Source organism: Python bivittatus, unplaced genomic scaffold (assembly GCF_059951505.1).
Source record: "Python bivittatus isolate LINGU-HERP-01145 unplaced genomic scaffold, Pbiv_v1 ctg000680_np1212, whole genome shotgun sequence".
NCBI classification, from domain to species: Eukaryota; Metazoa; Chordata; class Lepidosauria; order Squamata; family Pythonidae; genus Python; species Python bivittatus.
Genome location: NW_028277095.1, coordinates 8,537,863 through 8,592,785, shown reverse-complemented (window position 1 = coordinate 8,592,785; position 54,923 = coordinate 8,537,863). Strand labels below are relative to the sequence as shown.

Below are 54,923 nucleotides of genomic sequence, written 5' to 3'. Positions count from 1 at the left end.
GGGGGTCCTCGAGGAAAAGGGGCCGTCCAGCAAGTTTGCAGGCCTGCTCCAGTCTTTGGGGAGGCCAATAAAAGCCCCCAACGGCCTTGCGTTGAACAGGCCGTTTCGAGCCACACCTTGATAACATTCTAGTGCCAACCTGTCCCCCAAACCAAGGTTGAAATAACTAAAAAAAAAAAAAAAAAAACATTTAAAATATACAAAGGTAAATGCGAGCTCACATCTTTTATTAACATCTTAATGGCTTTCAAAAGTCACGGCTTCTGGAGTGAAGTTCTTCAACTTCTGTACACAAGTATCAAAACACATTCGTTTAAATGAAGCTTCCAAAGTTCATACAGAAACAAAAAAATGGGCTACTTAAAAAAAAAACCCACACCCAGGCAGCATTTTTCTCCTTTGTTGCCTGAACAGGCTGTTGATCGGTTTTCACATAAGAAAGCTGATGCTTAAATGAGAAGCTGGGGAAAGGGCAGCTGTGAGAAGAAATGGGACCCACCCTTCTTCTGTAGGGCCCACGGCCTGGTTACAGCAGGAAGGAGGCCTCCCCAACAGCGGTACTCGGGATGCTCCCACCGACGATATGCAGAGCCAGCTCTGGCTTACAGAGCAGAAGTCCGGAGGGGTCTCCTCCAAGGAAACCAGCAGGACAATCCATTGCTCTCACAACATTTTCAGACTGAAGCGGAAATAGAACTTTTAAAAAATACTGAAAATCTTTTATTTTCTCCTTTTCTCCTTACGCTTTCAAATATTTACATATTGTTGAAATGCATTAAAGCTTGAGTTACGGTCAACTCAAATTCATTGCTTTCCTGGCTTCCATATATATATATATATATATATATATATATATGGAAAACACTCCAGGGACAGCAACAAATACTGACGTCAAAAGCCTTCTCGGCTTGCTGGCTGTGGGATCTCCGCCGGCTTCCATGAAAGAAATCTGTACTTAAGCAACCTAATCCTGGCAATTCTATGACTGAAAATATATACAAAGAAAATTCCCCAATTGGCACCACGCTCACCTCAGGCCTATCCACATCCTCTTTTAAAGGAATCTTACAGGCTGAGATAGTAAGCTGAAAGAATGTTTATGCAAATTTCAAAGGTAGCACGGAGACATGAGTGAAATTAATCTATGGAGTTCAATGGCATCTTTTGGGGATGCTTTATTTTTAAAATATGTCGGGGCCAGGACCTGTCTCCAGGACAACAATTTGTTTTCCTAACAGCCAACCCTCTACTTTGGTTCTGGCTCCTTTTGTTCCACGAAATGAGGGTGACAGGCCACTGTATTGCGCATACCAGTAATATGTTGCTCCACGACAACCAATGAAGAACAAAAAGCAAATGCTTCCACGTGCCCAGACATTAGCTGGGATACACAAACACTACACCCGGGGAGTGTTCTCTCTGCATTTTCTGGAAGCTAGCCAAGGAGGTAGGATAACGCTATTATTATTATTATTTTTTGGCCTCTGAACAATTCAAAAACGCTTTATCCAGCTGGTCCTTCAGGCTTCAGTTGGAGCATTCCTTTTACTCCTGGCCTGATACACACAATGCTATACAGTTTAATAGCTCTATCTGTACATGCTAAATCAAGTCAGACTTACTCCACGTGAGTAAAAAGTTGCTAACAGTTAAGACCAATGTATTCTCTACATCTCTGAAAAATGAGAGCATGACTGTTTATTCAAAGTCTAACAGTGTATTAGATATTCACATGCAAAAGTCAAAGCTTAAATTGTAGTCATAAGTCATATAGGTCTTTCTGTCTCTTACTCTTTCAAAGGAGACATACAAAAGCTGAGCGACTTTTGTGAAAATATTAATTTGCTAAAATAGTTTACATGATAAAGGATACATGTAAATGTAAAAACGGACAGATTTAAAAAAGCTGGCTCCTAAGAACGTGTCACATTTTAGTAAGATCTGAACTGGGCTGAAGTTCATCAGTGAAGACAGAGGTCTCTGAGTCAATGAACAGGGACGTCCCCAGGCACATCCTTACCTCTAGCGACAGAGCTGGGTTCTCTGAGCACTAGGTGCCTGCACGCATTCTGGCTTCCCCACCGCCACTCCTGCTTAATAATTTAACAGTGACAGTAAGGCAAAAACCACTTTCCGAAAAATGTTTAGATACAAAATAATGTAAACGAATAAGTTATATTTGAAATCCCAGTATAACAAAAGCGAGGAGATGGACACTTTATACAACAGGCTCTCTTTAAAACAGAATTGTGCACAAGCGGAAGATTTCAATAAACTCCCAGAATTCACACAGTTTTGGCGTGTCTTTTTTCTCTTGTATCACTTCTTTCATGTACATTTAAGTCATACTAGGAATGCAAACTAGACTGCATACTACTTCAGTGGAAAAAAAAAAAGGTTTGATATTGTGCAATTTCCTGCCGCTATACTAAAAGTGGCAGAAATCCCTGCATTAGTTGTGTTTCAAACATGGATCTTAAGAAACACATCTCAAAAGAGGAAAAGAAGGCAAAAGTTGGCAGATATCCAGCATCTAGTATTTCCTGTGTGTCTTTTAAAAAAAAGTGTGGACAACAACAAAGTTTCATGATTAAAAATAAATACTGTTTGACTTTTGCACTGACTTGATTGGATAGATTTTTTTAAGTAAACAAAGGATTTTACAATGCTCCATACAGCCTCAAAGCCACAGTTGTTCTATTCCAGAGTCCTTCTCTGTCTCTCACTGTGTTTCAAAACCTGCCATCCGATATCCAGTTTGACTAGTTAGAACACTTCCATTTTGCCCCTGGGGTGGTGGTGGGGGGGGCGGTGGAGGGGGTGGTACACCATAATTTGCACCCATCCATGCTGATGACTGTGTCTGACTGAATGGAAGAGGAAATGAGGTTAGATAAAGCTTGCATTATATTAAGACGACAGTGAGCAATCATGTTGAGTATTTCTTGTACGTTTTCCCCAACTCCAGTACCCTGCACCACAATGTTCTAGCAACATGAATGCCTTAAGAAGTCCTTTCACACTTTCAGACTAAAGTAGTAATAACTATGCACTGTATGTGTGTTTGCTGGTTGACACGTCTTTGAATCTACAAGGTTCTACAGTTCATCAAAATGTTTCATCGCTGTTAGTTTCTAAGAGCTGTTTATTTAATCAAACTTTTTGGTGAATAAAACTTACTATCTGGATTCCAGGAAGAACTGAGATTCATTTTACTATTTTGGAAGGGCAGTCTAATTTTGTTGTATGCTTATTTTAATGTTGGTTTAATTAGTATTTTATCCCTTTTATGTATGCAACCTACCAATATTTAAAAATAATGTAACCAGTGAAGACACAAATGCTGTCTTTCAAACAAGCAAGCAACAATAATCTCTGAACATGTCAAAAATGAAACCTTAGTGCTGTAACTGTATGTATTTTCATTTTCATTACTGGCAGAGAGCCTGTATAAAACCAATACTTACTTAAATCCCTGGTTCCATGCCTGTCCATACATTCCATATGCAGGGACTTGCCAACCATTAGGCATGTACTGGCCAATCTGTTGGGCATTTCCATACCACTGGCCCCACTGCCCATAAGGTGGTGGATATCCCACTTGATTCTGCTGAAAAGGTTAATTATTATCCAAGGTTAGCATGTAACACAGGCAAAATAGCCTTGCAATTCATGCCTAACGAAGTACAGTGAAATTGTTTTAGTTCATATTAGAACCTGTACGGGTATTTCATTACAATAGATAATGACAGCCAATTTCTACCCACCTTCCTACTAACATCTTTTTTTAAAAAAATTGCTTTCAATCATGACCGATTCTACGGAGACTGCCTGGATGAGTCCCTGCAGTTTTCCTGACAAGGTTTTTTCTGGAAGTGGTTTGCCACTGCCTCCTTCCTAGGGCTGAGCCCAGCTGGCAGTCGCAGGAAACTGAACCTCTTCCGTTGTGTTGCATCCAGCAACCAGCAACCGATTCCTGTTTTCCCGTGCAAGGCGCCGCCAGCATTTTTCCTCCCACCGGGGTGAGAGTACCTATTTATCTACTCGCTTACGCTTTCGAGCTGCTAGGTGGGCAGGAGCTGAAGGCGCAAAACGGGAGCTCACCCCGCCACGCGGAGCTTGGGCTCAAACCGCTGAAGTGTCAACCATTTCTGGCTGGCAACTTCCAGCATCATTAAGCCGCTGCGCCACTGCGTCCCCTCCTACTACCATCACCAGATTATAAATGAGTAATAAAGAAAAGGGATTTGTGGCCCATCTTTCTGGAAGAAATATCTATGTAGTAGTTTTCAGATTGCTTTTTTGGGGAACAGGGAATAGCAAAAGACTCTTACCTGCTGAATTGGATTTATCATGTCTGGTGTTTCTTTGCCCCAATAGCATTTCACAACATGTCCTTCTATTGTTGTGCCATTGACTGAAACAATTGCATGTGCAGCACTTTCATGAGAATTGAACCTGTAAAGCATTCAAGGGAGTAAATCAACATAATGGGCTCTCATTAATAAGCCAGGAGATTTAAAGATCATGCAACAATTCTTCGTATTTATATAATATGAATATGCACAAGCTGTCCACAAGGAAGAGGACGCAGCTGGGAGAGTAATTTTTGAGGACAAGTTGAAAGACAGAATCTAAAGCCACAGTCTCTGCCCTGGGCTTGCACTAGAAATCAGGTGACCATCATAAATGACACATGCACAAAGTAAGCCTGAAGAACTGTCAACCACGTGCATCATGGGAATTGATTGTTCTACTCCACTGTACCCTTCCAAAGCTATGATTTTAATAGCTATAATGCCCAGATCAAATGCAAAATACTGAGTAGTTTAAGTGCAAAATATAAAAGCCTTATTTTAATGACTGCCAAGTTTATAACAGTATCTGGTCTCACTCAATGAGCTTTTAGATTACTATGAATATTTGGGAAACCTGTTTTATCTGAAAGGAAATGTCTGTGCTTCACTTTCCTTTCTACTGTCTCCAATTGTCCTCTTACTGTGCTATCCAGCTCTGTATCAATAAATCCCATTTTCTTCCCCAATCATTTTCTTCCCTCCCTCCCTTCCTGTCCGCTTCCTAGTTCTATAGATATATCTAGAACAGTGTTTCTCAACTCAGCAACTTTAAGATGTGTGGACTTCAACTCCCAGAATTCCCCAGCCATCCATCTAGAATCTGATCTAGAATAAGCAGATGCTAGATCAAGCTTAATTGGGTGACCTAAGGGACTTAATTCTGTATAATATAGTTAGTTGCTTCTAGGGCAGGGTGAAGAAAGAGATTTGCTTTTATAAAGTGATCTGGGTTCAGAGGCAACACCATTCCTTTTGCTGAAACAAGGCAGCCACATGATTTGCCCTGATGAAACCATCTGAGTGGCCTTGCTTCAGTCCAGGGCTCAGGGGAAGGCTCCTTTCAACCTACTTCCTCGTGCTGGCCAAAGTGCTTGTAGTGGTGTTTTTCAGTGGTGTTTTTCAAATTTGAAAGAGTCTGCATTAAAAACATTTTGCACGCTATACATCTGTGTCTCTGTGGGTCACTTATAAACATGAAGTCGCACGATAATATAATTGTGTGGAGAAGGACTTATGAAACTTTTAAAAACACAAATAGGTGTGTAAAGAGAAATATTTTCATACCGTACAAAGGAGTACCCTTTATCTGGGAAGACTCGAATTTCCATTATCTGCCCAAATGGAGAAAATGTCTGGCGCATTAGCTGTTCTGCAAACAAGAAGATTGAAATGACTTCAGACTGTGCACCTGAATTGTCCTTCACAAGGTCCTTCTAAATTGATGACATATCCTACCTGTCAGCCCTGAAGTTACACCGCCACAATACACAGTGCAGTTGCTTGGACTGGACTGATTTACAACATCATCATAGGAGAGCTGTTTGGCATTTGCTATATAAAAAACAAAGCTTTTACCAGTCTCTGATTTATTCACAATAAAGCAAAGATATGTAAAAATACTGGATAGTAATGAAATGCAAGAAATGACATTTGGAAGACTATTTCATAATCACGCTCCATCCTAAAGATTTACAATTATCTGTAAGTGGCATGAATTTCAGTTTCTGAAATATCTGGTTTACAATCCAAGCCAGGTAGTAATTCAAAGCCGATTCTGAAATTCTATTTAGAGAATCAAACCTACCGCCCCCTAGCCCATTAATTGGACATACTTGTCATTAGCTCAGGACAGCCCCTTTGAACTCAGAGAGGCTTGTTTCTTATAGCTGGAAATACCTAGTGTATTCTGAAAGCTAAAATACTCACATTCATATGTACTCTTTGGAGCTGGAGGTTTGCGTGTTGCCCAGTTAGTCCTGATTTGTCTTCCACCAAGCCACTGTCCCCCCATTTGCTGAATTGCATTTTCTGCATCCTATTCAGGTCCAGAAAAAAATATCTTTAAAAAACCCTTCGGATAATACTACATCACAGTACAATCCTTGTCTGTCATAAACATTTATTAAAGTATCACATCTAAAGAATTAAAACCTCTTCTTTAAATTTACAAAGTGGAATCAAATTATATCACTCTGATTTACAAAGGACTTATTTGTGACTAACCATTATCCACAACATTTCCCAGATACTTTAAGAACTTTATCGGAAAAATAATTTGTTAACAGATGAAGACTGACTTAAGATTATGCCTCTTTTCTGAAAAGAGCAGTATCTATTTAAAAAAACAATCTGAATGTATAGGCATTGTGAAGTGAAATTCTATGAAATGCAGGCAATTTGGTGTTAAATTGTAGAAGACAAAGATAAGATTGTTCATTACTTCCAAAACCAAACAAAGGTAAGTGTTGCAATTGCCCTATTGTTTTGTGCCTGGACTGACCGACTGACCGACCGACCGTCCGTCCGTCCATCCATCCATCCATCCTGTGCACACTACAGGCACAGACACATTTATCCACAACATTCATTTAAGTCTAAACAAATAATGTGGGGAAATGTATGTTAGGCCTACATGAGGTGACTCTGATTTGCTCCAGTGAAGTGGCTTCTCTTTACATTCTCCAGTAGCACTTGCCAAAGACAGAACTGGATTCTGGGCAACTGAGGAGATCCTGCGAAGTGAAGGGGCCAAGTTGCTTCACAAAGCAGCTTTGAGGGAGTGCTTTACTCAAGCCACACTGCTAACAATCCATCAATCAGAATGGTGGTAAACAGATGGGGGTGGATTATCTTTCATGTAAATAAATAAATAAAACCGGGTATGGGGCAAATGATATTCTGTCCCTCCCCGGCCTTATTTCACTGCACCCCATAGCTTTAATCCATTATTCTTCCTTGGACAACTCAGTTCAAGAACCGAAACTGCCTAAGAGGAGCCAAACACAACAATGTAAGCAAACACCCAATTTGCCTGAAGAGTGCCCTGCCCACATTTTTCTTTACAAATGGTGCAAAGTTTTACCTACACATGCCCTAAGTATCACCTGTCTGTTAAACGGATCACTCAACATGCAGAGTTCATTACAGTCTCTATCTCAACCTCACAGCTTCACTGAGAACACCATTCCCAAAATGGAGCTTAAACACTAAGTTGATGTCTTGTACTAAAGTGAGATCAGAAGAAAGCCTGCTTTTCATATACTTCAGGGGGTGAATGAATTAGGATGGTCACAATAAAATGTTATAGTCTTGTGAAATTAGAGCAACTGAAAAGGTACAATGCCATAACTGTACTGCTGAAAAATCACTTAGTACGTCTGTTAATCATCTTTTCAGGTTCTGGATTATTGGTAACACAGTGCAGTTTACTACCATAAACTCTCTGAAATAAACCACATCTAACTATTTTAGCATTTCATGTTATTGCACAATCAGATTCCCTGAAACGCCTTTGGTGGTGGTTGCTGGATAGATTTGACTAGCTGTGCGTTGGAGCAAAGACATCAAATAAAATGCAGTAACTCACCCATTTATTGAAGAAAGAGACAAAGCCATATCCTTTCGACTTTCCTGTTGCCATGTCCTTAACGACGCGGGCATCCCTAAAAAGGAAAGAGAAAGCCAGATAAGCATCAACCGAACAGAACGCAAGTCAAAACGTCTCACACGCAGCTCATTTCTCATGTTTCTCCTTTAATAAAACGAACTTCTTAAATGCACCAGCAATATACAGTCAAAGCAATTCTCCCTTTTACTAAAGTCTATTCACGATAGCAAAAATTAAACTTAATTCTGTAAACATGCAAAATCAATAGCTTTAAAAACAACTATTTTACAGTCGTTGGTTCACAGTTCAATGCTCTTATATACTGTTAAAAACACTACGCATGGTCAAAGCAGCTATTCAAAGGAATAACTGAGGGCATGTAGCTGACTAGCATATTAGCAACAGGCTCTCTTGAACCATGCAATTTATAAACTTACTATTGGCCAACACATTCTACCTACTTATTAGAAATAGAAAATAGAAAAAATGAAAAAATAGGAATTAAAAGGCATACGTCGCCTGTTAACTGAATTCTTTAATTTTCTCAGGTCAATTCGTTACCCCCTTTTTGGACTTGGGCAGCTGTAAATTTTGAGAAATTGACATTTTCAGAAATGGTTGCATTATGGAAGAAAATAAACACTAACATGTTTTTTTTAAACTATACACTATTAAATAATCTTTTAAAAACTGCATTCGTAATTAACAATCATACAGGACTGATTGAAAACTACAAAGTATATAAAGTAAAAATTTATAAAAGTAAATAGAAAAACTACAACGTTTGTCCACTGTGAACTGTAGCTTGCAGTTAGCCATGGCAATGCTGTCCATTCTTCAGAGACATTCTGCAAAATAACCAGAGCCCTATTATTTGAGATTGAGTTAAAAAAGACAAAGACCCAGCTACAATAGCTAAACCCCACTGGTGGAAATGCCATTTTTATTAATCAAAGGCATCTCAGATAATTTATGCATTAAGGGCGCACTATCGAGAATGCTTAGACACGCAGGCCAGCTTTCCCCTCCCCAACCCACATGATTTAGGCACTTGACACACACAGACACACAATCACAGAATAAAGCCAGGGAGAAGGCCATGCAGGGTCCCCGAAAGACACAGCCCCATACACTAACACTAGAAGAGGTTTCATGTGATGCCAAATCGTCCTCCAAAGAATTTCTAGAGACATTCAGTATCTACCTTAAGGTACTTAAGATACAGGGAAGGAGCTAAGGAATTGGAAAATCACTGAAACAGCCAACTAGATGTCAAGAACATTAAAGATATTACTCTATAAGAAAGAAAATAACCGAATAATGCCAAAGAAATGGATATTTGCCTCAGAACTTTTAGTCATCTAAATTAGAGTGGGGAACAATTAATTTCATAATGACATGAATGATTCTCTGTACTTAACTCTTAATTATTATTTTTAAAAATAAGAATCCAAACCACAAACACATGGACATGCCAATCAAACCCTCATGGGATAAATGCATTTACACAGAAGTATATATATCAATTTGTTCTAATTATACATTAATGTTCATACAAATACTGAATTATTCAAATCAATACCTCCTTCTGGAACAACCAGTAAACTATCAGAAATTATTTTCACCCAGAAATTAAAAGCCACCCCTCAAGAGAATAAAATACTGTTTCTAACATTTTTGATATACTAAATATGTAGCATTACAATTCAGCTATTAAAAGTAACAAGTGAAGTACATTTTCTTCTACTTTCTGAATTAGATAAAGGAAGTGTGAAAGGCTGGATGCTGGCTATGCTTGAAAGTTTTTATTCCTAAATATATTCTGATGTTCCTTCTTTCTCTTCACGTCTCCTTCAGTGGTTAAGGAAGGATCAAGAGTTTGGGCTGTTAATGCAATACAAGCACACCAATACACACTCTACTACCCCTGGTTAGGACTAGCACTGGCATGCTGCCAGGGTAGTTCTGGGCCACAAGCTAGTGGGGCAGGAGAGGTCTTGGATTTCGAGAAGGTATGTGTGGAGGCTCTTTAGCTCCCAATATGTATGCTGCCCTTCCTACCTCATGGCCGACACACTCATTTTAATGCATAAATCAGTCAACTCTCAACACAGCTATTCAGAATCACTTAGAATGAAGCCCACTGGGCTGCATAGCAGACAGGCCTTCACCTTCAAGCACTTGAATGCAGACTTACATCACTGGATTAGCAGAACTTTAAGTTAACTCTTGTCAGTAGATTACAATTTTATCAAATTAAAAAAGAGAGCTGCTATGATTGCGGAAATTTAAAGTTAAATGCTAACCTTGGGCAAATCTTAACTTGCTCTGGAATGTGTTCTAGGCCCTCAACTGGCAAGTCCACAAACTGAGCCATCATCAAGTTCTATATATCCTTGTATTCTTAGCCTGCTGTGTAAACCCAACCACTGTGGTTTGTGAACGCTGGTTTCTGGCTTAGCATGCTGTGTGAAGCAATCTCTAGAAACACTTTGCACCACTTACATCAAAAGCAATTGCCACCTTGAAAATCTCAGGTCTCAAAAGAATAAAATGCATGTCCAGCAGATGCTAGAACAGACACCTGAATGAGGAAGAACTTAAGGGCAGCAATTGTAGATTCACTTATTCATCTTCTTTCTGTCTTGTAGGCAGAATCAAAACAAAATATTACAACTATTTCCAAAACAAGGACAGACCATCTTTTTCAGTACTACGGGCTATAGGGACTTCCACAAAAGTACTTTTTAAAGGCCGACAAACATAACTGTGGGGGGATAGAGAGGGAATGCACTCCCCCTCCTCCATTCCATGGGCTCCCCATGTTGAAGAGGAACTATAACCACATGCAACTGAATGTGGTTAGTCTTCATGAGAGTGGCAATTCTGTACAGCTGTTATCTGGGGTTAGTTCTGTACCACGTTCAGGGAGGCAGAGGGGTGGGATTGGAGCACACATGCCCATCACTTCTCTTCATTTACATTAGCGGTAGATCACTGAAAGGGGTCATGAATCTGATACTTCAACTGCAGCTGATAAACAAATAACAAATTTTATACTGTGCATTCAATGCATTATAGAATAAATGTTAAAAGTTCTTACCCTTAAACAAAAACTGAAGCGACTTTTAGCTTATACATCTCAGAAGAATGTCTACACTTTCTCAAAACAAATCAGAGCCTACAATCAAGTTTTAAAATTTTTTAACATGGTACCCCTTGGCATGCACCAGGATTACTGCTACTTAATTGAAAAATAAAAATACTCTCATTTTTTTTCAGAATATGTAGTATATTATTGTATTGTATTGTAGTTATTCTTAATTGGATTCTGTACAGTTTTATATTTGTTTTTTCATTAACACGGCTTTTTATGTATTGTTTGTTAGTTGCCCAGAGTTATTTGTTTAAGATTGGCAGCCATATACAATGGAAGCTCTCATGATGTAAAGAAAAGGAGCACAAGCCTCAGCTTAGTGCCTTGTTTGGAACAATTCTTGTTCGGGGTAGGGGGTGGAGAGACAGAGAGGCAAAGACAGAAGGGGAACATCTTGCAAATTTAGAGGGGTGGAAGGAAGAACGTCACCAATCTGCTTTCTGGAAAAAGGGTGGCCACGTTCACCACAGCAGCTATTTTGAGAGAGCGCCCATAAGAAACTCCCAACATTCCCAAAGCCGCAGATGGTTGGGGATCTTTAATACTAAGCAGTCCTGCAGCCACAGCATCTCGCAGCTATCGATTCTGCTAGGCCCAAGACGAGAGAGGGCTGTCACAGAGTCTAACAATGGTACAGAAAGACATTTCTAGGGATGAGAAAAAACAGCCTCATTCTTTCTTTCACTGGCCTAGAAGAGGTCATAGATCCGACTTTTGTTTGATGGGACCTTCATGAACACATAATGCTGGAACACGTGCACTAGCAAGAGGCCCTGGGAAGGGAAGCATTTGCTGATCTTCCCCAATGCTTTGTGGGCAAGGATAGACAGCCTCTTTTCATCACCCATACAAAATGGATGGCTAAATCCTGTCTTAACTAGGCTGGGAGGATGTACATCATGTGAACAGCTGAACTCAACTCAGCAGGCTTAGAGAGTGTTCGTTTTTGCTCAAAACAGCCTCTAAGTTATCTGAGGCTGAAGTAGTCTCTTCAAGTGTGCTGCACCATGCAAATGGGGACAAGAGAGTAAACTCTCTCATCCTGCTCCCAGCAGAGACAAGCTGCTCTAGGAATTCCATCTCCCCATTTTCCACTTTACTCATTATTGCTCATGCCTCATATGATGAAACGGGCAAAAAGGGGGATGTGCCCCCCTAACTTTATCTGTACTAACGCTAATCCCAAGTGGGCCATCACTGATTTTTACATTTTTATTTTAAAAACTTTTTTTTAAGCTGCAAGAAATGAAAGATTCCCAGACAACTGTATAGCAGCTGAGAGGTGACTTCTCCCAAGCTGACTGGGACCTATGTGATTACGTGCTGCTAGTGCAGAGGGACTGAGCATTTCCCTGGCCAACTATGCTGTGCAGGCACAGGCAATGTGATTAGCATACCAGACAACTTGTCCTTGGCTTTATAAGTCCTGAAAATAGCTAATTTGAGTGTGGTTGATTCAAGGTTTGCAACAGTACGAAATAACTGGAAGAACACTCTTACACAGGAATAAGCAAGAGACACACTCGTCTTCCTCGTGTCTCAGCAGGTCTGCACAAGACATTCTACATTAACTTCTATGCAGGTTTTCAAGCTACTATTATTGTTATTCAACCATTGGTGAATACTCAAATCAGATTAACTAAACTACAAATACATCGTTATCATGTCACTCTACCTTAACTGGACATCCTTACGAACAGCAGCAGTAAAGTCTTAAATAAAATACATGTTTCTCTGTAGAAACAGCAAGTTGGTTCTCTGATCTGTTATGCACACTTTCCAAACTACAAGGGCAACTGATATGCACTACACTGAAGAACAATTTCTAGTTTATTTTATTTAATATAGCACCCATTTCACAAAAAGCCAAAATCTTGCAGGCCATATCTTCTATGAAACCTGATCAATTTTAAAGCTGCTTCAATGAGACTATACAATGCCTCAGAAGACACTCAGAGACCATACTTATCATGAGAATCCATTCTAGAAAGTGTACTAAATTATAAGTAATTGAACACAAATTTTAAAATATTATACATCTTGAAAAATGTACTTATCTTCTAAAATACTAGATATACACAATAAAACTAACTGGATTATTTGATAATTTGAATAAGTACAAAAAGATACTCTTTAGAGAATATAAATTAATATGTCAACACTCTATTCACTACATTCAACTGAACACTTGATTGCCCCCAGTATCTGACATGACATTACTTACGATATTCTTCCAAATGGTGCAAAAGCTGCTTTTATATCTTCAGTTGTAATTTCTGGGCTGAGGTCTCCAACAAAGACATGGAAGTGGTCTTATCAAGAAAAGAAAAAAATGTACAAGTTTGCAGAGTGTTCGTAGAAGTACAGGTGATGGTAATTTTAAAAATCTTGTACTGATTTCCAGACAAGTGGAAACTACATGAAAACTAGATTTTTTTTAACCTATCGGATAACAAAATACAACATTGTTTATTATATATCCATCAGCAGACATGGCAGTACACAAGTATAGAAAGTTACATAAAACTAACATTTATTGTTTTATATTATCTGTAATTATTCATATCAGAAAATGCATTACCATGAGAACTATGCTCATCTAGCTAGAAGCCAGAACAAAAATATATTGTAGCTTTATTTCGTAATTCTAGCATTATCTTATTTATTTTTATGATTTAAAAAAGCTACTGCATCTACTGGTTCTGTGAGCAAGAGAGTAAGATTTACACAAACCAGTTATGGAGAACCTAAGTAACATATAGCTCAATCTTAGTCATATTTTGTGAAGAACAGTCAAAAAGATACCTTGCATTGCAACAGTTTGATGTTAAAGTATTTGACAGTTTTCTGAAAAGCCAACAGTTTTGGTTGCCCAGCCTTTACACCATGTGAATCCATGTGAATTCAAAGTATGTGAAATCCATGAGCAAGTGAACTAAGACTGAAGGCAACAGAACGGAAAGAGTAATCCCTTCATAATTTAGGTTAGATCCATTTACATAAGAACTGGCGAAACACAGGTGTCATATCTAAGGAGGTTCTTCATAGTCACACAAAGCCCACTTCAATTATCCGCACCTCTAACAAGTTTCAAGGCACACCTGGCGCTGCAACAGCACCACCTTGGCAAGAATCCCTTTACATCCTCCCCAAAGTTCTCAGAGTGCTCAGGCCAGGTAAGTAGCGAGGCAGCCCCTGGGTTGCCGGGCAACAGGAGGGAAGAAGGATCCAATTGGAGGAGCAACTGGTACACCACAAGAAGTGTGGTGGTGCAGCGCGGGCGGCAGCCTTCCCCTCGCGGCGGGGACAACAAGAGCCTAATGGGGTCACAGGGCTTACAAGTCGGCAACAGTCCACATCCTGATCCATCTGAGAGAGGAAGAGGAGGCAGAAAGCTTGCGACAACATAATCACCCCCCCAATAGCTTCAGGCGGTTAGTGAATAGATACCCCTGAGAGATTTCATTTTATGTTTAAGAAGATACAATTACCTTGTGAACGCAGTGTGTTGACAACGGTACTACCTGATGACAAAGATTAGATTTGTTCTTAAGTTTATTAACACAAACACATTAAATAATATCTTAGGATAATGATCAAAATAATAGGGCAAATATTTGCATGATGCTTATTGCTTAACATTAAAAACACTTTTGTGCAAATAAAGAGTAATTACTCAGAATAGGAAGGGACTTACTGCTGGTATCTTTCTTCTGGCTGCTGGGGGTTGTTGCCCAGTTCACTTTGACCTCCTAGAAATAATATTTACTAGAATTATATCCAGGAAAGTTAGAACAAAGATTAATATAATCTGCAATATTTTCAGGGATTTAACAGATCAATGGGGTGGAGGGGGGAGGGAGGAACCATTGTTCCTGAATGTCAGGGGACTTGCAAATCACACCATTCATGGCAATTTATGTCATCCGCGTTACGCCATCATTATAAAAATGACATAAGACACTGCAAATATTATTAAATTAACATAAATTTAACTGACTCATCTGGACTACTTCAGAAGCAACTGACTTGTCCACTACTTCGGGGAAAAGCCCAGGCAAAAATTTCACCCACGGCATCCAAAGGCTGCTAAACAGGCATCCATTATATTGAGGTTTTGCAGTATTTAAAACATTATTCTGCCATATTTAGCAATTGCTTGGTTTATCAGAAACAACAAGACTTTCACACAAATGAAGCTGAATAGCAAGTAACTTTAAATAAACTAAGGTTTTCGAAGGGAATAACACCCATGGTAGTATACTATGAGATAAAAGAATCTTGCAACATCTCTAAGACTAGCACATTTATTATGGCACAGTCTTTTGCTAGTTTTTAATGTCATGTGTCTCTTTTAATCTTATGTTTCATTTTGCTAGCACAATTAAAGGGTTTTATAGCCTTTCCCCAAGTTTTCATTTGTGAAGTCATCATGCAGCTTTAGCTTAAAATGTTATTTAAGAACTCAGTTCAATTCTACAATGTACAAAGCTCAAACAGGATAAAACTTTACCTTTAGATTTTCTTCTTTTTTAAAAATATGTTTTCATCCATCTATTTAAAGCCACAGTTCTGCTCCATGTCCCCTTTAGACCTGAGAGCTTACCTTACCCATTATCTTCCGTCCATTCATTGCCGCTAAAGCTGCGGCTGCGTGACGATGTTCATAGAATTCCACAAAACAGTATGGATCATTTCCAGCCGTCTGCTTAAACAGAGGAGGAAAAACAGTCATGGCTGTCCCTCTTAACCTCTGTGATGGTTTTGGTCAAAGGATATTAAAGGTACAGTCTAACCATACTAAAACATCAACACAGAAGTGAATTTTTATACCAAAAGAAAGTATTCAAACATAACTGTTTTAGATCTCTTAAATTATAGATGTATTATTTTTTAAGGGCCAAGGTAAACTAAAAGTGCAATACTATACAGCCCTACTAAACTTGATTGATATTTTTGAACAGGCACATGTTCCTTTTATATTTTCTACTTAGTTCTTTGTTAATCTTATTTTATCTTTTCCTTCAACAGGACTACTTTATTTCCAAATGATTCCATGAGCCTTTGAAAATAATTTTTAGAGGAATAATCCTCACCACGATTAGCTAATGCTATAGGCGGCACAGTAACTAAAGCCATTTACCTAGTCTATTTCTTTTCTGTCTTACTATGTGAATTCTGGTGTTGACTATGGCAATGGAAGATTGCAGCCTGCAATTTAAGAGCATAAATTAACAAACAAAAGAAAGAAAAATAGGTAGGTTGTGTGTTTGTGAAACTGAGTGAAAGTGGAAGGACATAATGGGTCTAAATGAAAATGTTCTGATCTCATGGAGTTGGCAAATAGATGTAGGGTGAAGTAAAGGTCAAGATTTAATTATAAAGGAAAAGATTGCAACGTCAGAAACTATTCTTAGTGTCAACTAGATTGCTATTTGTGCATATGAAAATAGGAATTCACAGATTTGCCAGTATTGTGTGTTACACTCCAGTGAGTAGAGATAACAGACAAACCTGAGATGAATTTCGGGAAAAAATGTGCCACATCCTGAATGAATGTTATCCAAGTGGAAAAAAATATTCTGCTAGGTGACATGAATAGATGGTTGGGAAAAGAGGATAGAGCACAGAAAAAGCGATCAAGCTATTCAGAGATCCAAGAATCAATGAGAATGGTGAGTGTGCAGTCAGTACCTGCTTAGAAAAAGGCCTGTTTGTTTAATCATTCATTTATTCATTGGTACACACTGTAAAGGAATGAATATAAATCTAAGAATATGATTGATATGCTTATTTATGATGAAAGACTAATGAAAGACATGATGAGAGATTCTGAATATGACATAATTTTTTGCTAGTCTCAAAAGTCTACCTTGGGTGAAAAATGGAGTTGAAAGAAATAACAATGAAAGTAGAACAACTGCAGGAACAGAAAGTACAAATCCTCTATGAAAAAATATTAGAAGATAAATTAATATTCCGCAGAATTAACTGAAAGTAAAGGTAAGGAAAGAAGATCTGGAAGCTGCTTGGAACAGAGTGAAACTTATATTAAAAATTGCCACAGAAGTGTTTGGAGCTGTGCTGATGGGAAGTTTAAAAAAGGATGTTGAGTGGAATGAAGTAAAAGCAGCTGTGAATAACAAAAAATGCATGTAAGAGAATATTACTGCAAAAAAGGAGAGAAAAAAATAGTTGTAAAGAATGTAATTAAAGAAATACAGAACAGTTTCAAAAGAAATAAAATATTGTTTTGGAAATGGCACGATGGCTTTTTAATGCATATATGGACAAATGTATGAGGAATGTTTATGTGTCATTAGAAATACTTTGATTAGAGGTATAAATATGTGTTAACCTTTGTATGCAGATGATGCCATCTTACTGGCTTAGAACCTGAATGATTTGTAGCAAGTATTAGAATGTACAATCTAAGGAGCATGGATCTGAAAATTAATGTTCTGAGAACCAAGACAATTGCATTTGAAACAGAAAATGCAAAGAATAGCTACAAATTGTATAAAAACTACAACCAGCAGATAAGTCTATGTACATCGGTAGAATGTTTGCTAAAGATGGAGAAAGGTTAGGGGCTTGTGAGATGGGCGGTGACCAAATTTGTAAGTAAGTAAGTAAGTACGTACGTACGTAAATAAAAAAATAAAATAAAATAAATAAATAAAGGGCTGGAGTAGCATTTATATTATGCAAGTGTTGGTAGAAAGACAGTAGATGTGATCTGCCGTGAAAAGGTTTGTCCAAATACATGAAAATGGCTACGTACATTGTGTGTTTCTGCCAGCTCAGTATATGGTAGTGAGAGTTGGGTATGACAGAAGAAACATAATATTACATTGAATTTAGTAGGTATAAATTACTTAAGGAATGCGTGTGTAGCAAAACAAGAAGAGACAGAGTCAAGAATGGATGGATGCTGAATGAATATGGATTAAATACAAAACAGAAGGAGCCATATAAAAGTAGCGTGTTGAGGTGGTTTTGTCATATAGGAAAAATTAATGAGGATCAAGTGATTAAAAACAATACATGAAAAATGAATGGGCAGAGAGCAACCAAAAGTCCTAAACAGTTAATGAGATTCTGGGGAAAAAAAAAGATAAATTTAAAAAGCAAATAGCAATGTATGTGGTGGAATCGGGGAGGGGGGATTGAAAGAATAAAAAGGTACAAAGTACTATAATTAATGGTTTAATGTAAACTAGGCTTAGCTATATTTATTTTCTTATGTGTTAAATTTTTCTTACTATTTCTTAATTACATTCTGTATTTACAAACTGTTGCTCATCCCAAAGGGAATAGCTCCGTTGGTATATATGTATTTTTTCCTATACTTTTAGACTGAACAATAACCAAATTCTATGCATATGAAAAACTCACATCTATTATCAACTTACATCCATTATCATTTTGCAATTTTTGCATGGTCCAATCTGACTGAACAGCTGGAGAATTAGGGCTTCAGTAACATCTCTTGACAGATTCCCCACATACCTGTAAAACATACACATTAAAGCTTGTAAGTCTTCCATAACAAAAGGGAAGGAACAACTGCATTGTCCCACAGCTTACTAATAATTAAAACATCTATTCATAGGAATGGGATGTTTAGAAGTCAGTGAGAAGGAAACCAAAGAACTCTCTGGCTTCTGATTTGAAAATTCAGATTGAGCAAAGATAGCAAACTAAAAACTAACAGCAGTAATGAAGTCTGTGGAAATAAATCCTTATATTATATATAAATCAGTACTATTTTTCCACAAAGTATCCACATTATGAGCATTTATCTTTAAGATATTAGTTTCCCTTTTTCAATTTGAATTTCTTTTGCTCTGTATTTATGCAGTTGCCACTATTAACCATTAACTCCTTCCTTTATCAAAGCTGTCATTTCCCTGATTTGAACTCTTCAAATAAAGGACAATGGAAAAACTGTACTTGATGGCCTCTGTGAACTTAAATTTTGGTTGCACAATTACTTCTCACAAGTTTATTAATACGTTTGCCTTATTTTTAACACTCCCCAGAAACAATTCCACCTTAGTTACTACTTATGTATGAATGGAAAAATATGAAATTATCCCAAGTATGAAGGCTCATTTCTAGATCAACAATCCACTGGTACTGCTGGGCACAGCTTTGGTTCTAGAGGGCCAGGCTACAACTGAGCCTCAGAGTATATTTTCCAAGCTTTCCCTTACAAGCTTTCATTGCTACAATACTAGCATCTCCTGTTCAAAGACATGGAATTGGTTATTGTTTTTCATGCTTTGTGGCCTGTAGATGACTCCGTTGAAATATATTCAACATGAGGTATGAAAAGCTACTCAGTGCAAAATGTACCAGCTGTTTTAAAAGCTGCTCCACAGGCTACAGATGATTCCATACCCAGTTAATACTGGTTTAATAATGCCTTGTGGCTGGATTCTAATACCTCCTTCTCAAATGAGCCTTTGCCTGGTAACAAGGAAATACTGAGGCTATGCCAAAAGAAGAAGAAGGGATAATAATCATATGTAAAAGTTAAGCTCATAGGTCTGAAGCTTTATGAAGAAGCTAGAAAGGCCTTTCACAGACAGGTCAATTTTTTTAGTTGTTATTCTAAGCTCTATGCCCAGTAATTGATTAAACAGCAAAGTTTATATTTGGTAGTTTGTTTTAAACTAATGTACATTATAACTTTAATTTGTAAATTATCCTTGAAGTGAAAAATATGTTAAAAGTATTAATAAGTTTGACTAGTAGTGTGTGTGTGTATCGCCTCATCTAGCTACAGCAATCCACATGATCCCAGAGTTATTCCAGATGTCCTCAGTTTCAGTTCACATAACACCCCAGCTAACATAGTTATTGGCCATCCTGGTTGAGAGACTGTGAGGCAGAAGTTCAAGACTGCCAGGGGGTATCAGGTTAGCAAAGGCTATCCAAAAGAGACCAGAACTCATACAATATTGAGATTTTTAAAATTTTCAGACAATAAATATTAATTGTTGAATCCCTGATATGTTAATGTGTTACCCATTTAATTATTTCCAGATACAATGACTAATTAATGCTAAATTGTTATTAACTCTGCAAATGATGCTTGAATGAAGTAGCCCAAAGTAATTGAGAAAACTAATAATAAGCATAAGGAACAACAATGCAAATGGTCAATAAGGTCATTTGTGTTCAGTATCTTTAACATGAGAAAGTTCAGGATTGAAACGTATTTTCTGTCTGAGAGTTTATGAGGGGCACCTTTGCATTAATGCATACCATATGCTTCCACATCTACCAAAATATTGTAAAAAATACTGAAAATTCATAATTTAAAAAACAAAATATGAATATACAACAGAATTAGCATAGAAAAACAGCGGGACAGAAGGCAGTATAAGCAAAGAAAAACATTTTAAAGCCTCGAATATGAAATAGCATAAGCAAGGAATCACCAACAGAATAAAATCAAGGCACTGGATAGTTTGACAGCCCCAGAAAAATAAAACAGCCAGTTTAGGTGAGACTTTGATGAAGCCTTTTGGTGGGTGACCTTTCTCAGTTCAGAAGATGGGAAACATCCAGAGAAGGACAGGTAAACATTCCCCCAACTATGCAAGCAGGATCATGCAGAAGGAAGCTGCGGGGATCTCGCTGCAGGATGTACCCAACTCGACAAAATAAGAACCAGGCAGAAGAAAGAGACAACAGGCGAAAAAGGTGCATGTGGTTTGTTTTTCGCTTTAGTGGCTGGCATCTCCTTCGGAAACAGTACATTGGGCTCCCTGTAGGTTCTGCGAAGCCTCAACCAAAACGCAGTATAACCCCAGCCTGGGTAAATGTGATTCCTCCGAGACAGACACGTATCCAAAATGCCCCGAATTCATAATTCAACGGTTGGACGAGGGCAGAGGAGGAGGAGGAGGAGGACATTCCCTCGGCAGGGCGGGCAGCCGAACACTCGCCCGGGACCCTTTTCCTGGGGCAGGACCGGTTACAAGGGAGATTCGGGCCAGGAAAGGCGGGCGGGGGGTTGGGAACGATCAGGAAACGGAAAAAAAAACCCTCAAGCGCGGCTGTGAATTCAAAATTTTCGCCGGTGCAAAGGTTTAAAACCGCAGGCGAGGCACGACCAGGACGGCCCCCCCTGCCGAAAAGCGTGCCACCACATTAATTTTTTATCCCGCCTTTTTTCATACACGCGCACACACACGTATACGTATATATAAATATATATGTCAACTCAAGGCGGCGAAGATACCTAATACTCCTGCCTATTTCCCCCGCAACGACAACCCTGCGAGGTGGGCTGGGTTCCTCTCAATTAGCTCTCCGCGCAGGGCCCCGCTCCAAATCAGCTCTCGCAGCGGCCTCGCGGGGCGGCAGACCCAGCCCGGGAGGCCGCGGCCCAAACCCGCGCTCCGCGACGGGCCTCCCGAACGGGCCTGGGGCGACGGCTCGCCCGCTGAGGGAGGCCGCGGGAAGCCGAGGCCTCTCTGGGGAGCCCGCGCTGGCCTGGCGGCGGGAAGGCGCGAGAACAACGTGGCCGGGCCCTCCCCTTGCGCGCACGGGGCTCCCGGGCGACTCACAGCGTCTTCGGCATCTCGTCCTCCATGGCGGCGGGGGCGGCGGCGGCGCCTCGGCCGCACCGGTCAGGCGTGGGCGACCCGCGGGCCGAGTCCGCGAGGCAGGGAGGCGGCCCTCACGTAGGCCCGACGGACAACGAACCCGCCGCCCGTCCTCCCAAGATGGCGCTGCTGGGCGGAGAGGCCCGGCCGGCCGACGGAAAGGCACCTCCACGCATGCGCCACGTCTCCCGCCAGCGCACTCGCACGAGAGGAAGCCCCGCCTCCCCGGGGGCTCACCCAATCCCGCCTCCCCTCGAGGCGTCCTTTCGGATGGGTGGGTCTCGCGAGACCTCTCCGGAGCGCGTGCGCAGTGGTGCTGTTGTACAGTTCGCAACCGTGCTCGGCTTCGTCTGCTTCTTGTAAAAGAAAATAATAGAATCAAGTCAGGGTTTAGGGAAGTATGCATATTTTATGGCGGGCGCCAAAAAACGGGGTGCTGAGTTGGGGGGGGAAAAAGCACTGCGCCGCCCGGGAATCGAACCCGGGTCGCAAGAATGGGAATCTTGCATGATACCACTACACCAGCGGCGCGCTTAAAGAAACATTTCGAAAAAATCATTTAGGAAGCAGAGACAAAAGAGCAGCATGCCCATCAAAGCATTTTGAAGATGGGCATTTGGATATAGTACATTTGCAAGTGGGTCTTTCCAAAAATGGCAAGCAATCATTAATCGATAGATGGAAAAACGTTTGAATTGAATGTGTTGACTCCCAAGAACACACTGCCCTATAAAACTGCAATCCCTTTTAGGAACGAGTAATTTGGAATAGCTATTAATCTTAATCAGACTACCTCCCTTCCTCAGCCTTTTTTCTTCACAGGCCTCATTAATGTGGATTACGCTTATTATAACCCGCCTTTCCTCTAGGGACCTTCAGGTTCCCACCCCAAATCTATTTTAATCTTACAACAACCCTGTAAGGTAAGGATATCAGCAAACGTGGAGTTAATTAATAAAATTGGAGTCAGGCTGGGGTAATAAACTACCAGACTCGCATTCCTCACCGCAGCATGCCAGCAGTCTCGGTTTTAAGTTTGCAAATTGGCTGGATGGGAAGATGTTAATTAGGTAAGGGAAATAGCTGTCAAGTCCAGGGCATTCGGCGGAGGAAAAGACAGAAGAAAAGAAGCTGATATGAAACTAGATAAGACTTGAAGAAACGTCATGAACATTGTCATTGGCACACATAGTTTGAATGTATAGTTATTATGGGATGTTAGTTACCGAGTGCACATGCCCAACTGTGTAACCGATCATGAAATTTCTGATAATTATGTGGTCTTTGAGTGTATAAAAGATATATGTTTTCTATTGTTCAGGGCTCTCTTCTTGGGAAGGAGTCCTCAATTACTAAGGTGCCTTAATAAATGAGTAACTGAGTTTCCGGAGTCCAGCCTTTCGTTGGGTTAAAGGGCTGGGCTGAAACCACAATTTTGTGGACAAGAGTAGGCTCATATAAAAAAAGTTCTGAGGCATCATTTATTTATTTACTTATTTATTTATATAGCCGCCCATCTCAGACCAGTGACTTGGAGATTAGCAGAGAGCAGATTCTTGTTCAGAGGCTTGGAATGAAGTGGCATGATGCCCAACTTCTTTTTCTCACTCTCGTGGACATGCCAGGGCCTGGTGCAAACTAGGCTTACTGTATATCCAAAGTCAAGCCATGCATTCAGTGGATAACATGCAGCTTCCACCACAATTTTCATCCAGGGCTTATTTTTAGCTTGCATGTCCCCTGAACCTGGAAGGGGTGCTCACTTACCATTAATTCCACCTTCTGGTCTTCCAATCTAGCAGCCTGAAACAGGAGCAGCTCTATTTCGCCAATCAACCCCTCTTCTTCTGGGTGTAGCGGGGTGAAATGGGTACACTAAAGCCAAGCCAAACTTCCCTCCTTTATTCTATCGGCATTTGAATGGGCCGGATCCAGCAGGCCTTTCTTTTCCTTTGCAAAGGACTGCAAGGTAGAACCTCCAACAGCAGGGGCAGTCTACCAGAGACACCCTACCGAGCAGAGCCAAGTGGAGGTCCTCCTCCAGCCAGCCTTCCTTGGTCTCCTTGACAAAGAAAAGCTGCATTGCTAAAAGCTAAGCCACGTTACTTCCATCAGCACCTCTATGGCTGCATTTGCACAGCTCTGCTCCCTCCTGTTATCAGTTCCACTGCATTCCTGAAACACCCACATTTCTGGGTTCATATGATACGCAGAACCATTAATGGCGGGGCCTGGGTTTGCACAACATTGTGGTTCTGTGTCTCATAATTACTTGAGTGAAGATAAGTCCTTGTTGAACTTCCCTCCTTCCTGGGTCTGAATAGATCTGAATTGCAAAGAGGTTAGTCCAGACACACCTAGAAAGTTTCAAAGCAAGAATATTGTTCTAAAAAGTTTCTAGCATGTCCAGCTGAAGTTTTGTAAAAAAATCGCTTTTAGAACCAGGCAAAGAGAATCAGAAGATGGGCTCCCAAATGCTTAGGAAATGTTCATTGGTGGCCCATATCTTGTCATATCCCTACAAATTAAAAAAAAAAAAAGTTTATCCCTGGATTTATTCCAATTACATTGCAGGTATTAAACAAACAAAACAGGTTATATTGCAGTGATTAAAAACAAATTATATTGCAGGTGTCATAATTCATACAAAGTCTGAAGATGAACACTCTCAACTTGACGAGTTTTGTAGCGTTAAAGACACGCACCGTCCAAATGCAACAGAAATTAAAAAAACAGACTCAATCAACAAGACTAAAAGTTACACGCACAAATTGTACGCTCACAGTATTGGCATATTTTTGTGTACTTTTTGTCTGCTTGTTCCAAGGAAATAGCATTTTTGAGGCGCTGGAAGGAAAGGAAGCCACTTATTTTCAAAGGAAGAGCGTATTTCCAAAACTGCCCTGAAATGAAGGCATCACCCGCGCTGCTCTAACCGCCGGAGTCCTGTTCCTCCACCTGCCCACTGGAGGCGGGGCGGACTTCAACTCCCAGAATCCCCGGCCCGCGCAGGGGAATAGTCTCTCCTCGCGTCGAGGGCGGCTCAGCCGGCCGCGCCTGAGGGGCCTCTGCCCGGCCCCAGACGGGGCGGGAGTCGCCCGGGGCTCGGCGAGGGCTTTCGGCGCCGACGGGGCGGCTTCGCCGCCTCCCCCCAGCCGCGGCCCGCGGCGGCTCCCGACGAGAGGCGCCCGCCCAGCGGGGCTCGGCCGCCGGGCTCGCCTCCCCGTCTGCCCGCCGGCCGCGCGGGGCTTTCCCTCCAGAGCGGGCGGGCGGGGCGACCGGTCGGGCGGGGCAGCCAGCCGTCTTCGCAGGAGGCGGCGGCGAGGCGGGCCCGCGCCAGCTCGCCTCCGCCTGCCCTCGGCCGCCATGGCTCGGAGTGCGCCCGCAGGCCGCCCAAGGTCGCCGCTGCCGCTGCTGCTGGCGGGGCTGCTGCTCTGCGGCGGGGGCGCCTCGGGCCCGCCGGAGCTGCGCCGCCCGCCCGCCCGCATCGGTACGCGGCCGCGGCGGGGAGGGGGGCGCGGGGTCTTCCGGCGCCCTCTCCGCGGCCGGAGCTGCCGGGCGCGAGGCGTTCCGCTCCCGTGTGCGGCGCTGCGCCCGCCGGCCTTGCCTCGGCCCCCTCCGTCCCGCTGTGGCCGGCAGGCAGGCCGGCCGGCCGGCCGACCTCGGCGCCCCTTCGCGGGCTTGAAACGTCCGGTTAGGCCGGGAGCGCTTGGAAGAGCCCCCCCAAGCGGAGGCCTGGGCGGAGGCTGCCGCCGGCGGGTTGGGCAGCCTGCTGAGCCCTCACGTTGGCGTTGCCCCATCACGAAGGGTGCCCCGAACATCCAGGGGTGCAGGGAGGGCGGCAGCGCTCCCGGCTTCCCAGTGGACCCCGGCCAGGAATGCCGGGAGGGCACGTCCAGCCCGGGTTAGGAGGGCCCGCCGGGGGAGGCGCTCCGGTCCGGTCCGGTCCTGGGGGAAGGAAGTAACGCGACACCCTCCTTGCAGGTGTGATCGGAGCTGGCATTGGGGGCACCTCTGCCGCTTATTTCCTTCGCCAGAAGTTTGGTAAAGGCGTCCAGATTGACGTCTTTGAGAGAGGAGAGGTGGGGGGGCGCCTGGCCACCGTCAAGCTGGAAGGGAAAGAGTTTGAGGCTGGAGGATCCATCATCCATCCCCTTAACCTGCACATGAAGCATTTTGTCAAAGAACTGGGTGAGTCGTTTTCGCTCTTCTCCCTTCTCGCTCCCGTTCCGAGGGGGGGCGATTTCCTTTCTCCTTCCTCCGGGACCAACAAGGGGTTTCTCTCGGAGGCAATACAAGGGTGTACTTTGGGTGCTTGGTGGCACGGCGGCCCCGATCAGGCCTCTTTCTCTGCCCTTCACGCTCAGAGGAAGGGTTTATTTGTTTTGCCTATTGTATGTGAATGGTGCTGTGTGCGACCTCTAAAGTGGGCAGCGCATGGAGTGATACAGGCTCAGGACACCAACAGCGTTTGCGCTAAGATGCAGAGTCGAGCGTGACAGCTCCTGTGCCTGACACTTTTCCAGCAGGATTTATCACAAAAACTGAACATTTCCAGATAATTGCTCTGGCATCATCTACCAATGTTTTTATAAAAATCATTTTATAAAAGTTCTCTTTAAGATCATAACGTAATGTAAATTTCAACCCTTTTGACCATGTATTTTCCCATTGATCCATCTATATATTATAACCAAAACTCTTAGCCCACTTTATCATACATTCTTTAACCTGTTGTTCCATTTCAAATTTCAATAAAAGTTTATACGTTTTAGCAATTACATGTTCATCATCTATACACAATGGTACTTCAAATTCTGTCTGTCTTTGCTCCTTAACAAAAGACTTTTTATCCATTTCAAGTCTTCCTGATAGCTGTAAATAGGAAAACCTTTGACAACTATATCCTTCTGCCCTTAGTTGCTCTCTTGATTTAATTTTATATTCCCCTTGGTGATTCTCCAGTAATTCCTGAAACATTAGCTATTTGCCTTTGCCTGTTGTTTCTCTTCTGTAAAATGCTTCTTGTGTTGAGATCCATAGAGGTGTTTTTATGCACAGCCTGGGTTTACATCTATTCCATATTCGCAATATGGCAAGTCTAATAAAGTGGTTTTCAAAATCCACATTACTTTTAACTTTATCATAAGTATCCATGCCATCCAAACCTCAGGTAGTGTGCTTCTAACTCTAAAAGTCTTTTGTTTCTCAGCAACACCCATTCTTTCATTCAAATCAAACAATAAGCTGCAAAATACAATTTCAAATCCGGTAAACACAGTCCTCCTCTTTCCTTTGCATCTTGTAACATTCTGTATTTAACTTGTGGTTTTTTCCCTTGCCATACAAATTTAGATACATCATTTTGCCATTGCTTGAATGGTATCTAAGTTGTCAAAACAGGTATTGTCTGAAACAAAAACATCATTCTAGGCAAAATATTCATTTTTATCACAGAAATTCTCCCCGACAGTGACAGTTTTAATTTCTGCCATCTTAACATGTCCTTCTTAATTTCGTTCCACGTCTTAATATAATTATTTTGAAATAACATACAATTAATATTTCCCAAAGTAATACCCAACCAGGCAACCTGGTTCTTTCCTTCCCCCTCCATTTAAGGATGAATAGTGACCAGTGTGTGTTGTTCTTCAGGGCCAGGAGCCGCAGGGAGGATTTCAGAAATTTGGGGCACTGGTTTTTTTCCCCTCCTTCTCAAGCTGTGGGCACCTGTGTTTAAATCCGCAGGGCTTTCTGTTGCTGAGAGTCAAGGTAGACTCATGGGCATTTACAATGGGGAGGAATTTGTCTTTGAGGAGAGCAGCTGGTACATCTGGAATCTTTTGAAGCTTTTCTGGCATTATGGACTGAACCCCTTGAGAATCTACATGTGGGTGGAGGAAGTCCTGGAAAAGTTTATGAGGTAAGGAGAGACACAAAGCAAAAGGCTGCAGGGGGACAGGGGTGTTGTGGCATCACTGGTGCAGCCTCTGCACCAAAGGTTTTCCTGAGCTCCCTCCCCAAATTCTTATCAATGGGGCATGTTGTGTGAGGTTAATCATGTTAGGAGAGCTTAATTCATTTAATGCTTATTACATTGAGATGGAATGCTTTTTGCTTTTCCCCGGCCCTTCTATTTTTGGAAGCAAGGCCTCACCCTGCCATGGAAAGAAAAAGAAATTGCTTCGCTCTAAAGTTGTTGTGTTCCTCTGTCATACCCTAATTGTAAAGAGGACCACAGGGTGGCTTAGTTAAAAAAAAGAATAAATCAAAGCTTCTTTTGCTGAGTTTCTCCAGATCTGGAAATTAAGCACAGTCAAGGCTGGTTCATACTTGAATGGGAGGCCAAGACCATAGGCTAGAGTGGGGAGCAGGAAGAACATCCAGAAGAAGGCACTGGCCATCTTCTTTGTAGCTTCAGGGCTATGAAGTCCCCAAGAGCTGAACTCAACTGAAGGGCCTCTTCACCTCTTTGATCTCAAAACATAGCCTGTGGTCACCCTGAGCAGGTTCTAAAAGCAAACAGATAAAACACAAAATAACTAACACCTGAGTGTTCAATGAAACAGGTAGGTACAAAATCAGCTCTGCAGTTAAGTGACAGAGCAACAAGAGATGAAACAGGAGGTGGCCTACAAATGAAACCAGTTTGTTTGGCAGCCAGCAATTACATAAAATCTAGTTGCCACTTCCTAAGAACATTAAAACAGTGTTTCTCAACCCCAGCAGCTTTAAGATGTATGGATTTCAACTCCCAGAATTCTCCAGCCAGCATGCTGGGAATTGAAGCCCATGCATCTTAAAATTGCTGAGGTTGAGAAACACTGCATTAAAACATGTATAATAAGAGGTTCCATCTAGGGATTTCCTTGCTGTTTACCTTCAGAAGCAAGGGAGAAAAAAAACTAACACTCAGCAGAATTAACAAAGCAATTTGAGATGCTGTATGTGTGTTTCTAATTTATCTTCCTGTGCTTTTCAGTACATTTGGGTGAAATAATATAAAACCCCCAATCTGGTGGGTGCCAACTGTCTTCATCATCTGGGGGATAATGGAAGTTTAAACCCAACTTTTTGCACCAGCTTGAAGATGCTATTTGCTATTTATCATGAGGACAGCAAATGGCACCACTGGTTTTGTTTTCTTCAAAAACAAGGCAGGAACATCAACTCAGAATAGTTCAAATGTTCATTATGTTTATGTTGCCCCACTTCTTGATGTATTTTGCACAGTTGCGAGATCCCCGTCTTAAGTCTGTTCTTTCCCCTCCCCCTTTGGGTCCAGGATCTATCGGTACCAGTCCCACGACTATGCCTTCAGCAGCCCTGAGAATTTGCTCCATGCTCTCGGAGGAGCAAATTTTCTTCACATGCTGAACCAGACCATTGATGAGTCCCTGCAAAAGGCCAGATTCTCTCAGAATTTCATCAACGAGATGGTAATCCCTGTCTTGCGAGTCAACTATGGGCAAAGTGCCAGCATCAACGGCTTCGTAGGTAACTCGTGCTTGTTTGTAGAGGACTCTTTCAAACAAGACCATTAGGAGAACTGTGTGCACTTCTGATCCCTCTGGGGGGCCCCATTGAAATTGGATCATTTTAGCCTTGAAACACTGTACACTCTCACTGTTACGTTTTGCCAGCATTAGATGTATTTTCTTTTCTTGCTAACACAAAGTACCCAGAACCTAATGTTTCCAGAATGTATTGGTGCCGCAGATGTTTTTGGTAATATTACATGAGCTGGGACATCTTGTAAATAACACAGATTTTGTAATTTGCATCATTTCTAGGATGACACACGTGATGCTACTGGCCCATCTTTGCCTTGTGGGTGCCAGTAGGATTGAGACTTCAACTCTCAGTATTTCCCAGCTGACAGAATTGTTGCACTCCAAAGCTCCTATGTTGTCAAAGTCTGTAACTGGAAGGAAGGCCCAATATTTATTTGATATATAAATCTTAATGTTTCATTTTCTTAAAAAGAATCTCAGGACTGTTAACAAATGTGTTACATTATATGTTTAGGAAGCAGATGATGTCTGTGTATTTTGTTTACTTGAAGGGACACTTGCAAGTTCTTAATATGTACCAAGACCCTCAGGCACACATTTGGGGAAGTAAACTTTCTCCAACACTTCTGCTTCTGGAATTCCCTGTGCACAGCAATGAATGGGGGAAGTGAATTCTCCCCAAAACACTTCCTTGGAAGTTAACAAACTACAGAACCAGTTGAAAATGGAGCATAACAGCTGCTTCACATATTATGTTATATGATGGTTGGTTTTAAACATTGCTCAATAAGCCATAGTGTTTTGATTTGCTCATAAGTTATAAAGCAAGTATACTAACTACAGTGGCTGGGTTCATATATTTTCTAAAGCCATAATGCAATTTGTTAATTTTTGGCTTAGTTTTATGTCTGACCCTGTTACTGAATCATTCTGGCCTCAGTTACTGTCTCGTTTAGGTTTGTGTGACCATTTTCTTCCTGGACTTTGTTTCTCTGCAGGGGCTGTATCTTTGGCTGGAGCAAGTGCAGGACTTTGGTCGGTGGAAGGTGGTAATAAATTGGTGTGCACGGGCCTTCTGTACGCTTCCAAAGCCCAGCTGATTTCTGGCTCTGTTATCTCTGTAGAAGCAAAAATGAAGTCAAAGGGACATGCAGGTGAGGTTGCCTAATCTTTATTTATTTATTTCACATTTGCAAAACATCAGGTGCAAAATATGAAATAATTCTATCAAGTATGAAGGTTGTGTAAGATTAAAAACAAGCAGGTAATCTGCTATCTTCCACAAGTTTGGGACCACCACTTCCCCAATTCTTGCCTTTGGTCACAAGTGCTGGAGCTGATGGGAGTCAAAGTCCACAACTTTAAGAGGGCGCATGGACTGCCTTCTTCCAACGTAGATCAGCAACCTTGTAAAGGAATGCATTCCTCACGACTGTCTTCTGGCCTCCTGGAGAACCACAGGAGGCCTTCTAGGTACGTGATGTCACTGGAGGGGTCAGGGCTGAACAGGTTTTTGCCCATTTTTTCAAAGTTTGGGATGGGTTAAGGAAGGGAATACTGATTGGTCATTGATTGTAATTAAATAAATGTCAAGGATAGGAATAGGAATGGGAGGCAAACCACTCCCATTCCTGCCCCAAACTGAAGTACCTGAACTCCATGTGGCCGTCAGCTCAATTTTTGCAACTTCCAGAGTTTGTAGCATTGCTGTGCTGAAATTCTGTACTAAAATAACAATTTTTCGTGGCAGGATGATGATGATAGTGGCAGCTCTGGTAATTACAATTCAAGCAGTAAGGTTGGGTATCTAGCAGAGAGTTCCAGAGCCTAAGGCAGTCATCTCTCCTCTCGTAGATGTGCCTCATCAGATGTGCCTCTGATGGCAGCTGGACTGAGGAAAAGCCCTTGTGAGGGTCTTAAAGCCAGGCTGGGTTATGCAGGAGATGGTGGTCTTTTTAATAATCTGCTCCCAAGTTATATGAAGCTTTTTATCATTGTCAGGATTGTGTCCGGAACGGGTCAGCCTTTAAGTGGCTACAGCAAGGAAACCCCTTGCTCCTTCTGCTCCCCCGGTCAGTAGTCCTGCTACGGCACTCAGTGTCCTCTAAGTCCCTGGACCCTCTCCAAAGGCAGACCCACACACAGGAGACCGCAGTAGTCCAAACGAGATGTTAACTAGCCAAGTGCTGTAGCTGGCAGACCTCCTGCCCGTGGCCTAAACTTAGGTAATCAGTTCAAGGCTAATTCCAGAAGGCACCCCAAACTGCAAACCTGAATTGTAGGGCGGTAGCATGTCTTGGTCCAGGACAGGTTGAATGTGTTCCTCAGTCCAGTCTAGTTAGAACTTAGAACTTCAGCAGCCTCCTTTAATTTTGATGGATGCAAGAGATCTGTCACAGGCCTCTGCAGGAGAATCCATGAGGCGGAACAGAAATCCAGGGAAAGGGTCTTGCTCCTGTGGCCCTTGGGTAAACTAACAGATCTTCAGCCCCAGATCTTCTGAGGTTGAGCAGAAACAGGAGTGGTTTATGTTTGCTTAGACATAATCAAAATATTTTGTATTTACAGTCTGTTTCATTAGGGTTCCTAATTGGAAAGGAGTGTTTGGCTTCAAGCAAATGCAAATGTCCACTGCCCTCTGGACATATGGCGATCAGGAGGAGGTCTGGGCATTTGCAGGTCTTCATATGTCCAGAGGGCAACGGCCCTACCCTTTTTGGACTAGTGGGTACATTTGTGATTTTGAGAACATATTGTAGGATGCTCTCACCAAATGGCTTCTGTTGGAGACATAAGCTGTCAAGAACCAAATTCCCCAAACTATAGCTCCCCTCCCCTTCCATGTTCTCCAATAGCCTTACCTATCTTTCTCCTCTGCAGGCAGGCACCAAACTGCAGCTACCCCGTAGCTATTGGGGGTCCAGTGCCATTACTGGGGAAAGAGAGGGTACTGGAAGCTGGTGCTTTGCAGAGGCAAGCTTCCCATTTTTTTAAATTGATTTTTAATCAAGCATAAGCTTGATGGGGCAGCCTAGTGGGCAGCAAGAGATTCCATGAACACATTGGTCATGGAAAGCCCCTTTCCAGATCCAAAGAGAAGCAGCAGCAGCCCTAGATTGGGAGAGACTGCAGGGAAGAGGAAGTTCTGTGATGATTGAGACTCAGTGTATATATTGCGGTCCCCCAAACACAACATTGGAGGGATTCCACCCATTCCTTTCAAACCATCCTGGATTGTTCAGAAGGATTTTCAGATCACAGACTAAGTGGTTGAACAGCAAAACCCTCTTCTGCCATAAATATCTGCCAGTTTGGGATATTGTGAGAGGCAGGGTACCTAATCAGGTCATGCTGCCTTGGAATGAGGCTACATCAGAACGAAATGCCCCTGGGACCAATTCTATCAGTGGTGGCCACAACAAGGAGAAAGCTCTTACAAGGTGTGTCTGAGTGTGGATGTAGGGGGAAAAAAAGAGTAGCTATGGAAATCATGCAGTGCTGGCACTCTGCTGCTCTTTGAAAAAACTAATTTGCCAGCACAAAAACGCCTGGCCTGTTCTCTCTTCTTGGGCCACACGTTTGGAAAACATACCCTAAAACTCTCTGGCTGTGCTCTATCTCAGGCAGTAAAAATTATAGTAACATCAAACTGCTGCTTTAATTTTGTTTGTTTTAAAGGTGGTCAGATGAAGCTATATGAGGTTACCTACAATTCTACGTCTGGAGTAACATCAGATGTCTACGACATCCTTCTCATCGCTACTCCCTTGCAACGGAAAATTGCTAACATAACTTTCCGCAACTTCAATCCACAGATTCCCGAGTTCTCTGCTCCCTTCCACCAGATGGTAGCAACACTTGTCCATGGGCGCATTAATGCTTCTTTTTTTGGCTACCAGGATCCTTCTCAGTTCAACTTGGGGGACATTTTCACTATGGAGGATCCTCATATGTTCATCGACAGCATTGGTATGGTTTCTCCAGTTAAAGGCAACCTGAGCCCTCCTGTCTGGAAAGTGTTCTCCAATCAGCTGCTGACCACAGAGCAAATGAACCTGCTCTTCTCATCCTATGATTCGGTGGTAGTACGGAAATGGCTGGCCTACCCACACTATAGCCCTCCTGAGAAGTGCCCACCTTTCATTCTCCACGACCAGATTTATTACCTCAATGCTATAGAATGGACAGCCAGTGCCATGGAGATGAGTGCAATTTCTGCCAAAAATGCTGCACTCTTGGCTCACCATCACTGGTACAATAAGATGAATATGATTGATCAAGAGGATTTGCATGAGAGACTCAAGACAGAGCTTTGAATTGGCATGCCAATGATTGGGGAGCGGGGAGAGGCATCAAGGGGTGCGTGAAACTTGCAACAAATCTTGGATGTTGAGTATGAATGTGCAAAATGTCTGAAATTTGGAATGCTCCATTTCAAGTCCAAAATGCTGAGCTTAAAATGTCTCCATTTGGCAGTAACTAGGGCTGTTTTAAGCTCAGAACATTCCTGGAAGAACCAAAATGCTTCTGGTGAGGTAAGAAACAACAGTTTGCAACCATCACTGTTGAACTTACTTTGCCACTCCAAGGAAACCACTTTAGAGGGAATTCTTGGCCACAGGAGCCATTTAAAAACTACTGTATCTTCTGGATTTCTTTTACAAATCATGTATTTGTTATAAGTAATTTTGGGCACAAGAAAAACCTTGAATAAAGCCTTTGGGTTGCCAACTCAGGTATTTTACATAGCAGTGTTTCTTAAAACCACTGAATAAAGTTACCAACAGACTTCATTTACTTGCTGGTCTCCCAGACAGTAACTCCAACAACTCATTAGCTTTGTATGGAAGTTGTTATTTTTACAATTCTGGAGGCCATAAGTTTGGAGAATGGTACAGAAAAAAAATGAATATGCTTGATTTGAACCTTTTAATTGGGCTGTTCAAAAAATTGAAGTAATACCCTTTCAAATTCGTATTTTATAAGCTTCCAGTGGAAAAATCAATTCAGCTGTTCTGGCTGCATTTACAGTAGGGCACTAGTTCTGAATAACCCCTTCCTTTTTTGGAGGGGAGAGGAAATAGGGCATTCAGAATTGCTTTTGACAAACTCAACACATACAGAGTAGCACCTACCAAACACTCTGTATTAAAAGACAATAGCTTGAGAAAAGGAAAAAATAAAAAGTATCTTGAAAGGGAGACTTGGGTAGCGTTAATCAAAATTATCCCTGTGTGTCCTTTGATGCTTATTCAGGCAGCCGGGAAAATTGTACTAGCAAGTAGCTTTCCTTTTATTACTCTTGAAGAAGTAAACAGATGCCTTAAGCCCGTGGATTGTTTATTACTTGACTGTACTACAGTCCCAGTATGAATTGTGCCTCACATTATGTGCATTTTGTTTAGGTGAGTAATCTGTTTCAGCATCCAAGGGGAGCATGTGTATTTAGAGCCTTGTAGAGAAAAGGGTTGAGGGTTCTCCTTACTTGAGAAACGCTTGCTGCAAGGGGCAACTAACGCTATTCCAAAAGCAATTAAGTAATAAAGATTTAAGCCACCTAAAAGCAGTAGGAAAATTATTTTGAATACATTTACTGCAAGGCACGTGGTTCTATGAACTGATACGTGAGGTGACTGCTCATTCTGTCCGTCCATGACTGTTAGCCATAAGACTGCGTAGCAACTTGCAGGTAACAGACCAGGCACGCTTTCTAATGTTCTGTTATTAAAGTGGGAATAAAAAAAATGATTCTGGTGGTGCTATTGTGCCTTCCTGCAAATGTGTGACTAAGGATCTGCATGTCAGAACCTCACAATCCAGCACTGTTTGCTTGCTTGCTTCGTTTCTGCCATCACGGGGGAGGGGGGAATGGAATGTGAACCGTTAGGTTTAGATGGATTGTTAACTGGCGCCCAGGACTTCCAAGGTCGGGACTTCCAAGGTCGTACCAACCTGGGAGCCTGAGGACTTTGTCGACATGCACAGAACAGATTCAAAGACAGAAGGGGTAGGGGTGAAATGGGAGTGAAGTAAAATTAAGTTTTGATCTGCATGGGACTCAGTTCCAGCTATGCTTTAGAGCTGTACACTACTTTCCAATAAATGATCTTTTCTTTGAACCTGCACTGGTTTCAATGGGAATTGCTTTCATTGGGAAATGAGTACTGCAGTTCTTACACTGCAGCTGGGAATTCTAGAAGGGTGTCACACCAAAACAACTAAAGAGGGTTATGTTATGGGAGGTTAGACCAATATGTCATAAAGCAGGATCTCAAGTGGTCAAGAATGTTGGTGTATCACCATTGCCAGCAAAAGTTCATTTTTCGTTCAAATTGCTTAGAATTGTTTTGCTCACTTAGTTATTAGGCAAAATATGTGGAACGCTAATATATCACAGCTCCATTCCTGTAGGTGAATTTTAAGTCAATTTTTCAAATTTCATATAATCCTGAATTAGTTTTTCAAAGGTTGTGAAGCAAGTTATACCAATTTTAACCATTTATTTTTTAAAAAAGTAAACATGGAATGCTCCTGTAGAACTTACAATAATAATAAAAAATGTCCACATTGTGGTAAGAGCCAGTACTTCATTTATACTCGTTCCAAGGCTTCTAGCATAATGATGCTGTTTCCTCGTATTACCTAGAAGTCAAAACAAATAATTACCACTACCATACATTTGAAGAAAAATATTTAAACCAGTTCCAAGATGGCTAAAGACAGCTAACATGGAGGGTTGTTTGTTTTTTTAAAATCCCGCTCTAGCTGAAAAGCAGCTGTTATAAACATCCACGTGGGAATAACTCATCCTTATGGTCAGTCTGATCCCAACCCATATAAAGGCTTTTAAATGAGGATTTTTCACAATCAGCCATTTTCTTTTCAAGCCTTCAGTTTACAATCCTTATAACTTAATTCATTTTTGCTTACCACCATCCCTATGTTGTTCTGTTGTCCACCAGGTGCCATTTCCACACACTCATCTATCACCAAATTCATGAATGGATCAAAACCTCTTAATATCCCTTGAACATGTCGACCACCATTTAGTTTTACTGCAAAGAACAGACAGCAAGTTAAAATGCCCTCAATATATTTTGCTAGAAGAGTCTTTCTTTTAAAACTAAGGCAAGTAATTAGCAGTTAAGACTTTAAACAGTTTTCATTAAATCACAATTCTTTTAAACAAAGTTGTATTCAGTGAACAAATAAGCCCCAGTAGACAGCATCTCCTTCACTATTAACAGCTACTTATATACTTAGAACAAGCTAAAGGCAAGTGTGAGACATCACTAGTAGCTGAATGTCATTTGCTATTTCATGCAGGAGAAATTCAACAGCAAAATGAGACATTCCTCACAAGATGGACCATATTCAGTGAGACTGCAAATATTTTTATATTAATTTTTATTGAAGATTATGTTATACAGATAAAGCTAGTACAATCTACATAGTGTGTGTGTGTAACTAAATTAAAAAGTGCAAAAAAATTAAAAAAAAAACCTCCATCATCCCCAGCAAGAATAATCAACATTAACAGCTTATCACCATCTCTTAAAATAAAACCATCTCTCCATCTCCTAACTCACCCATTCTCTATAAATCAATATAAAGGTGAGCCTCAGTAGAGCCTTGAGTCCATAAAAGCTACATTAATGGCTATAAGCTCAATGAAATCTCCCAGCCACTTGCAAGCCAACCGTAATAATGTTGGTTCCTGCTGTTTACCCACAAAAAGCAGCTGTGTGGAGTATGTGTGGGTAATCTTGAGCTCTCTTTCTCCAGAGAGATTTTGGTGGTCTGGATCCAGCTTCTAGATGCCATTTTCAGCCGTAATGTCGTCCCTCTCTTCTAGGGACATCAGTTCACCACGGCACTCACCAGAAGTCTGAGTGTGCAAATACTTGTGGACTTCTTCCTGCTCTGTTTTTTAGATGGAAGTTTCCCTCCTCTATTTGGTGAACTGAAGCATCTATTCTAAGAACACCTCTTCAGAAGCATTAACACAGTCAATGCAAAGGACAAAGAATTGTAAACAATTGATTAAGACCACTTTCCCAGAGACAAAGTAGGAAGCAGTAGCAACTACTTATGCAATTAATCTGCAGCCCATGTCCAGGAACAGAGGCTATGTTGTAGCCTCTCCCAACTTAACTTATCAATATCATACAGCTGCAATTTGTTCTGAATTTATTTATAGTGATTTGTATGCTGTCTATTTGTCACCCTACTTGGTAGTGGTGTTTGCAGATAGGGGAAAATACTTCCTGTAGGATGACCAATCACCACTCTAAGAACACCTGTTACAGTGGACTAGGAAGAGTGGGAAAGTAATATGAGTTACCACCTCCATTCACAGCTCCATTTTGCAATCAAGAGCTAATGTTAATAATGGCAATCATTCTTCTTCTACTGAAGAAAATTAGAAAACTAATGAGAAATAAGAAGAACCTCCAAACCTCTATTTACTCATCTGGATAGAATGAGAAATCAGTAGCTTCAGGACTAATTACAGCCATCTGCTAAATATGCACACAGTATTTGGAGAAATAAATATTTATGGTACCACGTGAAATTCATGTGTATCTTTCTCCCCCAAACCTGTATCCATCATTATTTCCTTTCCACTACAATCATTACTGGGTTCACGCCAACTTTCCTGTTTTTGCTGCTTATGTATCAGGGATGAAGGAAGAACATTACGGCTCTATGCATGAAGGAGAGAATATAAGAAACAAATGTCTAAACATCTTTACTTCTATGTACAACTTCTCTTGACAGATACAGATCCCAAAATAACTCTGTCACAAGATTTATATCTGTAGCCTGTAGAATTTATGCACTGATGACAGCAAAGGAGACTAAACGCAATAAAGGTCTTTTATTATGTATGCTATATTGTATTTTTTAATTACATATTGTATATATTTTAATATGGTCTGGGTCTGTGATCCACAATAAAGTTAAGTAGGCAAGAAATTATTAATGATGCGAAGACTGAAAAAATGGGTTGCTTAAGCAGATACAGGGAGACTAAAGAATTCATGAATTACGTGAATCAATAAAAAAGTAATACACATCTGCATCTCATATATGTTTGCTTTATTTAGAGTTTAAAAGACCAATATTTGGAAATGTACTGAAACAGATGCAAAGAATAAAGACTATAAGGGGAAGTGAGCACAGGACATCCTAAGGGAACTATTTGGACAAGGTGAACAGACAAGTTCTTTCCTTGCAAAACAGAATCTTAAAAACAATCAGTTCACTTACATGAAAGCTTCTTGTCCATAAACCTGAAAATTCAAAATAAAGGAAATAAGCTTCACTAAAGCCAAGTTCACAATAAAACAAAATTAATTCAACAGGCTTCATCTCAGCATAGGGAATTTGTGGATTCATAGACTTTAAAAAGGTAACACATCTGTTCTTACAACTGCTGCAAGACTCTGTTTTTAGGGATGCTGTTTGACCTGCTATTTAGTTTGAGGCTATGATTTTTCTCTTTTAATTTGATGCTGATTTAATTTTGTAGTTGTAAGCCTCTCTTTATATTTTGGGCAGGATCTACATGTTTGCAATGAAACAATACTCTAGCAATGAGCAAGAAATCAACAGGTTCATTATCAGTGGGAAGGATGCACATTCACACAAATCTAGTTTTCAACCCAGTGCACCATTTTCTTAAGCCAGTGATTCTTAAACTTTTTTCTCTCAGGACCCCTTCCCACTTTTAAAAGTTATGTTTGTATGGGTAATATTTGTCACTTACTGTATTAAAAATTAAAATTGATACATTCACTGCTGCTACCACTTCTCATGATTGTTTGATGGGATTTTAATACTGCATTATTTTTTAACATAGGCTGGCAAATAATTTTGATTTTGTAGATCCCTTAGAGGGCCTTGGGGGACATCCAGGAGTCCTAGGACCACACTTGTCTTAAGCAACCTTACAAGGCTTCCATTGCTTCTCTCCATAATCTGGCCTTGTGCACTTATCCATTTTTTGATTGAGGAATGGAAAATTCCAAAGCTTTGCGCATAAGATGGTTCAACAACGGTCAATGCAGAGACGCACCAGCATGTTGCCCTCAGGGAAGATCGCTCCTTTCCAAGAGCAGGAACAAAACCGTAGTTCCCTTTTTAGTCGCAAGGCCCTAGGACGTGGTTTCACCAATGGGCATGGGGACTAATTGTTCTGAGGAATGGGATTACCTCGACTGTGAGTTTTATGTATTTTATGTTTGTTTTTTATACACGTTTATTTTAATTAATTAATCAATCAATCTATCATATTTAAACAGAGCGTGACTCGGCGGCGTACAATGAAGAAAACCATTAAAAACTAACAATTTAAAACATTCTACAATTAAGACCGCCCTTCAGCATTACTAGTGACGGGGTAGCAGAGAGGGCTATTATTACAGGCGATCAGCCCCCCCCCCCTTCACCTCTGCCTTGAGATTGTACCACGAAGAAAGAGTCCGCCCACTCTCCCCTTTGTCGAGGAGGCGGCTCAAAACGCTTGCGGGGCAGGGGCGAGCGGGAGCCGAGCCTCCCCGCCGGCGACCGCAGCCTGGGCGGGCGCCCAAGGAGGGCCCCTCCACCACCCTGGCGACACGGCGCGCAGTGCATGATGGGGCGCAGAGGCGGCCTTCGCGAGGCTTCCCGCCGCCCGCCCCGGCCTCCCGCTCGCTTCCCTCGCCGCCGCGCCCCCGCCCCGCAGGGCCTCGCGGCGGAGCTCCTCCGCGGCGCGCACTCACTTCTTCAGCTCCGGCGGGTGCGCCTTGCTCATTCTGCCTCCTCAAGCCCGGCCGCCACGCGAAGCGCCCGCCGCCCGTCTCTGCTCCGGTGGGACGTCAGCACGGCGCGCACCTCACTGCCCAATCACTAGGCGCTTCAGGCGCAGGCGCAAAGGTCGACCGAGCCAACGAAGCTCGAGCCCGCTCCCCAGCCCTAGCAACCAATCACCGAGCGCCCCGCCCACGACGTCCTAGTAACGCCTTCCTCGGAAGTCGTGCGACGGCTCCCGCGTTCCCTGCGCTACGTGCTTCCGCGGAGCCCAGAGCCCGGAGGCCGGCGCCCCTTTGCGCCTGCCGCGGCCCTGATCCGGGCTGCAGAAGTGCGGGCGACCACGAGGTGGCAGCAGAGGTAGGCGGTCGCTTTGCTGCTATCGCGTGGTCGTCCGGATTTTTTGCAGTCCGGATATGGGGTTCTTAGCAAACGCTAAGATACTGCAACGTGTTTCCATGCGAGGCTACGCGGAGTAAACCCGCGAGCGGAAGGGGAGCTGCTTCAGAGTAAGCCGGTGAGGTCGGTTTGGATGCCGATAGGAGCAACGCGCGTTGCAGGAGCGGACAGCATGAGCCCCCCCGCATTCTGACTGCCGTCACCAGCATGTCCTGGGGCAAGGCATGATGGGAGTTGTAGTCCAAAGCATTGGAAGCCCACCTGGTTGTCCGTGGAATGGAAATCAGTTGGTCTCCTTCTGGGGGAGGGTGAGCAGAGGCAGCTCCCACAGAGACTTTCACAAATCGGTGTCTTCCTGTAAGGCTGCATTTTGATTCTTCCTCCTCCTGGAAGGGTCAGAAATAACCTCCACCAGTCCCACATCAGTTCATTCACGAGAAGGAAATGTCACCTTTTGGTCTCCGGCCGAGGATTCGGGATACACTGAATAGGAAAGCAGAGCAGGGCTGGTCTCCCACTAGGAAATAATAAAAAATAGGGGAAAAACACTGGCTGGCTTCACTCATGCTAAACTAAGCTAAAAGTAGGTTAGGTATTGTAGTAGGAAGATGGTGTTAGTTAAGGCAAGTCAGTTGCCCCCTCCCCAGACAAGAAAAGCACTGGGAAGCCAGACCACTGGGAGACAACGCCTAGTAATGCTTATTCAGTACAGGTAGTCCTTGTTTAGCGGCTGCCTCGTTTAGCGACTGTTGATGAGAAGGTAACGTTGCGGCCAATCCTCGCATTTACAACCTTTGCAGGTCTGTACAGCAAAGGAAAGCTGAAGGAAGAATGTAAGCAGTTGCAGTTTCACTTAGCGACTGCTTTGCTTAACTGAGTTGCCAGTCCCAATTGTGGTCTGTAAATGAGGACCACCTGTAACTCTTGTCCAGAGAGCACAGTGGTTGTCTAACAAAAAGTGCTTTTGTCTGTGTAGTGCCACCCTCCCTATCCTTCATTAATACCCATACCCAATCAGATTATGCTGCTATATCCATTCAGTTATTTGCTGTACTAACCCTATTGTAATTAGCCTAACTATATATAGTTATATATATAGGTATAACTGAATGGATATAGCAGCATAATCTGAATGTAACAGGCATACAGCCCCTCCCTTCTTTTGGTTGCCACTACTGCCTCCGGTACCGTAATAATTAATGCTTCAACAAGAGTGATTCTCAGACCCGTTATTAAAGAAGTCTATGAAGAAATTTCTTCTGCACTAGCTTGTGATTCACTAAAACAGGAGGTGCATCTGGGCAACCATGGCTGATCCCCAAAAAGGATCAGACCAGGCTAGTACTTGAATGGAGACTGCTAGAGGTCCCTGGTTAGTTTCAACAGACGGAGCCACTGCTAGGGAATGTCCGGAGCTCTTAAGGAACGTGCCAGGCATCGCTGCGTTGGCAGGTTGACCAGTGAGAGAAAATACTGCTCCCCGACTTTCCTTTTCTTTACCTTGGACTCTTATCACTTCACAATTTGTGAGACTATTCCAATTCACAAGACTTTAAGCAGGATGACAATTTCCTCCATCAAAAACTGGTTTTGATCAATCCCTCACAGGCATTTCCTTCTTTAATATGTGTGCAGTACTCCTATAGTGAAGTTTGTTTATTCTGCCCTCACAGCCAGCAATGGAGTGAGGGAACAATTCTTTTCAGCCCATTTTTCTAAGTAAAAACCATAACCGACAGAAGTCCTGGGAATAACAGTAAAAGTGGGCCGATAAGGAAATTCTCCATACTGAAATGAACTCGGAACACAGTCCAAATACAAATAATTTGAAAGTGACTGAGAAACAGTACAAGATTTTGATTTAAGAGTTTAATAAACATTTGGTTTGGGAGTGACTAAAAAGATGTCACATATTCCCGTAGCAAAATTCACATTTTGATGTTGCATTTTTAAAACCCCCTTAAAACCTTCACTTCTGACTCACTCAGCAAACTTAAGCCGCACAACTTTCCAGGTTCAGATGGGTCCCTTTGTGTTTGAATCCCTCCTCATCCGTGGGTGGCAAAACGCACCCGCTGTCAGTGATGATACTTCTGCTCAGATCTTGCCCAGACTTGGATAGACACACAAATGCATTTTCCCCCTACTGAGGAAGCATTAAGGCACATACACCCGTATCCGCTGCCTGAACAAAACAATTCCTGCCTGATTTGGATGAAAGTATGAGATGATGGCCAGCTTGGGAGAATTCAAAAAGGTTCAAATACTACATCTTCTGCCACTAAATTACATCACAACATAGAGAGCGAACAGGGAAAGATACAGGCCCAGAACAAACCATCTCCTTGAGCAGGATCATAGAAATACTTATTTTGTGCCTTTATGGAGCACCAGAGGCATAATTTTAACCGGCTTAAGTGAATCTGCCCTGCAAAGACAACAGGCGAGCAAACTTCAAAGCTGTTAATGAAGCCCCTTCTCAATTCTTCTGCCCCATCATCGCCACCAGGGAAGGGAGAATTGTTCAAAACGAGGCAGAGAAATTGCCTGGGCTTGTGAGCGTATCCATGAGCTAGGGAAAACCCAGTCACTGGTTTCCCATTCTGACAACTGGCAGCCTTCCTTCCAGGTTTCTTCCACAAGACCAGGCGTACCCTGGGGCCATCATAACCCCGAGAAGGCACCCGACTCTTTCCCACTTTTGTTCCCTGGTTTTCATCAAGTTCATCACACCCTTCCTAGCTTGACCCGGGTTTGTGCTCAGGGGTAGGGATGCTACTGAGCGATGCCAGCCAAGGTCTCCTTCATCTTTTTGGTCATGCTGGGGATGAGGTGAACGTGGTCATCCACACATTTCATCACACAGTTTTCCAGCTGCAGCTTGACATGCGATTCTTTGCTCCCTGAATCCAAAGCATCCTTTGCTTTATCGTTACAGTGCATCGTGCAGCGAGAGAGGCGGTCCTGCAGGGGAAGAACCGGAGACGTGGTTAGAGGTGGGCATGGCTAAGAACCGGAACGCATGGCATAAACTGGGGGGGGAGGAGCTACGGTGCTGTCCTCCTCATGAAACGGGGAGATCAGCCGATTCCAGATTCGTAATGGGATAGGCTTCCTTGGAATTTGGGGTTGGGGAACCTTTGGGGTGCTGCCCCAAGGGCCACACCGAGTGGGGCAATGATGCAAAGCTGGTACGGCTGGTTTCTTCCCCCTTAATTTGGGAGGGGTGGTTCTTAGCTTTTTAAACTATCGAAGGCAGGGGTGCCCACAGAGTAAGCAAAGTCAAGATGGCAGCTGTGACAGTGCAATCAAATCTCCGCCTGTTTTTATGTGTGATGCACACAAAAAACTGCTTTAATCACACCATCAGGGCCACAATTTCTCTACCACGCTGTGTGGACACTCCAAATGAAGACTATTTTTCATGTTTCCTGTCACAGATGTGGAGAATGGAGCACCGATTGTCAGCAAACGTGACCCGATGAGACTCCAAGGGCCAGAGACGAAGGGCTGCGGGCATTTCTTGCCGCCACGATCACTGACCCAACAGCAAGATTCCATCGGTATTAAAACACTGACGAGAGACCCCTTTCAAAGGTGTTAAAGGAAATATAAACCAGAACTGAGTCGCTTGGGGCGTGATTGTTTAAGATCGTCTTTTAACAAAGCGCTCTCGCTCTGCCAGGAGAACGAGGCCTGGGGCCGCAGCGGATGTGCGCTTCCCCTGGGCCAGCTCCCTCGCTGCCCCCCAGAAAAACGGCCGCAGGGACCAGCAGTTCTAGCAAGGTTCAAGTCCAGCGCCCCGCGAGGCGCCCGTCTTCCTCCTCCTCACCTGGAATCTCTCCAGCTCCTGGGTGACCACCGCCTGGGCCTGAGCCAGGGGAGCATGGCAGCGCTCAATGCACTGGTGCACCTGCTGCATGGATGCCCTGCCATTCTCACAGCAAGTTGCGCTGCACCGGAACATGATTCCCTGCAAGGAGAAGCGGGCGTCAGGAAGGAGCCACCGGCTAGAGAACGGCTCTTGGCGCTGCCAGCCTCTCGCCCTTGGCCCCAGGAAGGCTGGAAAGTGCCCCCCCCGAAATCCATTCATTAGAACCGCCACAATCGGGGCAGGAGGGGAGCCACTGTCTCTGGGGCCGTGACTCACAACAGCGCGGTTCACGGATCACAGAAGGAACCCCAGCTGGCTGGACGGGCCCCTGCCCAAGCCATAAACCAGGGCCCACACCTCACGGCGGGCCGGTGGGCCGGCGGGCGGGCGCCTTGAGCCCAGGCAGGTCCAAACCCGGTCGCCAAACGACCGTTAACGCCACGGCGTCGTGCGAACTCCGGGCCGGCGAATGATGGCGGCTGAACGCGCCGCGCTGGCCACGGAGTTAAGCACTTCGCACGACACCGCGGAGCACGACCCTGACCCGCGGCTCGCCCGTCCCCCCGCCAAACCGCAGCGGCGCGAAGGCGGCGAAGAGCCGCCGGCCTCCCCGGGCCGCCCCGCCCCGCCCCGCCGCGCCGCGCCGCGGGCCGCCCTGCCGCCCGCCCGACCTGCATCCTGCGGATGTGCTCCCGCTCCAGCCCCTGCACCATGCCGTCGATGGCCTCCTGCACGCGCAGCTGCTGGGCCTCAGCCATGCCTGCGGCGCGCGGACGGCGGGCGGGGCGGGGCGGGTCGGGGCTTGCCGGGCCCTCGTGGCGGCCCGAGAGCGCAGCAGCGGCCCCGCGCGTCCGGCGCCGGCACTGCAGGGCGGCCCGCGCGGCCCGCGGCCGGGAATCCTGGACGGGGAGGCGGGAAGGCGTCGCCCCGCCCCGCCCCGCCCCGCCCTCCGCGTTCAGCGGGCGCCCGGAGAGCCCCTCGACCCGTTCAGCTCCTTTTTCGCTGTGGACGACGGAAGTACGCTTAGCTCGTCTGGGGAGCGGGAGCCTTCGGATGGGAGACCACAAGGAAATGCCGAGCTGGGAGATTAACAGCATCCCGCGGAAAGACAGTGACACGCCGCTTCCCCATCGTTCCCACGAACTGTGAGGACGTGAAGAGGAGTCTGTGGGAGCCCGCCCCGTCTGGGCGAGCCATGCTGGTTAGCACCAGCCGCACAGAAGACCTGCTCCGCGACGGCGCCTCTTAGCTCGCTCCGGGGTCTCCGTCTGTTCTGCCCACTGGGATTGCCCCGGTGTGTGTGTGTGTGTGTGTGTGTGAGAGAGAGAGAAGAAAGGTGGCCGCTGCCGCAGCTGTGCAGCCAGTGAGGGCAATTAGCCCGTCTGGCCGTGCTCCCTGCCCGGACTACCTTGCAAGGCTGGCGCAGCCCGAGGAGCTTCGCCCCAGCGAGCAGCGGCTGCCTTTCCAGAGTCAGCTGCATGCAGCGGAACGAAGGGCTTTGCCGTTTTTCACGGTGTTCTGGCTAAAAAGTCGAGGGTCAGCCCATCTGCGGATGGGCTTTCATGCGAACATATATGGGACACACAACTACTTTAGGAAAGTATTGCCACATATACGCATGGATAAGCCCACCTGCGGATAAGCTAAACCCGGTTTTTGGGGTGCGTTTTGGGCTTATTCACAGGTGTGTATGGCATCCATCGCGCACGGAAGCGAATCCCCAACCTCCGGTCACGGGCGTGGATGGAGCACAGCCCCATCTCAAGGGGAACAAGCACGTCACACCTTCCACCGGCAGGCACATTTCGTGAACGATCCATATCGTATCTCTGCGTCAGTGCGCTGCTAATAACACACTGACCAACTTCCATCGTAAAGCATTTATGATGATTAGTTCACACTAGAAATGATATACGTAATTGAGATATGAGATCTTGAGGGACCTCCCTTGCTAATCTCATTTCTTGTGCGTCTTACGCTTTTTTAAACTTTTTAATATTGACTGTTTTTTGACATGTTTATTGTTTTATAGCTTTGTGTATGCTGCCCAGAGTCACTCCTTGTGAGATGGGCGGCCATATAAATTTGATAGATAGATAGACAGACAGACAGGTATGAACATGCATGACAGTAAAATGGAGTGATAACAGAGTTGGCAAGCTGTACGGATCCCATTCTGGCCATGGCTGTTCAAAAGGCCACATCTGCTAGGTCTCGTAAGGGACATACAGTAGTGAGAAGACCGTCCAGGCCTCCCTCTAAACCGTGATGGGCAACCTGCAGCCCCCCAAGTCTTGCAAGAGCCCAGAGCTCTATTTTGTGGGCCTGGAGCCCTATCAGATGACTATCAACCATAGCAGGCAAGGGTTCCTGCTATTTTGAGGCAGGAAAATGTGCTTATTTCAATGGTTGTGTTTCTTTGCTGGTGCAAATTTTGGATTCTGCTCTTGTGAGGATCATTTGGATGGTCTGCAAAAGAACCTTTTCCTGTGTTCAAGAATTTGGATCCTGAGGCATTTCAGGAAGGGAATGAGCCAGCTTGGGAGGGAAATGGCTAAAGGCAGGGGAGTAAGTCCTGCTGTTGGCAGAGGGCACCTGAATGACACACCTGCAGAGGGAAGGAAGTGAATCAATCTCCTCCTGATCAAAGGCTTGACTCAGAAAGGAAGGTACCCCAGCCAGATTGCATCACTGTGTGGGCAAAACCTCCCATTTTATGTTAGCCCAGTGGGGACCTCCCTCATTTAAAGAAAGGTTTTGGTTCCAGTTTCAGCTGAGAGAAGGTGGGAGTTGAGTCACAACAACTTCTGAATCAGCCTTCTGCTGCTGTTTCCAGACCCCACCTTCACCCTGGTCTTCCCAGCTGAGCTGTCCATATTTTCTCCTCCTTCTCCTTCTCCTTCTCCTTCTCCTTCCACTCAGCCTCGGGGACCCACCCATCCATACTGGAAGTGCCCCAAAGGCCCCCTCCCAGGTGTTCTCCAGATGACAGGAACCTGCACCACTTCAGCAGACACCTGTCTTGGTTCTGCTGGGTTGAGGCAGAATTTGGCTCCAATTTGGGGGTTCCTTATGGGACAGCCAAGTCTTTATTTACTTGATGGTGGGGGGCAAGGCTTCCTGCCTGCCTCTAAAAAGAGAAAAATAATCAAGAATCAGATCACACCATCAAATGAACAGGCAGACATAAGCAAACAGTGATGCCAGGTAGAGATTTGCCCTTCATTTTTCCCTAACAGTTTAAAAATCTCAGTGGGTTTGCTTTTGATTTTTTTCTCCCAAGGAATAGAACATTTCGGGGAAATTTGCATGGGATGGGATGTGTTCTGGCCCCTGCTTAGGCGTGAGTTACCCTCTTCCATTGTACAACTGGCTTTGCAGCCATCCTTACAGCCTCCCTGGCCCCAAGCCCCACTCATGTTCTTTCAGCTCAGTTTCTCACATACAGACACGCCCCAACGTGATCAAGCCTCCTCAGGGTCAAGGCAATAACAGACTTAAACTTATTTTTTTAAAACTAGTGTGTTTTTATTTAGGCAATTTCTTGAATAGCTTTTTTTTTAAGGGCGTAGGGCAATAGGTGTGCTAAATTCATCCATCCATCCAGGTGAGTTGCTACCGAAAGGCCAAGGATGGGGAAGAAGCAGAAGGATCCAGCCAATGCTTGGCCCTTCCTCCGTGCTGTTTCGGTTGGTGCTCCTAACTCATGGCTTTCCCTCTGCCTGGGTCAGTAGCCAGAGGTGGCCAGGGCAGATCAAAATAATCAAGATGGCAGCCACAACTGTGAAATTGAAGCCCCTCCTCTTTTATATGTGCAAGAGCATAGCGCATCTTGACTTTTTTGACCCTCCCTTTGTGGACATCCCTGTTTTCCACCGTGGTTTTCTTTCTCTGTTGGCCTCAGATAGAGCTTACGTCTCAGTCGATATGCTTTGGATTGCACTGGCTAGTTGATTATTGTTTAAAGCGATTGTTTGGAAATACCTAGGTTACTCCTTTGAGTCAGAGCATATGTAATAAATAAAGAGCTACACAATTCATCACCATTTCATAGCGTTTGCTTACAAGTAAATCCCACTGAGCAAACAAGGAAGTCCGTATCCCATTCTCAAGTTAGCACTTTAAGGACAGGCTGTCTGGAAGGAATGGGATTTGTCAACCACACGCAATCTGGGAAGGCCCCTGTTTTGAAAGTCTCCTGTGGGTTCTCCCCCTTTCTTAGCCTCAGGCCCAAACCTGCAACATGGGGATACTAAGGTTGACCTACCCAACAGGTCTGTTGTGAGGCTTGCCCAAATCAAGCAGAAGTGCTTTATAAACCTGAAGTACAGCTAAGTATTATGAGCTGTCAAAGAGCTTAGATTAACATACAACCCAAACTGGAAGAGAAGTCTCTTTCTTGCAAAGCTAACCGTTTGCTGCTGAAAACACGCACTGTGTCTTCAAAGCACCCCTTGCAGACATTAACTCATTCATAATTCTTGCAAAAATTCCATCTGGGCCAAACACAATTTGGGGCAGCCAACAGCTCAGAATGGATGGAAAAGTCCCCACTCAACAGCGGCAGTGTGTACAACGAGGGTCAAGAGGTTTAGGAAACCCCAGACGTACACAGAACATGACACCCTGGAAAGCTGTGAAGGAAGCTGAGGCCACATCTCGGTCTGGCTTGAGAGAGCCACTGACTGGCGCTCTTTGAAATGTTTGGCCTGGCAGGCTCAGCCACACCTGCGTCTGCTGAATGAACAATGCCACTGCTCAGTGGCCGGAGGCTGGGCTCCTTCCCGTCCAGGCCCACAGGCCAGCACTGGAGCTGAGAGTCAGCATCCCCGTGGGGCACCCAAACATGGCTGCTTCCATTCCGGTCCTCAAAGGTGCACCAAATAGTTTATGGGAAACTATGCATTGCTCTCAGGAGCTGGAGCATTTCTGGAGCTGCTGCCTCCTGAAAATCTGAAACTCACTCCTGCATTTCCTGGCCGTCTCTGGTCTAAGTAGAATCTGGGTTCTTTGGAGCCTTTTCTCTGCCTAAACAAGAAATATAGGTCTTGAAAAATAAGGACAATCTTCTCTAAGCTTCTGAAAATAGATCACGATGAGTTCTGGCTTAATGGTACTTAACCTTCCATGCCAAGACAATAAATGTGTGTTAAAATGAGCTTAGTTTTAGCTGTCTCCACCAGTGCTTTACACTGTGGTGTGATCTCTCAAAAGGTTGGAGAAAGAAATTCTGAAAACTAGATGCTAAAATAAGCCACTACTATTGTTTCAGGCTGAGATTTTGAAGGGCTGGTGGCACTGTGGCGGTGAAGGTGTTGGACCCAGATCCTAGTTCCCCCCTCACCCATGGAAACTCCCTAGAGGACTCTAGAGCAGCATTTCTCAACCTTACCAACTTAAGAAGTGTGGACTTCAACTCCCAGAATTCCCCAGCCAGTCTTTCTGGCTGGGGAATTCTGGGAGTTGAAGTCCACACCTCTTTACATCGTCAAGGTTGAGGAACACTGGTTTAGATCCTTTCTTCTTAAATCAGAAATAAAAGCTCAAGCAAACAGACCCATGGCAAACTTCAAAGCAGGGGTACTGAATCTTTCAGATTCATCTGAGGGATTCTATCATATTATTACAGAACAAGCACACCAGTCTCTAACTGATTGCAAGAATCCTAGGGTTGAAAGGCTCCTTGGGGATCTTCTAGTTCAGCCCCCTGCCCAGGGCAGGGATCCTCAGTCCACTCCAGTCTTTTCTTGAAGGCCTCCAGGGATGGAGCCCCTGTGACTTCAGGAGGGAGGCTCTTCCGGTTGAAATTGGAATGGGAGAAAAGATTTCCAACGAGGGAACCAAGACTGGAATCAGATATGGAAATGGAAACCAGGCTGATCTTCCTCAGCCTAAATTAAAGAAAGGAATTCTTAAACTATTCCAGGGTGGTATCTGACTCCTCATAGACTAGCATGCATGTTTGTTTGGTGGAATGGCTGTGAAGAAAAGGGTTGGACTCTAAAGTAGCAAGATAGATACAGTCAATAATAATTGCTCATCCCACAGTCCTGAGTCCTGTAGCCCACTTGCCACCAGGTGTCTGTGAACTAGAACGCCTAGCATGGTCCTTGTTGACCCGGGTGACGACTGATCCGGTATAGTTTTCTGTAAATTGCGTCTCACTGTATTGTTTCTGGGAGAGGCCCTCTTCGTCTGGTTCCTCTGATGAGACCTGTCCAGTATGGCCGAACCTCTGGCACGGCTTTCGTCCTCCTCGGGGCACGCAGGCCCCACAACCGCGTCAAGGCAGTGCCTCACTGGGGGTTAATGCCAGAGGAGGAGACTTCCGGACCTGCCAGAGGTGCTTCTGTTCCACTCCACGCTCTTTGCACCCGCAGGGCACGAGGGCTGTTGGAGTCTCTCGTGGCTGTTCTCCAGCGACGGGATCCGCAGGCTCCTGCCTCCAACCACGGAAGCTCCGTGGGTTTATCCCACGAAAGCCGAAGGAGCTTCACGGGTTTCTCTCAACCCTGAACGGGGACCAGCTCTGCCGGCGGTGGCAAAGGACAGGTTGTCCGGGAAAGGGGGGGGGGGGCTCAACGGCCTCAGGGCGACTCCATTGCCAGCAGGGGGAGCCGCGTGTAAAGTCAGTCCCGGAAAGCGGGATCGCGGAACTCGACCGCAGACGGGGAGGCCCTCGCGAGCGCCGCCAGCGCTCCGGCTTTGCTTCTGGGGCTTCCTCCGTCTCATCGCCAGCGGCTCCTTCCGCGGCTCTGGGCGGGCGGTGCTGGGCGGCCTCGGAGGTGCTGGACTAGGGCTTTGTCACCGTCAGAGATTTATGTCCACAGAAATGGAACAAATGATGGGGGCGAAAATGCCGGGGCTATTTTCCTGCAAAAGTCACAGACGGCCCGCAAGCTGGGAGCCCACCTCTTGTCCCCCATCCGCTCAGCAAAAGGGCCGCTGAAATGCCTCCGGAGGCCACTGAAGAGGTGGTCAGGAAGCCAACCGACCTCCCCCATGACCTGCCCGAAAGGCGCAGTCCAGACAGCAGAGGGGTCCGCAGGGTGTGGTCAAAAAAGTCTAGATGGCAGTTGAAGCTCTGCTCATTGTTTATGCCGCGATGAAGAGCTTCAGTCACACCACTGCAGCCACCTTCTTGACTTTTTTGACCATGCCGGGCAGACATGCTGTAAGGGTGGCCTCGAAAATAGAGATGCTATTAAGAATGGCAGAATTGCTCTGCTGTAGCTTTTTTCACCTACAAAGGCTAACCAAGATACTCCTTGGAAGTTCAGATTAGGTATAAAGTCACTGTTGGCTGCCATGTCTAAAATCCGTTGGGGGGGGAGTCAAAAAAGTGACGCATGTAAAAAGGGGGTGGAGCTTTGATTGTGTGGCCACAGCCACCATCTTGACTTTTTTGACCCCCTCTGCAGATGTCCTTGCAGCTATTTACCATCCCCAAAATGTCTATCTCTGCTTGGTGTCTTGTCAGCTGGTAGCAAGATTTTGCTGGGCGGGTGACTAGATTGTACCAAGGCTACTTTGATTTAAGCATCATTTTCACAACCAGACTGTGGTTCTGTCATTGAGAGTCAGCCAGCATACAAGTTTAATACATCATCATCATCATCATCATCATCATCATCATCATCATCATCATCATCATCATCCAGTTTCTGACATATTTTTATCAGATCAGATTAAGGCTGGAGGGAGATACTAGTGGGGCTAATTGCTCCTGAATACAGTGGTACCTCGGGTCACGAACTTAATTCATTCCGCGACTCTGGTCGCAACCCGAATTGGTCGCGACCCGAATCAAATTTCCCCATAAGGTTCAATGTAAATACGGTTAATCCGTTCTGACCCCTACGAATTTGGTCGCCAACCGATTTTGGTCGCAACCCGAATCAAATTTTCCCATAAGGGTCAATGTAAATACGGTTAATCCGTTCTGAACCATATGTATTTTTTTTTAAAAACCACAAAAATATGACAAAGTACAGTATGAAGAGAGAGAACGCTAACCTTGCTCGAGGCGACTTCTGGCGTGGAGGACAGGAAGGCGGGTGGGGAGGCGGTTATTGCTTGGAGGGAGAGTCCCCCTCCCTACGGGAAGCCACGATGACGTGTCACGGGAGGGAAAATGGCCGCGGATCCTGTTCGTCACCCGATCCGGCGTTTGCGAACGGAGGCAAAATTTTGCGAATGGTGCTGTCCGTGAACCAAATTGTTCATGAACAGAAGCGTTCGTGACCTGAGGTACCACTGTAGATGCCAGTAGCTAGATAATTTTTATTTATTTATTACTTGATAAATATTTTATTTATTTATTTATTTATTTATTTATTTATTTATTACATAAGTTTGTATTCCGCTTACAGTCAAACATAAACTCCTAAAACTGTCAGTATCAAAACCTGGGTCAATCGCCAAGCAGTTGGTTCTATCCATGCAGGTGTCAGCCCAACAAGGTAGACCAGACTAAGAGACCAAGGCCATGTAGGTCAGCACTACTTTCATTGTAAAGCTGTAGTAACAGGATCTTGCAAATCTGAATGGGCTTCCCCCTCCCTCCCTTTACCTTCATGTGAACTAGGGAGGGGCTTGTCTGAGGCGTTTTCCACGTTACTTTCTTGGCCAGGCTCAAGCCCCCCTTATCTGGCCACTGCCTTGGTAGCAGCTCTTCCTCCTGTCCTCCGAGGCCGTTCACAACAGGTGACTCTTTCGGCCTGTTGGAAGAGAACCGTTTTCGCTGCCTTCCAGGATGTCAGCAGGGTAGGGGGCTCATCCCGATCTTGTGGGTCCAGAGGGCTGCTACTGAACAGCCTCCACCCACCTCCTGTGTGGTCAGAGAGCCCTGAGGGGAGCAAGGACCAGAGGCAGAAAGGCCGTTACAACTCATGACTACCAACTGGCACTGAAGCCAACTCCACCCATGCAGCTCCTGCGATACGGGTGCTATTCCGCCCACTGGAGCTGACCAGTCAGCAGGCGGGTGAGTTGTCTTCAAGGGCAGCCCCGTGTCTTTCTGGGATCCATCCGCAGCCTGTCCCAAGCCATCTGGTTCCCTGGCCTCCAGGCGCTGGGTTAGGCCCTCCATCGCACCTCTGGCTTGAGATGTCAAGATGTTGGACATCACCAGCTTCTTGATGAACCCAGTCCAGGTCTCTGCCACCCGTTTCCCAGGTGGCTCTTTAGAGGTCCTTCATCCTGCCTTGGGCTGCCTAGAAACAGGATGGAAGACAGTGGGGTGGGGGACAAGAATAGAGCCCCCAGACGCTGTCGCTGCTGCAGATCTCAGGTCACTGACGCCTTCAAAGCCAGGGAAACCAGAACGACACCATCTTTTTGGAGGGAAAATTGTGAATAATCTCAAGGCTCCAGAACGCCATTTCATCTGGAGTTATTCCTTCCAAGACCAGCAATTCAAAACCACAGCCTCTCTCGTGCCAACCTTAAACACATGTTACTCAATCTGGGCAAGAACTTGCTTGCCTTGGAGGATCAAGGTTTCTCCACTCTCTGACCACATCCAACCCGGAAAGCCTTTTTGAACCAAGCAACGAAGGAAGATTACAGGAACTGTGGATTTCTCAAACAAGTCCAGCTTTAAGGCTTCCCTGACCCCGTTTCTCTGCAGAGGTTCCCCGCCTGCTTTGCTGGAATGGCCTGGCCTGCTTTAATTCGCCGCGGGTTTGGCTGTTACGCTCAAGCTTTTCTGGGAAAGAAGGTCAGCCTCGCTGGCTCTTCTGAACCCAGCACAATTAGTGGCTTCCCCTTACGTGAGGGGAAAGGTTTGCCGATAAGGCTGTAATTTCCCATTTAAGATGATGTAGCAGATTAAAAAAAACCACACATTTTATTTATTCAAAGGTGTAATAGCTGCCCAATTCCAGTGGACTCTGGTCCTGCCCTAGACTTGCTGAGCCTGTGCAGGGAGTCTGCAGAGACCCAGAAAGTCAAGATGGTGGCTGTGATGGTGCATAATTTCACAGAAAATGACAAGAAAATAATTTCCTTCCTTTAGGAGCCTCAAGGCATTCCGGAAAAGAAAGATGATTCCAAAGACTGATGCTTTACTTTGCAGTAGATGACTAAAATAAACTTGTAAAAATCATTTCAAGAGTAGAGCAGAGCCAACGAGGGGCTTCCCAAGGAAGGTCTCCCCCCGGAAAGATGGCGGAGAGGCAATAGCGAAGGGCTTTTGGTGAGAAGGAGTTGCTGCTGCAGGTAACCGAAGGTGGGTGACTGAAGCTACTTGAGGGCTCCAGCAAGAAGCCCCTGCATGTTTAATCACGTCTTCAAATAGTCCCGAGTCCCTGATCCGAGCAGACCAAAGTGTCTCTGCCACTTGAGCGCCTTATGGTGCACTTCTGGCTTTTGGATTTATTCTCCAGTTCTTTTTTGCTGCATAAATTCTGCACCACCTTTAAGTTCCGGCAACAGACAGCTTCTTCCAGAGTAGCTGCTCCCTCCATCCCTTCCATCACCCTTAAGGGCAAGAAGCCTGCTTTGAAAACAAGCACGACAACCGATTCTCCGCAGACGCCATTCTGCGCTCCAGCCCCCGGGGGGGGGGAGGCGGGGGGGAAGACCCCCGTGTG

The 54,923-nt window shown here is 44.3% G+C and overlaps 4 protein-coding genes, 1 long non-coding RNA gene and 1 other non-coding gene across 15 annotated transcripts; 2 read left to right on the top strand and 4 right to left on the bottom strand.

Annotated features, from left to right (window-relative positions):
• Positions 1–1,663: 1,663 nt before the first annotated feature.
• Positions 1,664–21,925, bottom strand: TIA1 (TIA1 cytotoxic granule associated RNA binding protein). 9 transcript variants are annotated; one of them, XM_088151921.1, is made up of 13 exons: positions 21,709–21,918; positions 18,538–18,634; positions 15,729–15,830; positions 14,820–14,874; positions 14,614–14,646; positions 13,347–13,434; positions 7,945–8,020; positions 6,285–6,393; positions 5,814–5,909; positions 5,643–5,727; positions 4,335–4,458; positions 3,468–3,607; positions 1,664–2,867 (listed from the first exon to the last, which is right to left on the bottom strand). In XM_088151921.1, the coding sequence occupies exons 1-13, from the start codon at positions 21,732–21,734 to the stop codon at positions 2,723–2,725; spliced, it is 1,176 nt and encodes a 391-aa protein (XP_088008047.1). In that variant the 5' UTR covers positions 21,735–21,918; the 3' UTR covers positions 1,664–2,722. The 9 variants fall into 9 exon arrangements, with proteins under 9 accessions (XP_088008047.1, XP_088008048.1, XP_088008045.1 ...); XM_088151922.1 differs by having other exon boundaries at positions 15,729–15,827; XM_088151919.1 differs by having other exon boundaries at positions 3,468–3,610; positions 21,709–21,917.
• A 282-nt stretch (positions 21,926–22,207) lies between these two features.
• On the bottom strand, positions 22,208–22,278 carry TRNAG-CCC (transfer RNA glycine (anticodon CCC)). The gene has a single exon. It is a non-coding gene; the product is annotated as a tRNA-Gly (tRNA).
• Positions 22,279–24,751: 2,473 nt separating this feature from the next.
• On the top strand, positions 24,752–35,386 carry PCYOX1 (prenylcysteine oxidase 1). Its single transcript, XM_088151918.1, has 6 exons — positions 24,752–25,237; positions 25,732–25,938; positions 27,496–27,670; positions 29,033–29,244; positions 30,260–30,415; positions 32,940–35,386. Exons 1-6 carry the CDS (start codon positions 25,114–25,116, stop codon positions 33,575–33,577), a joined length of 1,512 nt encoding a protein of 503 aa, XP_088008044.1. The 5' UTR covers positions 24,752–25,113; the 3' UTR covers positions 33,578–35,386.
• A 355-nt stretch (positions 35,387–35,741) lies between these two features.
• On the bottom strand, positions 35,742–40,169 carry SNRPG (small nuclear ribonucleoprotein polypeptide G). The gene is made up of 4 exons (XM_007432089.4): positions 40,028–40,169; positions 38,535–38,557; positions 36,192–36,316; positions 35,742–35,903 (listed from the first exon to the last, which is right to left on the bottom strand). The coding sequence occupies exons 1-4, from the start codon at positions 40,057–40,059 to the stop codon at positions 35,853–35,855; spliced, it is 231 nt and encodes a 76-aa protein (XP_007432151.1). The 5' UTR covers positions 40,060–40,169; the 3' UTR covers positions 35,742–35,852.
• Positions 40,170–40,279: 110 nt separating this feature from the next.
• On the top strand, positions 40,280–44,076 carry LOC103054177 (uncharacterized). Its single transcript, XR_001559965.3, has 3 exons — positions 40,280–40,572; positions 43,393–43,450; positions 43,895–44,076. It is a non-coding gene; the product is annotated as an uncharacterized LOC103054177 (long non-coding RNA).
• Positions 42,302–45,164, bottom strand: TIMCC (TIM double twin CX3C motif chaperone). 2 transcript variants are annotated; one of them, XM_088152025.1, is made up of 3 exons: positions 45,000–45,164; positions 44,287–44,427; positions 42,302–43,418 (listed from the first exon to the last, which is right to left on the bottom strand). In XM_088152025.1, the coding sequence occupies exons 1-3, from the start codon at positions 45,084–45,086 to the stop codon at positions 43,230–43,232; spliced, it is 417 nt and encodes a 138-aa protein (XP_088008151.1). In that variant the 5' UTR covers positions 45,087–45,164; the 3' UTR covers positions 42,302–43,229. The 2 variants fall into 2 exon arrangements, with proteins under 2 accessions (XP_088008151.1, XP_088008152.1); XM_088152026.1 differs by lacking the exon at positions 45,000–45,164 and adding an exon at positions 44,605–44,953.
• Positions 45,165–54,923: the final 9,759 nt, after the last annotated feature.

Bases quoted from the DNA above. Each gene is read 5' to 3' on its own strand.
- PCYOX1 (XM_088151918.1), top strand. From the start codon at position 25,114: ATGGCTCGGAGTGCGCCCGCAGGCCGCCCAAGGTCGCCGCTGCCGCTG. The intron at 25,939-27,495 runs GTGAGTCGTTTT...TTAAATCCGCAG, and splicing joins GCATTTTGTCAAAGAACTGG to GGCTTTCTGTTGCTGAGAGT. The intron at 27,671-29,032 runs GTAAGGAGAGAC...CTTTGGGTCCAG, and splicing joins GTCCTGGAAAAGTTTATGAG to GATCTATCGGTACCAGTCCC.
- SNRPG (XM_007432089.4), bottom strand. From the start codon at position 40,059: ATGAGCAAGGCGCACCCGCCGGAGCTGAAGAA. The intron at 36,317-38,534 runs GTAAGTGAACTG...TGTTCTTTGCAG, and splicing joins TATGGACAAGAAGCTTTCAT to TAAAACTAAATGGTGGTCGA. The intron at 35,904-36,191 runs GTAAGCAAAAAT...TTTGACTTCTAG, and splicing joins AGAACAACATAGGGATGGTG to GTAATACGAGGAAACAGCAT.
- TIMCC (XM_088152025.1), bottom strand. From the start codon at position 45,086: ATGGCTGAGGCCCAGCAGCTGCGCGTGCAGGAGGCCATCGACGGCATG. The intron at 44,428-44,999 runs GTCGGGCGGGCG...TTCTCCTTGCAG, and splicing joins AGCACATCCGCAGGATGCAG to GGAATCATGTTCCGGTGCAG. The intron at 43,419-44,286 runs GTGAGGAGGAGG...CTTCCCCTGCAG, and splicing joins AGGAGCTGGAGAGATTCCAG to GACCGCCTCTCTCGCTGCAC.
- TIA1 (XM_088151919.1), bottom strand. From the start codon at position 21,734: ATGGAGGACGAGATGCCGAAGACGCT. The intron at 6,394-7,944 runs GTGAGTTACTGC...GGACCTGAATAG, and splicing joins TCTCTTTCTTCAATAAATGG to GATGCAGAAAATGCAATTCA. The intron at 5,728-5,813 runs GTAGGATATGTC...TCTTGTTTGCAG, and splicing joins TGTAACTTCAGGGCTGACAG to AACAGCTAATGCGCCAGACA.